The sequence below is a fragment of the Amblyomma maculatum genome, chromosome 1 (genome assembly GCF_055883805.1).
Source record: "Amblyomma maculatum isolate TAMU_Amacu chromosome 1, ASM5588380v1, whole genome shotgun sequence".
In the NCBI taxonomy this organism is placed as follows: domain Eukaryota; kingdom Metazoa; phylum Arthropoda; class Arachnida; order Ixodida; family Ixodidae; genus Amblyomma; species Amblyomma maculatum.
Window position 1 is genome coordinate 433,030,661 of NC_139344.1, and position 72,089 is coordinate 433,102,749.

Here is a 72,089-nt window from a genome sequence, read left to right on the forward strand (position 1 = left end):
CCATATCTTAGAGGCATGTTTTCTATTCCTATCATTTATGTATCTTCCGGTCTGGCCGATATAATTCTTGCCACAGGACAAGGAGATGCGATAAATAATCCCTTGGATGCACTCAGAGTATCTTGTTCGATGCGCTGTTTTGCATCTCGACCGATTTTCATTCCCATTTACACGCGCACACATACTTCTAGCTTTGTTGGGAGTCGCAGGAATTAAATGAACGCCGTACTTCTTCCCAATCTTTATCATGTTGTGGGTGAAGCCATGGATATAGGGCACCAAATAGCTCTTCTTCCTCGGTAGAAGAGCTCTTTGGTGCCCTATATCCATGGCTTCACCCACAACATGATGAAGATTGGCAAGAAGTACGGCGAAGTACAAGAATCAGTTTTCAGACCCCAAGAAATATGATGAGAATTGAAATCACCAGCAAATATCAGGTTTTGAGAACAACGATTAACTAGAGCACCCAGCTGCGAAGTACAACGAACGCCATTTGGGAAGTATGCATTGGCCAAAGTGAAACGGGTGCAAACAGGCAGCGTAAATTCCAAATAAAGTATTTCAGAATCTTGACAAATTCATGAGAAACTGAAATATTATGACACACTTTTGACGAAACTAAAACCACCGTGCCTGCCTGGGTGACCTAATCTAAACGCCCGAAAGTAGTTAAGAGAATCTTTTTTGAGAGAAAAGCCATGAATCCTTAAGTAAAATAATAGCAGGGGGAATTTTCAGTACCACGCAGAGAATATCATCAAAACCAGAATTAATTGAGCGTGCTCTCTAGGATCTCTATTATCTTCTACCTCTTTTGCTTCTCAGTATGCGGAGATCTTAGTGTAAAAGTTAGGCTTCGCGCTTCTTTTCAAAGCCATGTAACCCTAAGCGGCGTTTCTTTCCCATTTTGCGTTGGGGATAAAGTGCTAGATATTAGAGGAATTGAACACCTGAAATTTTCTCGGCCCTAGACCCCCTCCAGTCCAAACACCAAGCTGTACTATGTTTATGAATATGCTAGTGGAGGAAGAAGAAGATATACAAGGAGGATGTGTAATTTCGCCGCCAAGCTCTTCAGTCTTTTGTTGGGAGCCTTCGCCATCGTATGCGCCGCGCTGCTTGTAGTCAGTGGCTGGGGTCTGATTTTCTGGCCGCCCGAGTACTGGAGGCGGGCCTTGTTGCCTGACGTGGCCGCTATGGGTGTACAGGTAAATCCGTCTTTCAAACTTATGCGCCGTGCATCTGTTGTTCGGGGTGAGGAGGTGAGTTCTGCCTGGGCTGTCAGCCTCGAGTGCCAGGGTCGACCCGACGTGGACACTATCTTCCTCTTCGACTCAATGCCAGAGGCTTGGCTTAATCGCGCAACTCTTCGGGACACACTTCTGTCCGAATGGGCCAGGTGAGCAGAACGCCACAAATAATTTGCGCGAAGGTTTACTATCTATTGCTGGCGACTGGCTGGTAGACAGCCAATGGAAGGCTGTGGTGATGGCTTTAGTAACATAGCTTATGTTGATGAGTATTCCCTCCTCTAGTGTGCAGTGTAGTCTACGTTTTGTGAATTAGGTGTCGCAGGGTTTGTGCAGGGATAAAAGTATAGTTGGTTATCTTCGCTTTAACAAGAAAGTGGGATATTTCAATGAAATCGTTTGTACCGCTAGTACGTGCTTATGTATAGGAGAAAATTGTGAAAAACAAAAACTAATGTAGCGGGATTTCTAGTAGCGTACAGGACCCGATAGAGACCTCACAAAAGCAGCCGTCCTAGTCTTTCGTACCAACCACTCAATTTCGCTCCGTGCGCTCGCGGTGCGCCTGGTGCCGGAGCTCATCTTTCTCTCTACAATTACCCCCGGGGAGAAAAGAACAGTCAGGATGACTGTTCTTTTTTATCGGCGTCAGCCGCCAGAATGGCGGCTCGAACCGATAACGACACACGCGGGTCATAGTGCGGCTTGAGGCTACACACATGAACAGTTTTTCTGTTACGTCAATAGCGATCAGCGCGTGGCGTCACGGGGTCCACTATGTAGTTGACTTGCGAAGTGCGCTCGAGGATGCTATATGGTCCATGATATTTGAGCATAAGTTTGGAGGAGAGACCATAGGTAGTAGATGCACGCGAAACCATACGAGAGAGACGGGTTGGAACATGTCAAGATTTTGGGTAGAGTCGAAACAATAGTTATTGCGTCCGGGCTGTACAGACGTCAAATACCGAGCAAGTTGATGACAGTCTTCAGCATGCTTGGAAGTTGGAATAAAAGAGGATCGTGTGTAGAAGAGAGGAAGGCTCACATCTGTAGAGCAGAAAAAACGGTGAGAAACCAGAATTATGTGGTATATATTGAGCCGCGAATGGCAACCTTGGCTGTGTAGGACGCCAAAGGTAAGACAAGCTGTGCATTAGCGATGTGAAGTGAAAGGTCAGATAAATGCGTGGTCCCTTCGCGTAGCATGCGGCACAGTGCTCATCACAGACACAGCAGCGCCAGTATCCACAAGAGCCAAAATATTCACACCCTCCGCAACAGCTCTCGCACATTCACAGAGATACGACGAGGCCTCATATTGGTCGATGTACTCTCAATTCTTGCCTAAGGAACTGCGCAACTAGTTTTCCTGAGGCGGGTTGGTTATCGACCCAGCGGTGAAACAGAGTGCCTGGGTGATGGACAACGACAGTGAGCAGGTGGTCGGTCCGCAGATGAATCAATGTCGGCGGAAGAGGAGGGACGTGGCGTGGGTTCGGGAGGCGCGTAGGCGTAGGGTCCTGAGTATTCTGTAGTGGCCGATAAAAGACACGAACGCCGGCAGCCAGGAATGGAAGTGAAGCTTTATTCACGAAGGCCTCGGCTTATAGAGCCCTTGTCTTGACTTTTTTATGTCTTGTCTTGTCCGATATCACATTCTTCCCTTCTTAGCGAAAACTAATGCCATTTAATTTTTACTCTGCCTCTACCTGTAATGTTCTGTAGTGTATCTGTCCGGGGAGTTTCGCACACGAGTGCTTTGTCGAAGTAATGGTGCTGGTGACTAGTTGCCTGTAGCATTAGGCTCCCCTACTTCGATGTTAGACCCGGTCGTGTTGAGCTCCGGATTGCTTCTTCCTGCAACTGTTGGTAGGTCGGGTGGCAGTCTCGGTGACGGCTCATCGTCAGACTGACTTGGCTCTGGTATGGTTTGCCGATGTTTATCCCTTAGAGAAGGTTGGGTTTGCACCTCGCTTCCACGCCTTGGCAATCTGGAAACGACCTTTTGAGAAGGGAATTCTTGACAAAGATGTTTTTGAACTTATGAGCCTTCCAGACCGCTCTCTCCATTCCCTTGACATGTTAACTGTGTCGCATTATTGGTGGCTTCATTCCAAACTGTAGTTTGCTTTGGGCGCAGGTGGTCAACGTGAGTGAACTGTAGTCGACGTTGAACTCTTATCATGTATGTGACTGTACTGACAACTTGTTCGACTTTACTTTAGTGCTATGACAAAGGCTCACCTCGTGTAGCCTTCAGTATACTTCACCACCTACGGAGAAGGATTCTGCGGGTCCTCTTCGGTCGTTGCGTTGTTCAGTGTCGCTTCTTAGACGCTCAGCAATGTCCCCTGCAAAACTTGGTTTTAGAAGGGTTTTAGACTTGGTTTTAGAAATTGCGGACCATTCCCAGTGTAGCACTAAAAACGTCCGGACATTTCTCCCGTAGGGACTTGACATCATCGTTTCTGGGACATTGCAGACGGTTTTTCAGTCAAGCTGCAACATGTCAAGCCAATGCCGGCCTAGAAGGGTAGGCATCTCTCTGCCTTGGGCTGCTACTATATGTAGTGGAAGCTCAGTTTTGTATCCGTTATGCTCCACGTTTACCATTGCCTTTCCTCTCACCTTTACAGGCTCTCCTGTATAAATATTCAAAGCACTTTTTGTTGGGTTGCATTTATATCTACGAAAAGCATTGCTTAAAAAGACTTTCCGGCATCAATGTGACAGCTGTCCCCGTGTCAAAAAGCATGGAGATGAGCTTTCCTTCAATCTGCATGGAAATTTTGTAGCCGCGCGTTCTGCCCCCTGTGGATAGCACGACGTGATAAGTATGCGAATCGTCAGATTATTCGTCTGTCGTTTCATCGTAGTTCACTGGACGCGTGTTCTTACCCTGGCACATCGATTGTAAACACCCAGTCATCGCACATGCTCGGCAATTCACAATGCGGTAGCAACACTCGTCTGAATCATGGCCTTTTCCGCAGCGATAGCAAGCGTTTCCCCGCGCCTTTCCTTTCTCGCTCTCTGACGGCCTGGCTTTCGTAGCCAGCGTTTTTCGAACTACATTTACGTCAGGCAAGCGTTCTGCTTGGGAATGTAGCTCCTTTGTTTTGCTGCAAGTTCTTTCTCGAACGCAATCTCGCACGCTTTTTCAAATGTTTTTTCGGTTGCGAACAATATTATCTGATTCTCCTGGCCGCGAACTCCTGCCGCAAGCCGATCAAGGCATCATAACGCATTCACCTTCTTTCTGTGTTCCCTTGTTAAACTTGCAACGCTTGGCGAATATTAAATAATCGAAACTGTAGTGCTGTTCTAGAACTTTCTCTATTTCTGCGGTCCTGTCAGTCGGACTGTCAGGAACTAAACTTTTCTTGAGCTCCTCATATACTGCACTGCCTTCTACTTTCAAGAACAACCTTAACTTCTTTGTCTCCGGTATGTCGTTAAGTGCAACAAAATGTTCAAACCTCTCAAAGTATGACTTGATATTGTCGCTTCTTAGGTTTAATCCTGGCATGCTTCAGAAACGTTCCGAAGTCCTTGGCATTGTCATAATGAAATGCGTGCCTTCTGTTCAAGGTCCGGTTGTGCTTTCCGCTTCCGCCGCTGTGCGTTCAGCTCCAGCCGCGGTGCCAGTGGTTAGTTCGGAATCGCGGCATCTAATGCCAACCTCGTCGCCAGTTGTTCTGTCGTGGCCAAAGAAATACACTAACGCAGGCAGCCAGTAATGGAAGTGAAGCTTTATTCATGGACGCGTCGGCTTATATAGCCCTTGCCTTGCCTTGCCTTGACTTGTCAGATATCACAATGAGTAACCCGCAGGCGGCACGATGCGGCGATGACTGTAACGCATATGTCTAGGCACCCCATACGGAAATCCCATATCTGCTTCAGATATGGAACATATGCTGCCAGATACAAATATATAAGGCAGCAAATAAGACCTTATCTGGGCCAGATAAGGTCATATATGCGCAATATGTTGCCCTTATATGGCTCAGATTTGGCCATATCATGCAACATATAATCCATATCTGAATGGGTAACGGGACCTTATATTGCTTGATCAGGGGCATATATGGTATCCTCGCGACCTTATGTGGCCTGATAAAGGGCATATATGGCATCTTCATGACCTTATATAGACAGATCAGGGCCATATGCCTGGCATCAACAGGACTTTATATAACCTCATTGGGGCCTTAATTATGCAGGCGCCATAGTGATTGTATATTAGCAATATATGGCTTTCGTCTACCTTCTGAAAATATTCAATATTCGCATCATGTGGTCGACCTTCAATTTTTCTACACTCAACATGGCCTGCATGCTTAGTGTTAATTGTATCCAATTTAGAAAATAGCTACTACTCCTAATATTTCAAATATGCAGATTTCGCTGCACTGTAATTATTACGCCATGTGTTCCTTAATGCAGGAGAGCGCTGGGTTATGGCTACATGCTCCTCTTTCCATCTACTAAATCGCGTTTTCATTTAAAATGCGGCGGCAGTCCGGTGCACAAACGCATGGTCGGTTAACTTGAGCGATTCAAAATATCGAGAAAATGATGGCAGTTCAGTATACGGCCCCCTCCGAGCTGTCTAGACGGTGACTAACCCTCAGAGACAGCTGGCGGTGGCTGCGTGGAGGGCCGCACTGGCTAGACAGTGACTCCTCCTCTCCCGCTCTCCCCTCTTCCCTCTTAAACAGCGGCGGCTGCGTCGCTGGCTCGCATTTAATCTCTCCTCCTCGCTGCCACGCTCTATACCGCGTAGGCCGCGAGCTCTCCGTTTTGTGTGTGCTTGCTTCTTTCCCCTCCCCCTTTCAACTCCGTGCGCCTAAGCACATGTCTCGTTCCTTTCGCGGTGGCAGACATCGGAGTTCGGTGCGGCTGGCGGGCGTGCTGCATGTTGTGTATGCTGGTGTGTGTGTGTGCCAGCGCCTGTTCGCTATTAGCGGTGTGCATGTAACAAAAATGCGACAGCAAACCTACAAGAGCTTTAGTCTGACTGTCGGCACAGAGGAAATTACTGTGTCCCACGGCGGGTCACTCTGCGGACTTGCTCGCGCGTCCTCCCCCCTCCCCTCCCAACCCTCCCCTATCCCATTCCCCTGGGCACCAAGAGTGCCGCCGCTAGCTCAGGCTGGCATACGTCGTGCCCAGTACCCCATCCCCCATCATCATAGTATCCACCACCACCACCACGGCGGGTGGAAGCTGCCTCCCCAGCCTTGGCAGCGAACCTGATGGTCGATTGAGCTTTTCGAGGCTTCTACTCTGGGTGGCCCTGCCAAATCTTCACCCTCATCGTACCGCCTCATCTTCACGCAAGATCACCAAAACCGTGAGCGTGAGACTTCTTGTCGGGAACTAGCACTTGTCAGCCTCAGGATATTGTTTGCTTTATTATTTTGATGGAAAAATTTTCCAGTCAGTAAATTGGATGATAATTGCCAGTATGTGATATTTTTCCGTACAAAATTTCGTTGCTAATTTGTCTTTCGCTCCAGCGATTTTAACAAGTTTCAGTGGGTGGATAGGGTCCTTCGTTGTTTTATAATATTATTATTTGCACTGCCTAAGTAGCTTCATGCTTGATTTGGTTTAGCGGCAGAGCTGTCGCTGTCATGACAAATGCCATCGGACATGCTTTTTTCTTTTTTTTCTCTCTTAATTTCAAAAGCAACCACGAGTTAGGCGCGTTCGCTCATTTTGCACTGCAGTCTCTGCTTAAGGTAACACCGGTACTTCCTGACAGCCTATATATACTTTGCTAAGGTTTAGGTATTATCAGCAGTCCCAGCAGTGTGTGTTTTATCGCCCTGCGGTTTAGCGGTACCTTTTCCGGGTATCGACAAACATTTAAATTTCCTTTCAGTAGTCTAGTTCGATTATTAGCCGTTTATTTTATTTAGCTTCGCAAGTAAACCAGCTCAAACTAAAAGCATTTACTGGTTAAAGCTCTGTGTGTAAAAGAGTAGAATAAAAATGTAATATCTAATTTAATAGGTTAATTACTTTCACTTTAGCTTCTCGTGTAGACATTCCGTTCAGATATTCCATTAGTTTGTCATAGTATCGCGCCTAAATCAGTAGAATCTCAATATTTACTAACGGATGAGCATGTCTTTGACCCTCGGTATGCACACGTAATTCAGACCCGTCTTTGAGCGATTCCATATAGGCAGGGAAAAAAGAAAACCTGTGGTTTCAAAGCTATTTTCTTGTAAGGTTTGAAATAAAACGGGAAATACAGGTTTCCCTTGGCAAACTTGATTTAGCGTGCGTTTAGCTGGAATACTGAAATTGTCTTCTGTGTGTTGTAATAAAGTGTTATTTTGTATGCAGATATATAGATCTATAGTTCAAAACCTACATGCCATGCGGGCTAGATCTTCAAATCAGGAATTGGGCAGATCAGGCATATACAACCAGATATGCCTTATCTGGTACTCGAAATCAGGAATTGGGCAGATATGCCTTATCTGGCCTAGATTGGTCCTAATATACCATATCTGCCCAATTCCTGATATACCTGATCTAGATTTTTTTTATAAGTTCAGATATGGCATTTCCGTAAGGGACACCACACTATATATAACAAATCGCTTGATTGTCTCGAGTGCGCCAAGGGTACGCACAAAAAGTGATGGTGGTGGTAAGAACATTTATTAGCTATACAAGGGCCAGGAGGTATGTTTGGATCAGCCCATAAGGAACCGGTCCTTACAAGCACTAGGTGGAGGCCCCTAGTTTGGGACCTCAGTGGCAGTTGCCGCTGCCCGGGCGCGCCCGCCTAAGGCTTGTTGGGCCTGTAACTTGTGGAAGCCGAACAGGATCACCTCCCAGTCCTCCCAGGTTGGGTTGGGGATGGGGGAATAGCCGGGTTGGAGGGGCATGCCCACACCATGTGATAGATGTCAGAGGACACCGCTCAACTGTGTGGGCAGCTGCCACTAAAGGAGGGGTCAAAATGTTTTAGGGCTGCCGGGTACTGCAGTGTATTGATGAAAAGGCAGAGAAGGAGCCGCTCATCCGCCTTTTTGAGGCCTTTATATAGGCTGGGGTAAAGGCGATGACAATTTTAAAAGTACGTCGTGATATCTGAAGGTGTATACTGGATTAAAATTGGGTTCCTGATCGGATGGGTAGGAGAAAACAGCCCGGTGAGAGAGCGCGCCGGCGGATACGTCTGCTCCCTCGTTTCCTGCCACACCCTGATGAGTAGGGGCCCATAAAAGGTAACGAAGTGAGGGGTAATTTGAGCAGATTTGATAGGTTGGCCGCGTATGAATGAATGCAGCTGGCAGCGGTTAAGGGCGGCACGGGATATCCGCGTCGACTTGGGGGCGACTTAGGACGTCACCGTACTTGGGAGGCGCTGCGACAGGGACCTGCTGAAGAACGGTTGGTATCACGTCAGTCACGTGCTGAAATGTTGGGGCGCAGTTAGAAGAATGCCTTGGATGCTATCAGGAAGAGACAGTTGTGCGGCCTTCTTGTGCATAGTCCTTAAAGTGGTTAAGCAGCTAGCTACTGGGTGCCGGCACAGCCAGTCAGGTGGGCTAATCCGGCTGCATAGATGGTGCTTGTGCTTGGATGCGACGTTTTCGGAGCTTATCATAGGCCTGGCAAAGCGTGAAGATCTCTGAAAACATGGTGGTGTTCTGACCGACGAAGCATTTGGAATGTGTCTGCCTCGATTGCTTTTAATGTGTGTCTGATGCGATCCGCTTCTGGCATGGACGCATGTACGCGGGTGCTCAAGCTCACAGCCTCTTCTAAGTAACTTGTAAAAGATTCACCGTGAAACTAGGTTCCCGATCGCAGGCGCTAATCGGCGGGCAGCTTTCATACAGCAGCGCGGCCGAAGATGTCGGAAGGCACCTCAGGTGGTAAAATCTGCATCGTGATTGCGGTACCACAGGATGGCAACAGCTGTGACGTAGGACACTACGCTGTTGTCCTTCATGGCTTCCTCCCATCGGTTATGGCCGCTTACCTGCTTGTAGGAGGCAAGCCAATCCTCCACATCGTAATCGTTGTCCCCGTTGAAAACGGCCGGGTCCTGCTGTAACAGCACGCATGGGCAAACGACAGGATATAGAGAAAGAAACTGAGGTGTGGCTCACGTCGGTTGCCTCAGTTGGTGCGAAGGTGTGGCATCCTAGAGCTCCCAGCGTCGGAGCTCTAGGATGGTAGACGAAAGGTCGGCCAGCGCCTCTACCAAGTTGTAACGAGGTTTCTAGTACAGAGACCACGCAAAAGCGACCGTCCACTCTTTTATATCAAGGACTCGATACCGGCAGGTGATGAAGATGAGCTCGCCTGCTGCCGGAGCTCATCTTCCTCTTTAAACTAATGTGTTGTTTATGCGATCGATCTATATGTGCGAAACTGTTTTGCGAAAAAAAAATGGACGACGCTTGTGCCCCGTTTTTAAGAGTACAACGCAATAGCGTTATCGAGCGCCAATGGTGTCCTCAAACTCCAATGGAATGAAGACAATGAATGCATATATAAGGCCTTGAATCAGGTGGAAGCTCGGAGTATTGAGAGAGCGCCATACGATCGAAGTAATTTCCCTGTAAGCGCCACATCGCGGGTAAGCGAAAGTGTTCTTTGCTACTCACGTAACTGTTGCTTCCGTAATTAGTTTGTTTCAGCTGACAGTCATTAAGACGAAAGATACATTAGGCTCACCTTTTTTCGGAGACGACCAATGCGGTTTTGTGACGGAGTTGTTGCGTGCTCGCCTCGGACCAGGAATTCGACTCTGCAGGTTTCTGACAAAGATTTATCGTTTTTTTTACTTTCTACTGATTTTCGTAATACAACCACAACGCCGACATTGGCTTTACTGCGACACAGGGCACTTAATTCTGTCACGTTAATAATCATGTCACATACTATAAATTATCAACAATCCAATTATATAAAGAATAAGAGGTACAGCTGTTCAAATACGGTAACATGCTGGCCACTACTTACGGATAAACATCTTGAAGCCTGTGTGTGTGATCTCTATGGTAGTTACGTTATTCGTAGCATATTACGTTTTGAAAGTGATAACGATGAGAAATATAATAGCCGTTCACAAGAGGCTCAGGAATTGTGAGAATTGACCTGCGATTTGCACCATGATAGAAAGGTTCGCAGCCTTGATTGAATATTCGCTGGCCTGTTTCACCAGCAGTATGAATACTCTCACACCTTTGACTAATGTTGTGGCTCCCAAATGTTATACTGTCGGAACACTGCTTCCTTCCCCCACTGCTGAAGAGTGTCGTGCGTTTCGCAGTGTATTCTATCCTTGACAGAGCGTTAGAAAAGCACCACGGCGCTGGTCATTGCATTTTGTGCTTAACGTAAATGTTTTTAAGTGGACTTGTAAAGTGGAATTTGTATCAAATAGTTTTGAGCATTGTTATTATATTAGTTCAGCTACACAATAGATTTATACATGATTACACACGGTTGTTCATATTGAAAGACTGAGATGTTCTTAATATTATTCAATCAATAGTGAAAATGTTAACTTAGCCTCGTAGAAGCATTGATGAGCGGCATTTGTACCCCCTGCGTATGTTGAATTAGTATTTGGTGTCTGTGCATGATTGCCATTGTCACAGTCTCTAAACTATGCATTCGCAATGCTTCGCCTAAGCGCGGTGGATCATTAAGTAGGGCGTTCGACCTCTAAATTCAAAACTACGGGTGAGTCTCTGGTCTCTGCGGCCGTATTTCAATGGCGGCAATAAGCCAGGGCCCGTCTACCGTACAATATCAGTTTCTTTTACAGACTTCCCGTTAGTACAAGTTATCCTTAGCGCTGAATCGCAGCGTATCTCACAGCAGTCTCTTCATGTGGGTATCGCCGCAAAAATATAGAAGATATGTGCTGAAGAAGTTTAAGATTGCACAAGTAGTAGTTATGCATAACAGGTTATGCGCGCATAGACACGTGAACTGAAATGCATAATACTTATCTTGAGATGTCTTTTTTCTAAAACAAACTGAAAACTTTTGTAGCCGGCTTGATGCACGTGCTAACAAGCCATAACGTTTTTGGTCGTGCTCGTTAGCTGTTGCGTACATTGCTGTTGGTGCAATATACATAAAACACCATATGAAATATCTCTTTGTAGTCGAACTTGAGTTGTGGAAGCTGAACACACTACGAATTCTGCCAATTTGTCTCAGTAGGAAGGAGTTTTGCGGACACTGGCACAATTTCATTTCATCGTTAGGTTTGAACTGCAAGTTTCTAGGTAGAAATAATGACTGGAAAGTTATGAAAGGTTTACCACGTGTGATTGGCGAGCATAATGAGTGGTTATATTTTTGAAGAACCAGTCTGATTTGAGCCACAAAAGATGCTAAAAATATCACAGCGACAGCCATCAATTCATTTTCTGGCGCCTTTTTGCACAGCTGGCCTCTTAAATGGCCCTATATAATAACCACTGTTAGAAATTTAGTTCTATTGCTTCTATTCCGAAAGAACAAATGACGCCGGGATATTTCCTCTAACACGGGACGCAGTCGCTAGTCAGCTACGCCATCTCCGTGGCAGGAATGCCTACCCAGGCGCTTGCATCGCCATGCATACAAATTATGGATATCGAGCCTAATTCAGCTATGCTGGCAATGATAGTGACCTCCAAATCAGGTCTGTGCTAGCCACGGTTCGTCCAAGGCTACCCACAAAACTTTATTTCGGGTGAGCTGAACCAAAATAGAAGTGCAGCCTAAATCGACTATAGCGAATACAATGCCTATACCTTCAAATCTGGTCCGGTCGAATGTTTACTTCGGCCGATTTGGACATACCTCGATGTACAAGCTAGTTTGATTATAGTGAGTACGATTGTAACAGCCAAATTTGTTCTGAGCCAGTCCATAGTTGGTCCAAGCCACTCTAAATATTTGGCCACACTCGATGTGGACCAAATCAATGTCCAGCCTGATTCCGCTGAGGTGAACACGTTGGCTACTAACAAATTCGGCTCGAGGCACTTCTCAAGCTTCACCTCGACCGCTTTAGATTAAAACCACACAGTTCGTGTCAAAAACATCATCTGTAATCATTTCATCAAATCATGCAATCCACGCGTCTTCCCCATGAGTAAGTAGCTTAGTGCTAACATACGTCGAACTATTACTAATTTTTCTGCTTCCCCTTATGGGACTTTTAAACCCTCCTTTAGTAGGGTCTAATGGTTTAAACGACTGCTATCGCTAATTCACAGCTATATTGGTTTGCGTACTGTCCGTCCGCTCCGCACTAAGTTTAGTCTCAGTATAACGAACAAACAAAACACGACACTCGACGGCCTTTAAGGCATACAGGGCACTGTTTAGTGTTCTAACTGCCACCGGCTTGTGTGATAAACTGTGACTGTGCTCCATGTCCCCTTTCTCTTCCACTCTTAAGTCCACTTATCCCTTTTCCCCAGTGTGGGGTAGCAAACTGGAAGGCCTTTCTGGTTAACATCCCTGCTTCTCATCCTCATCCCTATCTATATATATTATCTTTTTCCGGATACTGTATTGATGACACTATTTACAATACATGGGAGCCAAGGCATATCGTGTGCATCCGCGAAGCTCTCATGCTGTTTAGATGTGCGTCGAAAAAGAAATCGCGTTGCGCCAGCTAGCGTTTAAGGGCTTTGTGAGCGGATTGAGAAAAAATTACATGTAAGGTAGGCGCAAAGTTTTTCTTCGTTCTTGTCATTTTTATGTAGGCCATACGAAAACACGGATTTAATTCTGGTCGCAAAAGAAAATAGAAATATTGCAGTCATGCAATCTGCTTAGTGATCTTGATCTATCGTTGACATACAGCTTAAGAGACAATGCTTTAATCGAGTCTGAAAAAATGATAGAAAGTTTGGGCTGCAGAATCATTTCAATTATAAACAGGCTTATAACACGTAACAGTAGTTATAAAAGAACGTCGGCATCCACGAATTAGCGCATGTCGTTCGATTCATTTAAGTAGCAGCTGTGATGACTCATTGTATCAGATGGGACAAGTGGTGTCTAAGAAACAGCAATGAAAACCAGTCTAATTGATGAATGGTTAACAACTGACGTTCCGTTTCACTTGTGAATCTTTTTTCCGTCATTGCCACTTTCGACAGTATTGCATTACATATTACACATTAAGCTTTGTTTTGGAGTGCTTCTTTCCGGAACACTTGGAATTTTTATGTTCAGATAGTTCAGAAGTTGACGAGGAGAGAAAGCCACGCTAGTCAGACAAACATGTTACCAAGACATGTGCTGTTATGATGATGTGCTGCGCGAAATTCTCAACAAATGCTGAACGCAATCCATCATGTTCGGCCCAACAAGATCGCAGTTTTTGTTTTGTTCAGTTCATGCACCTGTCTCACGTCTTATTCCGAGCAGAACAACGCATCCCAGGTAACGGCCGTAGTAAAACTCTATAATAATTAGCAGGTCTTTAATAACCAGTGGCTGATTTTTCGGTGTTGTTTTATTTTGTTTTCTCAACATTGCTTAACAGAGTTCTTTGTACCATAAACAGCCTTTCGTTGTAGCTTCGGCTTCTATGCCGATAAAGACATTGATATATAGTGCACTCCCATATCTGTAGGCGCATAGGCGAATTGACCGCAAAAACTAAGAATGGTAAACGAACTATGGAACCGAGCAGCAACGCTGAACGCAGATTAATACTTTACTTGAGGCGATTAAACGCTTAGGTCTATTTACGACCTCGCACGCACGTTACTATACTTGAAATGAACGCTTGTAATCCTCAAAAGCAAAGCCCAGTGCTCATAAATGTCGTAGTATTATTGACTTCGAAACTTACCGCGCTGAGAGACGTGTATGCCAACACACAGCTGAAAGTCATTTTTGTTGACACTTCTGCCTTTTCGAGGGGACTATATCGTATAGAGGGAGTACATAGATTTCCTTTTTTTCTGTTCACAAGAGGTTTCGAGGTCTGTAAGGTGTTAATTCTTCCTTCCGACACAGGCACATAAAGCAAACGGGTCAAAATGGGCAAGCAAATGACGTAAAATGAGTATTGAACCGCAGTGTGGACGTGAGGAGTGAAGTGGAAAAGCAGACTTAACCGGTACGAAGAGAAGATCCGCACAGTTATCGCACATATTTACATGTGCGATTTTTCAACCTCTTCCCTCAACACGTCCACACAAAAGGGAGCATAATGGCTGACCTCAACCGCGACGACATTGTAAGCTTAAAGTCTGTCGGTCCATAACTCGTAATTCCGCATAAAACACCTTCCTTCCATTTCAGAGCAATTACTGTGTTATCAGAAACCGGTACACAGTATCCCATTTGAGATTTAATTGCAAAAACCCACCTTCGCTTTCACATTGTCATAGAGAGTAGCCCGCTGTTCGAGCATGCGAGCAGAATGTCCGTCACTTTAAAGCGCCATATCGTTCGGCGCAAACGCACATCGAAGTCAGTTGAAATAGGCACCCATGGGCCTGGAGGTGGTGCATCACATGCATGGCTTGCGTCTTCGCTCTACTGCGAAGCCGGGCTGTAGGTAATTTTACTTTTGAACACGGCGAATGGAATCGGAGCATTAGTAGACGAATTTGTAAATTTAGGACATCGTTTACAGTTTTGTGTGGATGAAGCGAAATTGAGCTTTGCTCGAATTATAGCGCCCGCACGTTTCCTTTTACCCGAACTTCACAAAGACATGTCGCACTTCTAGCCCAAACAGTTGCAGAAATCTCAACAAAATCTGTATTTCTGCGTGACAGAGATTTCTTCAACTGGACTGGCATCTTCCTGGTGGGCCTTGAAGAGACAGTAGGCTCTGACATCTCCACCGACGCCTGGACAAGCTTTGAAGCGGCCACTATCGGTGACATGATTCGGCTCAATATGAGCGACGAGTACGCCAGTGTGACTGCTAAATTCCTAGCGGGACTTAATTGGGCGACATCGCACTGCCCGCACTTGCGATACGTCGTTAAGCTGGATGACGACGTGGCAGTGGAGCCGTTCATGCTCCGCCGCTATCTGCACAGTGTTCACCCGACAGGTCGAAAGATCTACTGCACCCACCAGGAACACAGCCGATTGCTACACCGCAGCCCGAGAACGGGACACGGTCTGGACTTCAGGGGAAAACAGGACTACAGGTACCTGTCGATGTTACACGACATTGTGCACACTTTATACCTCGTTAAGCTGTATTCCCCTATTTTGTACCGATATACACCCTTCTAACTTTATAGTAAGTGTCCATAAGATTAATATTGTAATTTTGCAATTGTGTCACATGTTCTGTTTATTAAGTAATAGGCAGCAAATCAGGCATTTATTGTGAGTATATTCTTCGGAGTATATTCTTATCGGAGTATTTAAGAACGCGCTTTTCGCGGTGTGCTTAAAACTACCTGTTGTACAGCACCTAGTGGATTTTTCATTGCTAGCGAAAAGTAGTGTTTTCATCTGGTGTTTTGTAACGAGCAGTACTAATAATATCCATTCTCACCAGGTGTTTTTAGCACTTCAAAATCAAAGGCTGTTTTCCAATCTAGGCTTTGGGAATAGAGCAAGATAGTCGTTCAATAATTTGCTGGGGGCTGAAAAACTTTTTAGGTAAATATTTCAGTACTTGGAAAAATAGTTTTTGTTTGTTTGCAATACTACGAGTATTCGATTCAAATTTGGTAAGGAATGTTCGCAAGAACACAGCAAGGCAGAAGCATGTTTCAAAGTCGTGCACTATTACAAATATCACACTCACTGATTCTGCTAATGGCTTCCACATGCAGCTCTTGCTCACTGATGCCCTTTTCTCTGTAATGGAGCCAGTATTTGTGGTGTCTGGTGTGGAGGAAAACATAAGTGTAACATTATGTTCAGCGCGAAAAACAAAGACAGACATACTGTTGAAAGTTCATCAACTAGCCCAGTTTTCGGTTCTGCCTAAGTGTAGCCTGCGCAGCTGTCATTTTCTCAGATGGCCGGACTTTCTGCAGTGCGGCAAACTACATGTGAAATGAAGTATAGGCTGGCCGTTATCTCTAACACAAGCGTTTCATTAAGAGATGTGCCGTTCCAAAGTTTACTGTGCTAGTAGAGGCCTCTTTGCGGAAAGCGTCTGGTGAAAAGGCGTCCCCATATAATGTAAATAAGAACATTTGGTCCGGAGAACACATTCACGTGACGTCGTATCGAAAATGTGACCGCAACGACTTAATAATAATATTAAAACTTTGTTTTTTCCTTTAGTTCAGGGAAAGGAGCAGCCACTAAAAACCTGCTTCGAAGAGCAACTTGACGAGGTGGCTGCCCGTGTATATGACTGTATTTTATAGCAGATGAGAAGCCACGATTACATAAATGAATAAATAATGAAGCAGAATTATTTGAATTACAAAAGGCTCAAGGTAAACTAGGAAAAATACATCCAAATAATGCAGAGAGACACGCTGCAAGTCAGAACACTGTTCTTTTGAAGTTATGTATACACAACTTTTCGCGGTACTAATTTAAAAGGAGGAAGGGACAAATACTTACACCTATTAGGAAATAATTGATTCAATACAGTAGGAAGCATGAAGTGAAGCGTCTGCCTGCCATAGTTAGTCCGGCACGCTTTAACGTGCCACTGTTTCGGGTTACGGGTGTCGTAAGTGTTTATGTTGTCTTGAAGCGCTGCTAAGAGTATTAGTGTGTGGTCCTTTTTGTGATGCTTTGTCGATATAATCGCAAACGCCTGTAGTTATAAAAAGGTGTTATTATAGCCATTTTAGGCCGCCTAAATATTGGTCCTCTGTGTTCGATGTAATAAGCTTTAATAATATTTCCTGACGTACGTTTTTGAAGCAGTAGTGTAGTTTTGATTTTTTATGCTATTTTTGTTGCCCATAATAGAAAGGAGTTGTTCATAATAGGCGAAAAGAGTGAATTATAAAGGATGATGTTAATGGAAACAGGGAATAATGGGCAATGGTGGCGTAGAGAACCTATTGCGCGTAATAGTTTGTCGAATAAATATTTTATATGAACATCCCATCTCATGTGCTCTGAGAAGTAGACACCTAAAAGTTTTCACTAAGTAAGGAATTTCTATCTGAGTGCCTCTAACTACGAAAGAAGGCAGTTCGAATGCTTTATCTCTGGGATGTAAGAGAACGGCTCTTGTTTTACTGACATTCAATTTTAGACTGTTTTTACACGTCCGGTGTTTAATATTTTCCAAGGGTATGTTGGCCCAGCTGGATAGCTCTATGCTTGAGTCACCAAAGAAACACAGACTTGTATCATCAACGTAAGTATTGTGTTTTGCAGATGAATCTATGGAAACAGTATCATTAATGTAGATAAAAAAGGAAGGGCGCCTCAAAGACTGCCTTATATAACACCCGAGATGACTCGCTAGACTGTAGAGGAGGAACCGCTTATTTCAGCGTACTATGTCCTATTGTCTGTTTAGGAAGATATTAAAGAGTAGGCTGTGCCACATATGCCATACCTGTCTAGTTTATTGAGTAAAGTTTTGTGGTTGATGCTGTCTAAGGCATTCGAGAAATCTAGAAATATGCCGAAGACGAGTTTCTTTTCTTCAAAGTTATTTAATGTATACTCTTTTTGAGCGAGGAGGGCAAGCTCAGTAGGTCTGTTTTTCCTAAAACCAAATTTAGTGGGGTTTAAAATATTTGATGATTAATAAAGGAAGAATTACCTTTTCAAATTGTTTTGCGAAGGCAGGCAGGATAGATATTGAGCAATGGTTGGAAAGGTCGTTTTATCGCCGTTTTCTGCATAATACTGTGGCCTTCTCCGACTGCATGTTTCGTGGGAATATGCCTTTTGATAAACATATATTGAAAATGTGTATCAGGCACTTTGATATATAATGAATAGCACATTTTACTGCCATTATCTGAACACTCGCGCTATCCACATATTTGCTATCTTTAAGACTGTTGAAAGGCGCCACCACCTCTCCTTCTGAAACTCGATTAAAAATTATTGTTGAGTTATTACGAGAATACCTGAGTGGAACCTCTTCGCAAGATGAAGTTTGGGCAACAGAAGTGAAAAAATATTGAAAGCATTGGCGAGATCACGTCGCTCAACCTCTATACCATCAAGAATAAGTCTGGTCATTGGTTTTTGCACATATTCTACGATAGAGTTCAATTTCTAACAAGTAATCTCCGGGCTGTTGCTCGAAGAAGCAAACGAGATCTCATAATACAGTTACTTTGCAAGTCGACGCTTCTTTCAACGCGTCAGGACATTTCGTGTTTAGAAATTGACTGTACAATTTGTCACGTTCTTTTAGTCGGTCAGGTAGTGTACTGATGATCCAAGGCTCGCTGCTAGCGACTATATATTTTGTGAGGAAAGCAATAGAATGTACCAAAGACGCGGGATCGAATCCGCGCCTCGGAGGCAGCTTTTTGATGGAGGCGAAAAGCAAGGCACCCATGTGCTGTGCGATGTCAGTGCATGTTAAAGAACCCCAGGTGGTCGAAATTTCTGGAGTCCTCCACTACGGCGTCTCTCATAGCCTGAGTTGCTTTGGGACGTTAAACCCCACAAACCAACCAACCAACCAACTTTGTTGTAGTAGTTGTGGCTGTAGGAAGAAGGAAAAGAAAATGCAGAGACCTACTACTGGCTCTGTAGCTCAGCCACCTATAATTATAATTGGATCACAGGAAATGAAAGGCGCAATATCTGTCACACTTGCACCGTGGACACCTGAACCGGGCCGTAAGGGAAGGGATGAGGTAGGATTGAAAGTGGAAAGAGAGAAGGGGGGAGCGGTAGTGGAGGGCTACGGAGTAATTTCGACCACCTGGGGATCTTTAACGTGCGCTGACATCGCACAGCACACGGACGCCACTTCGTTTCGCCTCCATCGAAACGCAGCAGCCGTGGTCGGGTTCGAACCCGGGAACCCCAGCACACTTGTCGGGCGTCTTACCACTGCACCACCCCGGCGGGGCACTGAGCGACCTATTTGATTGATTGATTTATTGCAAGAGAAATGCGCGGTAACTGTCTCACTTGTTTTCTGTGGACACCTCAACCGCGCCGTAAGGGAAGGGAAGAAGGTGGGATTGAAAGTGGAAAGAGAGAATGAGGAGCCGTGTTGGAGGGCTACGGGGTAATTTCGACCACCTGGGGATCTTTAACGTGCGCTGGCGCTGACATCGCACAGTACACGGACGCCTTTTCATTTCGCCTCCATCGAAACGCAGCCGCCGAGGTCGGGTTCGAGCCCGGGTACTCCGGCACAGTAGCCGGGCGTCTTACCACTGGACCACCCCGGCGGGGCACCGAGGTCGGTTTTTTTTTATAGGAAGGGAAAGGCACGGTAACTGTCTCACTTATTTTTTGTGGACGCCTCAACCGCGTCGTAAGGGGAAGTGAGGAAGGTGGGAGTGCAAGTGGAAAGGGAGAAAGAGGAGCCGTAGTGGAGGGCTACGGAGTAATTTCGACCACCTGGGGATCTTTAACGTGCGCTGACATCGCACAGCACACGACGCCTCTTCGTTTCGCCTCCATCGAAACGCAGCCGCTGAGGTCGGGTTCGAACCCGGGTACTCCGGCACAGTAGTCGGGCGTCTTACCACTGCACCACCCTGGCGGGGCACCGAGGTCGGGTCCGGTCGAGTCCGGTTGCCTCGTGCGGACAGTAGAAAAGAGAGAAAAAGAGGGAGAGAAAGACGCGCGCCGCGACAGCCGTCGGCCGTCACCGAAATGGTGGCGGTGCAATGACTGCCTACAACAGATAAACATTCGCGGGCAGGCTAGCCCCCACCACAAGCGGCGGTGACCTATATGTCCCAGCCCCATGAGGGCCAGTAACAGCCACCCTTCATCTCCTCCTCCACTTTCACTCCCACCCTCCTTCCTTTCCTTACGGCGCGATACAGGCGTCCACAGAAGCAAGTGCGACAGATACTGCGCCTTTCCATTCCTGTGAACCAATTATGAAAGGCACGCTTCAGAGCTCAAGTTGAAAACGTGACCACACATGACACTGCTAAGATAACTCATGAATAATGCGAGCGCCTACACCGAACTGCATTGTAACATATGCAGTAACCGAGAATTCACAGACTAACAGAGAAAAGCATCAAATTTTGATGTAGTTAGCATATATACAGCTAGTTTGATAGTCCGGATCTCTAGCCGATTGTCCCTTGGCTTTCGAGGAAATCCTGGCCCGGATCTAGCCCGCCCTCTTTTCCCTTTAAAACATATATTGCTAGATGCTATAAATACGATGAGACACCTGCTAACTTTGGCTACAGCGTTTTCAAGTCAGTTTAAGATATTTGCGAAGTTTCTTTCTTAACGTCTGCAGCTTGTGGCATTAGTCTCTTCTCCGCGGAACGTTTCTATATGCCATTGCGCTGCCTCCTGCAACCTCCCGGCAACTCAATTGCTCTCTTCCCTTCTCCAACCACAAAGCTTCCTTCATGAGAGTCAAGGCATGTTAGTGGAGTGTTTCTTGCAGGAATTTGTGTGAAAAATAGATCAGTTGTCTGTAATAGTACATACATGCCCTTATTGAAATCTTTGCCTCAATCAATCGAAAAAGGCGAAACAGCTGACGAGCTGAGCTCATATTTCGCATTAGAAAGTAACGTAATCGTTGGCAATTTTTTTTTTCATTGATGGCTTCTGTAATTTTCCGCGCATCGCTTGATAACAGGTACTGTTCGGGCCGGACCGTCATCATGAACAAGCCCACTGCTGAGGATATAGTGCGGTTAGCTCGAGTGGTGGCAGCTCACTCGACAGGGGACCTCTATGTCACGGGAGAACTGGCACTCTTCGCGAAGCTGACGCACGAGTCACTCGGTTTCTCCAGCTCAAAGGAACCAGAAGGCATGGATGTCATTATCAGAGGGAACGACATGATTGCGCACATGGAAGGCGCTTTCGATCAAACCAGTGCACGCCGCGCGGCCTGGCACACGGCCATCTGGAACAAGGCGTGCACCAGCGCCGGTAGCCTGGACGCTGCTGCCCTTGTGACCGGTGCTAGAACTTCGGCGAAGATTCTTCGCGGACAGTCAACCATTGCAGACCTGCTACAGATACGGTTGGCTCGAGCCGCTTCGCCAACAGTTTTTGAGACGATACCACGGGCACGAAGCAATGCGTTGTCCACTTATAATTTCTCACGGACAGTTACGTCTATGTCTTCCTAAGCGAACAGCTTACAACCATATGGCGTGCGGAATGGGATCACGAAGGCAAACTGCGCAATTTATTTACTTGTCAAAGATGATGGCCTTATTATTTGCTACATTTTAGCATAGTTACGTAGGTAAGATCACGTCGTGTCTAATACTTTTTGAGGGCGGCAGGAAGGTCTCAAGCAAATTTTATTTGAATAAGTTATATTAACTAAAGTCTAAATAAACAAGGCATCGCTGCGTGATACTTTCTATTTTATACAAAAATTCTATTCTGGAAATATAAGGAAGAGTTTTTATCAATGTTTCCTTGGTTTCCTTGTTATAAGATGTAAACATGGTTTTAGGCCTATTTAATTTGTCTTCCAGATTTAATTGTTATCAGGCCGCACAGGTTTTTCCGAGAAAAAGCGTCAAGCTTGTACAGAGGAAATTACATAATTACAAGGCTCTAAAAAGGTTGCTAGTTATTTTAAGGCGAACGCCTTTTAGGCTCATGAGGACAGGGTTCAATAAGTGCCCCCGCGGGAGGGTGTCATACCGTGAGTGCAGGGAAATTAATTGTTTATGATAAGCGATTGACCACATGAGGTAGAGGATGACAAAATGGGTCTCTGAAAAATTTGTTGAGTGAAAGAATTAATTAGGATCTAAAAAGTCATTTAGAAGCCACAATAGCCGACGACATTGGCATAATGTACAGACGACAAAGCAGCCACAGACGTAGACATTGTGCAAAATATATAAAAACGTGCGCAAAAAACATGGAAAAAAGAGAAGAGGGAGATAAAAAAGAGAAGGAAAAAAAAGTGTTGTGTTCCAAGTGCTGTGCTCGTCTGTTCCGTTGTGAATGGAGCAGTGCGCGCTAATGAACAGGCCCGCACCCCTCTTTGCGCTTCGCCGGGAGGACTCGCCGCCTGCCTGCGCTCAGCGGGACGCCCCCCACGGTGGGCTCCCTCGCCCTCCTCTGGTTCTGGGAAGCAAGCCCCATCCCCGGCCTCCGTTCCCTCCGTTCTTCGCCCGGCAGTTCGGCCTACGCCTCGGCCGACGCTGGTCGCACCCTCTTATCTAGTGAATAAACGAAGTTAACAGTTTAACAGTAGCGCGTACGTCTTTTCTCCATCGACGACGCGCAAACACGACAGTGGCGACGAGGAAGTGGATTTGACCCGCGCTACGCAACGCTATTGACAAGCCATGGCTACGCGAGGGTTAATACCAGAATTCAACGGCTCATCTTGGTCATCGTGGGTTGGACGCCTCCAGTTCTACTTCGAAGCTAACAACATCACGGATTCAGCCTTGAAGAGGGCCAACCTGCTAACGCTGTGCGGGGAGCAGACTTACGACACTGTCTTATTCAGCCAAGCACACCAGCGGAAGTGCCTTACGAAGAAATCGTCGCAGCACTTCAAATGCATATGACCCGAGGCCATCTGAAGTTTACAGCCGAGCCCGCTTCCAGCGACGAGATCAGCTGGAAGGCGAAACTGTGAGCGCCTACGTAGCAGCGCTCAAGAAGCTTGCAGCTGACTGCAATTTTGGGACGCTGACCACAGCCAGGACAGCTACCGGGCAGCATGAAGACACAGCATCTGCTAACACCACCATGCTTCCATTGGACGTCATGTTACGTGACAGATTTGTGTGCGGACTGAGTGACGAGTCACTACAGCAGCGCCTATTCGCTGAGAGGGACCTCACGTTTAACAAAGCTTACGACATCGCCGTGCGAGCGGAGAGCGTCGGTCACCAGCAGAGAGCGATGCGCCGGAACACCGAGCCGGTACATCAGACAAGCAACCAGGTACGCAGACCTTCTGTTGTTGCAAAATCGGTCAAGAATGTACAACGCTGCTGGCGGTGTGACGGCCAACACAACGCCCAGGGATGCCGATTACAGTCAGCCACGTGTAATTTTTGCCACAAGCAAGGACATATTGAGGAAGCATGCATTACGAAGCGGAAGCTTGCCAAGATAAAGTCGCCTTCTGAGCCTAACCACAGCGTAGACGCCTCAGAGAATAGGCCGCCATCTGATGCCCACGGAGCAACATCAGCAACATCATCAGTGTTGTACGACCTGAACACCGTGAATCTCGGCACGCGTCCGAAGATTTTTACCGAAGTTACAGTACACCACAAACTGATTAAGTTCGAGGTGGACTCAGGCGCGGCCTGTACTCTGATCAGTGAGGCCACATTCCGAACTTCGTGGCCATCAGACGCACCACCCTTGCAACAAGACGACACGAACCTGCGAACGTGGTCAGGACAGAACTTGCCACTATTGGGATCTGCCAACGTGCGGGTTTGTTACAACGGCCAGACCCATACGCTACCTCTCCTTGTTGTTAAGGGCTCAGGATCAAGCCTTCTAGGGAGAAACCATGGTTTTCTCCATTAGGGGTGACGATATGCGGCATACACCAAACGCCGAGCCACAACGTCATTGAGCAATTGCAGGAGAAATACGAAAAAGTATTCTCTGAAGAGATTCCATGTAATGAAGGGCCACCGGTCACACTGGAGTTGTTAAGCGGCGTGCAACCGAAGTTTTTGAAGGCCAGGCCGGTACCTTTTGCTCTCAGAGCTTCCGTTGAAAGGGAGTTAGACAAACTGGAGCAGCAAGGTGTCATCGAGCCGACACAACATTCGCAATGGGCTACACCACTGGTTGTAGTTCGCAAGAAGAACGGAACCATACGCCTCTGCGGAGACTACAGGAGCACCGTAAATCTTGCGACTAAAGCGTCGTCTTACCCTCTGCCGACACCTGGAGAAGTGTTCAGTGTACTACGCGGCGCAAGAGTCTTCAGCACTCTAGACCTCACCCAGGCCTATCAACAACTGAAGGTGAGCGAACCGACGTCAGAATTACTGACAATCAACACACTGAAAGGTCTGTACAAGGTCAAGAGATTGCCCTTTGGCGTAGCTGCAGCCCCGGCCATATTTCAGAAGTTCATGGAGACAGTACTTCAAGGAATTCCAGGAGTTTGTGTCTACCTGGACGATGTAATAATCAGTGGCGCTTCCACGGAAGAGCATGCAGCGCGCCTAGAGCACGTTCTTGAAAGGCTAGCGAACGCAAATTTGCGTTTAAGCAAAGAAAAAGGCTGTTTTGCGGTGTCAGAGGTGCAATTTCTGGGACACCGAATTGATGCAGAAGGCATCCACCCGACCGAAGACAAAGTGCGAGCGATCACCGAAGCACGGGCACCAACAAACAAGCAGGAGCTACAGGCGTTTCTCGGACTCTTAACGTTCTACGACCGTTTCTTAGAACAACGAGCTACTGTGGCCAACGACTTATACCAGCTGCTCCGGAAAGATGTGAAATGGACATGGTCGCCACGCCATCAGCACGCATTCGACGCCCTGAAACACCTGCTTCGAAGGTGTACAGTCCTCAGCCACTACGACGAAAGGAAGCCACTGCTTTTGTCTTGCGACGCATCTCCGTACGGAGTCGGCGCGGTACTTTCGCAGACTGATGACCACGGAAGGGAGGCCCCGATTGCCTTCGCCTCACGTACGTTGTCACAAGCGGAGCGCAACTACGCGCAACTGGACAAAGAGGGGCTGGCCATCGTCTACGCGGCAACACATTTTCACCAGTACATTGCCGGCCGAAAGGTGATATTTATAACGGATCACCGACCGCTACTGGGCATTCTGGGGCCACAAAAGCCCATGCCACCGACATTGTCCCCGCGAATGACACGCTGGTGCATCAAGCTCTCAGCGTACGACTACGATCTGGTCTACCGCAATGGGACTAAACATCAGAATGCCGACGCGCTCAGGCGCCTGCCACTGAAAGAAACGGTTGACGAACCGCCTCCGCCCGGAGACGTTCTTATGTTCGAAGCACTGCTAGAACCTCCGCTTACAGCAGGCACAGTTGCAGCATCTACGCAGAAATGCGCAACTCTACGCCAAGTTCACACAGCTGTTCAACAAGGCAACGTGCACAAACTCAAAGGGGACAACTTCGACGCTTACCGCAGGCGAGCTACAGAGTTGAGCACCCACCGCGACTGCATCCTATTAGGATCCCGAGTTGTGATTCCGAGAGAGCTATGCGCGCAAGCTATCTCTCTCATCCACGCCGGACACAGGGGCATCGTTGCCATGAAAGCGTGTGCCAGAAGCTATATGTGGTGGCCTAACATTGACCACGACATTGAAACAACAGTCCGAAACTGCAAGCCTTGCCAAAGCAGCCGGAGCAATCCGCCGAAAGCTCCTCTCCCAGAATGGGAAAAGCCACACACACCTTGGCACACCTTGCACATTGAATTTGCAGGCCCAATTGAAGGCTGCACTTTCCTTGTGCTCGTAGATGCTTGCACCAAATTGCTTGAAATAAGAGAAATGCGACAGACCACTTCGGCAGCAGTCATTGACAACCTCCGATCACTGTTCGCAACGTTCGGAATTCCCCGCAAGGTAGTGTCGGACAACGGAACACCGTTTGTATCTGCAGAGATTCTCAAGTTTTATCGCGACAACGGGATCTCATTAGTCACATCGGCCCCCTACCACCCAGCGACAAACGGACAAGTCGAGCGCTACGTGGCCGAGCTCAAACGTGCCCTTGAGAGAGACCAGACAGGGTCGCTGCAGCGCCGCCTTGCACGTTTTCTTTTCAAGCAGCACACAACTGTACAAAACACAATGATGTTCGAGCGCGAAATGCGGACGCAGCTCACAGCTATTCTCCCCGAGCCAGAAACAGAGACGACCCGGGAAGAAAAATCGATTCCGCGCTGCGGGACACTTGTTGAGGGGCAGCGCGTCCTCGCCCGCCAGTTTCTCAGAAAACCACGCTGGGAGGAAGCTACTGTTGTGCGACGCATAGGCCTGCGCTCTTGGCTTGTCAGCATACATGGAACGGTGGCACGCCGACACCTCAACCAGCTGCGTGGATTTACGACGCCTTCCGAGAGCGGTCCGGCAGCAGCGAGGACATCTGAACCATCCTCCCACATAGCCTGGCATCTCTCCACAGAAGAAAAGACTGCACCCAGGGCAGACCTACAAAGCACAGCGGGCAACATTCAGCCTACAAGTGGTCCTTCCCTGTGCGCACAGAGCCAGCGTGTCTCCACGCGTCCTCGCCGATCCCTGCACGCTATCAGGCAACTTTTTAAGGGGGAAGGAGGTGTTGTGTTCCAAGTGCTGTGCTCGTCCGTTCCGTTGTGAATGGAGCAGTGCGCGCTAATGAACAGGCCCGCACCCCTCTTTGCGCTTCGCCGGGAGGACTCGCCGCCTGCCTGCGCTCAGCGGGACGCCCCCCACGGTGGGCTCCCTCGCCCTCCTCTGGTTCTGGGAAGCAAGCCCCATCCCCGGCCTCCGTTCCCTCCGTTCTTCGCCCGGCAGTTCGGCCTACGCCTCGGCCGACGCTGGTCGCACCCTCTTATCTGGTGAATAAACGAAGTTAACAGTTTAACAGTAGCGCGTACGTCTTTTCTCCATCGACGACGCGCAAACACGACAAAAAGTAAATCAGGGAAGAGACAGCAAATCAGTGTAAAGATTCGCAGAAAAAGCTTTCGCCTTACTGCTCTTGAGGGATATCTAAGTGCCTCCGACGAATTTATTGATGAGGCACGCGCGAGGTATTTTATTATATTCATACGACGTCTTATAAAGAGCGACATGAAGGCTCTTTTTCGGCTTTCGTTAAGAGCAGGCCGAGGAAAATGTTTATATGTCGCATGGCCGCCGAAGACAGTGACAAAATAATGAACTAATCGAAGATAAACTGTCCAACCCTCAAGCTTCCTCTGTGAGTGAGTGCCCAACGTTGTCTTGCGGAGGCTTGGCTGCGCATGAGAGTGGTAGAAAAATGAATTTGACAGTTTGCAAGGGTAAGCTGCTTGCTGGCAGAGCTCGTTCATCAAACAGCCCTCTAACCATACATAACCTCCCGCATTGTCCGGGCTATAAAGTTAATTTGTTCACCTTTTTTTGTGGCCGGAAGGAAAGCCCCTCCAAGGTGTCGCATTGGTTGCTAGAGTAGAAGAATTTAACAGATGCGTCTTTACGGGCGTGTGAGTTTCTGCGCATGAAAGCGTGAGTGTGTGGGTTTAAAACTTCGCTCGTTGCTGAAATTCCGTCGGGCGAAAAAGCAGTCAGGTGGGATGAGTGCCTCTTAAATTCATTTAACTCCATTTGAAAGAAATAAAGTAAGCATCACTTAATACACTTGAACGCTTCAAATGGAAAATGATTACGACACCGATATAGCATAGTGTGTACACTTCTTTGTGAATATGAGTGTGTATGTGTGCGGTACGTTAAGCTGCAAGAGAATGGTGAACAGCCAGCGCAAATAATGCTCTGGAATCAGGTCGTTATAAGACCTGTCTGTATGTGATTTGTGTTTAGTGTGGTGTGGAGTGGATGGGCGCATATATAATGCAGCCTTGTCCGTTATTTCTGAAAATGAAATATAGTAGGGACACGACTCGCTTATTCACGCATAGTTGTATGTTAGCCAAACCACTTAGACTATCTAAGGTCTCTCGATGTCATCCTCTCCTTTGCGCCTACGTCATCACAAGACGACGAAGCTGCCTCGCCGCACAGTCAGCAGAGCAGCCAACGCTTCAGACTGCCCCAACCGGTTTCCGGGACCTTGGCGCTAATGAGCATGCACTAACTAGAACAAGCTGAAATATCGTTTTTCGGGAAATTGACAGCAACGTTTTTTTCAGTCTTACTGCAAAAATAAAATATTTTTTCTCCTTACATGCCTGGTCTTCAGTAAAAAAAAGAAAATTTCACACTCAAAAAAGGGTGAAATGCTTATTTTCTTTATTTTCTGATGCAGTGCTTGACTTGCAGTACATCCGAACTGCAGCAAACATCCTTGGCTTTCTCTTTTTTTGCGTGTTTTGTGATGGGGTTGTGCGGTCGATTTGTGCTTTCTTTTTATGCGCGTGTAACTGCCTGTACCCAGACTAGCGTTTGTGGTTTGTGTGTTCTCCATTTGTCCCTGTCTAAAGCGCTAGAACTGTCTGTTGAAGTGTAACTGCTGTTGATTTCAAGCATAAGCACCGATTCAGCGACCTGAGCGCTTGAAGCCTAAGGTAGTCGATGCTGGATGTGCGTCTCAGGCTCTGACAATGCCTGTCAAATAGAGCGTGCCGCAGCGGCTCGGATATATCGTGGTGACTTCGTGCTGGTTTTCCCGTTTGCTAGCAATTAAAAAACTGAGTAGAATAAATAGAGCCCTAAAGCGTACTTCACTTCGGAAAAGCAATCGCTTGTAAGGCGAACTACTCTTTTACTGGCGATTTTATTGCTTCCATAGCGCTTCATAAGGCCGAGTGAATGAATGTTGAGCAATAATGTACTGGCCAATTGTTTACTGAAAGGCAATTTTTCTAGATAATGCTCCCTCTCTCTGTCTGTGTCCACGAATAAGCTAATTCTTACTGACACAGTGCTGCTGGCATTTATTATACACGGTATATTTAAGAAAACATGCATTGCAATGTCTAACGCCTTTAATGTTGGTCTTGAAATACATGCCCAAAGTCCTTTAAGGTGATTTCATTGCATATCCGGAAAATTGAGGTAACTTGTGTTAAAATAGTAAATCCTGATTATAAATAGCAAGCATCGATCAACGTGTAGGGTTGGAAGCTTTTGTCAGAGCTATGAAGTAATTTTCACATCATACCGCATTGGTTTACAAATACACAGCTGGCACAGGGTTTTCAAGATTATGTTGTAATGTTAGCAGAGACACAATAATTATATTCTGTTCATCAGTTACAAATGAATTGCGTCTTGAATTGCTAGTTATATTTTATCCTAAAGTGAGAACTACATTTTCTTCTTAGCGTACATGGCTTAATGTACAGCTAACAAAGAGGCATCTATGGAACGTATATAACTTGAATAAAGTACGCAGGCTTTGTAAGCTTATAAGCAAAAGTATTTTGTGCACAAACAAAAAGCATATACTTTTTAAACAGCATACTGTTTTAAATAAAACATATTTCTAAAGCATAACCAAATGACTGCTGATTTTACATAACTCCGAACTATTTTTCCAGACACTGAAATTATGAGCTTTATTGCACTCTTCAATGTCTAGGAAGTCCTGCGATATAAAGAATTATTCTATTATAGTTCGTTGCAAAATGTCACAGGAATGAAGTGCAGCAGCTGCGCAGAAAGTAAAGCTGAGAAAATTCACCTTGAATTTCATCCCCTTGTTGCCTCTTCTATCGCTGTTGGTCACAAAAACGCGGCATTGCAATTTACAAGCAACCAAAGCTCTGATCTACTCATTTCTATTCTTCATGAAATATTAAATTTAATCTTAATATGTCGAAAAGCCGCGGAATTCGCTATGCGTCGGCAACCATCAGAAGCACAATTTGCTCAAGTTTCTACAACAAATAAAAATTAAATTTTGCAAACTTCTATGGAAATTTCTCTATAAGATGCCGAAATACAGGCGATGACCTGAGTGAGACAAAAAAAAAAAGCGAAATAAAAACATTCGCCCAAAGTGGGTATTTTGTATGTCGGGTAACGGTGAGGCTACTTTTTATTGATAATACATCACGAACTTTGCAGATTAAAAGAATTAGCTTTTTACGCACTCGTTTGTCTTCTTATTTGCGTGACTGTATACATACTGTCTTTACTAAATCTGCCGCGAGAATTTGTAGTTCCTTTCACGCGAGTGTGTACAATAGTTACAAAATTAAGATAGTTGTTTTATACACACCGAACATCAAACCACGGTTTTAAAAATTGCAGTGGCTTAGCTTTGCTATGCCTGGATATACGTAGGGTAAAGCATTACGTAGGGTAAAGCAGTAGCGCGCGGCGCAACTGTCGTAAACACGGCTCAGGCTACTGGTCACACGTCGGAAAGGAGCGTACACTGGCGGCAGCTGCGGCGAGGAGCGTGCACCGGCTGTGGCGAGGAGGCGACACACCTGTGCCTCTCGTGACGTCACGCGGCTCTCGCGCATGGGCATAACGAGCGCGCACACTCGGGCCAAACTCGGCTCTTACCCGCGTAGTGCAGCGGTACACTACAAAACAAATTTCTGATTCTGGAGGCGTTAATATTGTTACAAAAAGACGACGATGAAGTGTTTCCTTCCCTTGACTCGCAAAAGATACAAGGAGATGACGAAGTGGAACTGCTCTCGCGCATGCATCTAACGGGCTGCCCATACTCACGCGAAACGCGGCCCTGACACGCGTAGTGTAGCTTTATGTTACAAAAGCACCGAAGAATGTCTACACAGAGCGTTATAATTACACCATGACACGAGTGCGCAGGCGGTAGGAGCGTTCATGTCGCAGTGCGATAACGTCAATAGGGAGCCGAGAGGACTTAGTCTAGGCAGTGTTGTAAGGAAGGCCATCCACCTGCTTCAAGGCGGTGCATTTGTGGGAAAATGCTTGACCGCTCACTTTTCCGACATGCCCTTATGCCCGTGTCGAACATAACTGTGACCTGTGACTTCAGTGCTTCCCGCGTGTAATAGATCGGGCTGATGATGAAGCGAAAGTCCCTTTGTGGGGCGCTTTGCGCGCCACGATTGTGGGGCCCCAATCGCGGATTTAGTGAACGAAATCATATGCGGCCGTGGGCTCCACGGCCCCGTTGCAGAGGCTGGGCGGTGTATCTTCGATGGTTTTTTTCGCCCGAGTAAGCCAATTGGCGCCAGTGACGGTGTAAGTTACAGCGAGCTCAGTGCAACCATCGCCAACACGTTAGCCTACCGCTGGAAACGGGCTGTCCAGTCACGTCCCCAGTTGATACCTGGTGTTTTATTAGTTGGCCCAAAATATTTAAATAGCCTAACTCACTTTAACCAGTTTTAGGCCTTGGCAAAATTTAATGTGTGCGAAAAAATAATTAGGCCAAAAAGTTAATTAGTCATAGTTCGAGGCAAAAATGAAACAGTAAAAGCGAAAATAGTCTCATTAGCGAAAGGCTTGCGCCATATTGGAATGCGTCAGATACAAAATAGTTAATCAGTCAATTATAAGGTGACTTTAAGGATGTGACGTCACGCAACCGGAAGTAGTGCCGGAAAATGGCATAGGAAAGGATTGGTTCGCAATTAGTAAAATCGTGTCCGCAGGAGTTGTAATTGAGAAGTCGTAACCGTTAATGATTAGTTTCAATCGATAGAGGGTGATGTAATGTTGTGTGCAAGAAAATATTTAGGCCAATATGTTATTACGTAATTAGAAGTAACAATAGCAGCATCTGCGCTTTCTCATTACTCCAATGCAGATTCTACCGTGCTCTTTATTATTTTTAGGTGACGTGATGTAACTGCATATTAACACTCGTCCTCCAAATACTATATTCACGAGAAAATATTTTCTTAAAAGAAATGTAGTAGGCGGTACAAGCCCGCAAATGTTACACTGACTTCCCCTCATTTCCTTCCCCACGAAATGCCGCCCCATAAGTGGAGCGCCTGCAGCAGCTCAACGACACTTTCTCACCCCCGGTGGAAAGATGTTACGGCGCGCACCGAGGAGCGCTGCGCAAGAAAAAGAACAGGCGCGGGACGAGCGCGAGACGAGCGCCCGGCGCCAGCGCGAGGGTTAAGGAACAAAAGAAGGGCGCCGGGGCAAATGGTGTTTGCCTGGTGTCCTCCGTTCTTGTGTGTCTATCTCTAGGCGGGCAGAGAGTCCCACAACAATATAATTGGCATAAAAATTCGCAGTAGCAAAATACAATCAAAACTGAAAACAGTAATGATTATAAAATTTATGGCAGTGCAGAAAACCTGTTGGAGAGTTTAGGAATAATATTAGCTCATAACGGAATTTGTGGTTTCTTAGATTTGGAAGATATTGAACAATGAATAAACAATGATCCAAACCTTGGTGGGTGAGCCAATTTCATTCGTGTTCTCTTAATACTAAACCAGGAGACTTCTATTTTTGTATAATTACGTGGTTTCACTTTTGCTGTTGTAGTTGTCAAGTACCGGGGACCCCACTTCTACCATGTTTTTCTATTGCCGACATTCAACTGCGTGTGGGTAATACACGTTCGCCGCCGATAGTGCCTATACATTTCATCGGCCCACTGACTGCGGGCCGATGAAATGTTTGTCCCTTGCACCGCAGCACGGCGCCTCTTCGAACTACGTACTGCATGGTTGTTTTAAAAGGGCTGCATTCGATTTTTTTACACAGCATAGAAAACAGCCCTTTTAGAACGTCTATGAAACGACGCGCAGCACGAAGAAAGGAGATAAATAAAAAGTGATCTGCGCCGTCTAATCTTGGTCCATAAATGCACGAGACAGCGTTATTCAGCGCCGTATTATCTACACGCATAGAGACAAGGCTGCGCACAATAGACAACGGAATTGCTACGCGGGTTTCTACGTTTCCACTCTATTTGTAGTGCTCACGAACAAACATTTTACCAACTTGCATCGTTTCCAAAATTACCGATGTTATAAAGAAATTGTTATGTGCACTTCTTTCGGCTTCTCTGATTCATCACTAGAAAGTAAAAATCGCACTATTGCTGTCATCTGAACTCTCAGGTGCAGTTTTCATACTCATTGCCAAACAAGCAGCAGGTCGTTATTCCACATTGTCATCAACTGGCATATATCCTTGGTATCACTGCGGTGTCTACTGTCGCCATTATGCCCGAATGCCCAAATACAGCACTAAATATAACACTAGGAATAATAATACACGCAAGCGTCTTTTAAATAACGAAACCGACATAAAAAAAAACTTTCGATGTTTCGAAGTTACTCTATGATTTCACAGCTCAAGGGGTCGGCGGTCGCTACCTAGGCTACGTTGCTGTCTCCAAGATGTCTCTTGCGCGCTGCTACGGGTCGACCACGTTTCCCGATTATTAAATGTGCTTAATCAATTGCGAACCGTCGTGAAATGTGTTTCGTTTAGCTTGCAGAACCGTTGCAGAAGTGTGCACGCATGCGAAGTGCCGTCGGCAGGTCATGTTTAACGCAAACGGGAATTTATAATGCAGGCAAGTTTGCAGTGTTCGTGTGCTTCGTGCTTTTATCAAGCGTATGGGTTAGTTCACCATACCACGTTTCTGGCACGCGAAGGAAGAAGGTGTTAACGAGTTCTACTGTGAGACCAACTGCAGGCTATATAGCGCTCGGGCTGAACTCTCACTTGTTCGTCCGGTACCTGTGATGCGAAGGCAAACAGCATTCCGCACAGCTTACGCAATATTCTGTAAAGGGAAACTTATTCACATTCCGCGGCCTGTATTTTGTGAACAGTAACAGTGGCCTTCCGCACTGTTGCACTTTCTGTCGCTTGCTCTGAAACGTGACAGAAAGGGCTGGAATAGAAAAGTCTCAAGCACGCTTTATTTCAGCTGGCTGCCAAAATGACAGCGCTCATGAAGGTGGACGTCGCCACGAGTGATTCCGCAGATTTTCCGCAACAAAACAGGAGCGCTATCTTGCTTCAACAAGCATAATATGCGTGCTGTGCTTTCTTGCCTTTATTGCGCGCTGGAGGTTAACGAAAACAAAAATTATAATTTTTTTCAGTTTGGTGATGAGCACTGATTTCTCAATGCTTGGTCTCGTTCTATTCGCCTTTTTGTTTGAGCTGGTTCAAAAAACGGGTCAAAGTAAAGGAAACGCAATATACACATCAAAATGTTTATTTGACTTTCGAGATAACGCTAGCACGTTGTGGACGTAGGATGTCAAACCACTTTCCCATCCGTCATCGTGGCGTTTCCGCTCGGCTGATCACACCAAGGTAGCAGGTTAGATTGCGGTGTATAGCCACTTGTGAGTGCACATAGCAGTTTTACTGCGGTCTAAAATATTCTGGAGCCATCCTGTATTGTCATGGCTCATTTGCATGTTTGGAACGTCAAACGGCATAATATACAAAGCTCTGTAGGGAGTATTCATGTGACGCAGTAGCGACATCCCCACGCACCTGGCGCCATGTTGATGTTTGTTGAGCATCGGTCGCGCAGCGCAGCGGTTCGCACATACGTTCGTGTCTCGCTTATTTTTGTTATCCGTGCACACTCACTATTCCGGTTTAGATGAGATGGAAGCTAGGAAACCTGCCTCCATCCCCTCATCAACCTATTCGGGAAGTTTGTGTGAAGCAGACAAGGAGAGATATGCTGCAAAAATTAAGAAGTGTGGTGTGGATCTGGTTTCGCTGGACATTCGGGACTGTGCCATGGACGTCAATTTGTGGCCGCGGATCAGCAAGTGTGATATCCCTGACTACCTTGATTTGAGGCCAAGTTTATTTCTCGTAGACAATTGAAAGCCTACAAGTCGCTGGAGGCCCGTAATTGCGTGACTGGGTGAAGGCTCCTTGGCTGAAAAAAGATGGCCAGGGCACTGTCGTCGTTTTAACGCAGATAAGCGTTCAGCTTTTTAATTACGATTCCATTCATTAGAGAAACAATGAATACCGAATGGCCAAGTGATCAGCTGAGACGAATGAACAAATAGAAGAGCGTCTTGCCAAGCGGCGAGAGAGCGTAACAGGCGGCGCAAAGCAGCTGAAATGACGCCTTCGCAAGATCAAGGGGTCCCGACGACAGCGACAGAAGAGAATGTAAAGGCCCGCCGCTTTTTAGCTCTTCTCAGTGCTATCATTGTAAGCTCAAAACTAGGCTCGGCAACACGCCGAAACAGGAGGAAAGTAGCTGTCGATACGTATCCTGGCGTAGCGGAGCTATGCTACTGCCAATGTTTTTTCATTCGAAAGCATTCAAATGGACACCGGAGCGGAGTAACAATCCATGATTTTAGGCTAAAGCTTTACTACTCTTGCTAAGGCTGCAGATTCGTGCCTTTTTGCGCGCATGAGTTTTAAATCATATCAAGGTTAAACGAGTCATAAGAGCACAAAACTAGCTTTGTGTGACTATGGGTCGTATGAACGTGTGTAGATAAATGATTTGAGCCCCCCTCTCACATCACAGTTGCCACAGCAACTGAGATGCCTCGTGTTGTTTAGCCATTGAAGCGGCGATTGGCTCAACGACAAGCAAACGAATACTCCCGTCCACGTCGGTTCCACCACTATCGGGTTAGCGCATCGTTTGCTCTAGAGACATAACTGACGGTCCTCCAAGTGGCGCCACATTCGTCTTCTTTCATAAAATATTCTATAAAAACCACTCTTAAAGGAACATTGCGTGTGTGCTCATTCATTTCGCTACCTAATTAAACTATATCTGAAGATCTAGTTCATGGATAAAGATTCGAACCGGCATATGCGCCTTCAGTTGTATGCTCTAAATATCTTATTGCACCATGTGACCTAAGGCAGCGAGTTTTCACATCGGGGTTAGCTGCGAGAGCGAGCTCTCACCTTAAAGGTCAACTCCGGTGGTTTTTCCATCATTCTGTGTTTTTGGTTGAATTACATTCCTCGGCACGTCCTGACTCGAACACAAAAAACCGTTTTTCGAAATTCCAATTAGAAGTATTTTTAAAAAGAAAAAACAGCAAATCGAAACCGAAACTGCTTTCACGGCTAGAAACGACGTCCCAGGTGACGAAATGGTGACGTCACACTCAGTATTAAAGAAACACTCGTACGTGCGTTGGATGGTGAAAATAAAGTATGGAAATCATGAAGCATTGCATAAAATGTCTGAGGTAGTTCAATATAAGCCTCACAATTTCATAATCATGCGGGAAGTGGACAGTAACGCCGGTATACTGTTTGTGACGTCAGAAGCTCAGTGTTGCCGGCAGAAATAGTCTCAACTTAAGCCATGAAAACAGCATATTTTAAAGTCGTGTTGCGCGCGAACGGATTATCGTACAGCGCCCAAATTTTGTAGAATGCGCCAGGACGGAGAGGAGAATCTACAGTAAAATTTTTATTAGAATATTCGAATGTCGAAAAACCCCCGGAGTTGCCCTTTAATGCAGGAAAGCGGTCGTAAGAAGCGGTCCTTAATGCAGGAAAGCGGTCAAAAATTTCAGCATCAGCTCTACTACTCCGGTATAGATATGGTATTGACCTCGACGTTTAACGTTTGACGTAAAAGCGAGGGTCGGGTGTCCACCGACATTGAGAGCGAAGCGCTACCTCGACAGGTCAAACCCAACGAAGAATGCTCTGGCTTGCATATGTTGAGCTTGGATGAAAACAATTTCCGCCAACACTCTCGGTTTTCGACTTAAGAGCGTTAACTACTGCAGCGGCAAGAGGCGTTATTTATTGCATGGATTTCGCACTACGATTGCAAATCACAGCCTCCTTCGCCTAATCCGATGTATTTATTTGTTATTTAATTCCAAATATTATGTTTTAGTCCTGAAAGGCCTTGAAAGGCATTAAATAAAAAGGGTTACAATTCTTGTGCAAAATAAAAACAGGCACAATGAACACATACACTAAAACTATAAAAGAAAACAAAACTAAATACAGAGCGTCGTGGATAATTAAACTAGTCAATGCAGCAATACAGACCAATACGCTTTCAAGAGTGCGCATACAGCTAAGGGGTAGTGCGTGATTCACAGCAATACGGCTGCAATATTTAAATGCTCCTAATGAGCTTGATATTGTCGGCTTCGCTCATGATATTGTCGGCGGGAGGTGGTTAGTTCGAAACCCACCGCCGGACACCCACCGGTAAAAATGGGTACAAGCGCCCCCCGGCCTGGCGCTCGGCTTTTCCAGGGGTGTGCGTTTGGGAGAAGCTCCGTAAACCCCGCTGCGCGCCCCTCCTCCGCAGTGGGCCCATACCCAGTTTCGAACCTCGCAGCCTGCAAAGGTGGTTCTGTTTGTCTTGCAAAGGTACTTCCTTTGACCCTCATAGACCACTGCAACTGGGACCTCTCCACCAATCCGGGACCTGCGCGCAGGCCTGGCTGCAGGCCTGCCGTTTACAAGACAGCTCCCGCGCTTATTAGCCTCATATTCTATAATCCTTCCGGGCACACTTGGCCCCTGCCTATTGGCACCTTATCAGTCCGCAACAGTGGAAAGCTGCTTTGTCCAGTAACAAGCTGGAAGTCCAACTGCGGCTGGTGATGTGGGAGGAGGAAGTCGAGGCTAGGCACGCTTTAGGCGCCACGACCGTCAGCCCGAAGGCCGCCCGAAACGCTGCTATGCAATTGCGTTTCTCGACCTTCAAAATGAAAGTTTTTCACCACCATCACCACCTTGTTTTCACATTTGTCATCTTTACAACTCTCCCACTCAACGAACCACCGCATTCTCTCCATACTTCCCTCTGTATGACTGTGAGCTTGCTTTTACCATGGACATCATATTTCCATATCAACCGGATGCTTCCAAATTCATGACTGCTTCCCAAGCTGCAAAATGGGCTGAAAATTGCCGCTAGCTTGCCAGGTCCTTCAGTTCTCTGCCCAGCAGTAGCAGAAAGGCACACGTGATCAATCGGCAATTATGCCTGCGTGTCGTCCAGACTCTGGTCTGGCTATGGGTGCGTTCCTCTAGCCCCGGCCTTTCCTCCAAAGCTCTCAGCAGTACCAGGCTCCTACCGCTTTATCAAGTAACATACCCGGTCAACTATCTGGTCGAACCCCCTACGCCGTCAACTGACCACCGTCGCCGTAAACGTGAAATAGTGCACAGTAACCGGCGGAAACAATACTATGATCCCGCCATCGTCACATCGCCGTATGCCTCAAGAATAGCGCATTTTCGCCCGGTGGGAGTTGTAGTACCGGCATTTCGCTGCGGAAGCTTCAACGCTTGGCGGACAAGAAAGACGACGACGAAGACGGCAGAACGCTCACTCCGACACTCGTGCGTGGACTGGACCCAGCTACAACTTATCACCGGACGTTCTGCTCATTGTTCGCAGCGTAGTGTCTTGTAAATTGTTTATTACTACACTATATTCAACCCCTACAATTTTCAGCCTTTTGTTCGATCAAAACCATTTGTCGACGATTACGTTGCTTTCTAATGCAAAATTTTAGCGCAGCTTATCGGCTGTTTCACTTTTGAGATAGATAGAGGCTAATATTTTGAGCAAAAAATTACGTATGTACAAGTACAGACTTTAGTTTTATTTTTCGCACACATTCCTCAAATACGCACTCCACTAAAGGTAAATTCACACTTGCGACTAGATGAGGACGCGCGACTGCCAGTCGCGCGACCAGAGGAGAGGAGCTCGCCACTACCAATGTTAACACTTGCGACAGTCGCCTTCTCGTTCTGTTCTCGGTCCGAACGAGTTGGGGGTACGAGAGCTCCTGGGCGATGACAGCGAACTTCGGTAGCAGCCGCTTGACAGACACTTCAGCTTTTTCAGGCTGTGTCAATCACCTTGGCGTCAATACAAAATGTTGCGCCTGAGTGAAAAACCCAGTTCTCAAAAGTCCATGGTACTTACCAGATAATCTGAATATCTTTCTAATCTCCTCCCAGGCCATATATTCCTTCTCCCTGCCTTTGAATTCCGGGTGCCGTTTATTCAAAAGGTAGGTTTCTTTAACTACATTGAGAAGGTGTTCAATCGAGTAGTCCGGGACCTCGCTGATTGGTGAAATGGACTGCGACTAGTATTCGCGCGAGTGGAAATTCGAGCAGTGCCCGATCGGCCCGCGGCAGTCGCTTTTCGACCGATGCGACCTTTTGCGACTGCCGCTTTTCGACTAAAACGGTCGCGCGACCGCTGCTAGTCGCAAGTGTGAACGGGCCTTAACAATTCTTGACGGTAATGAAGGAAGCTTTGTGGTCGTCCAAAGCCTTCCACTGCGGCACCTCTTTGTCTTTTTTTTTTCCCCTGCTACTTTTCTCCTCTTCTTTACAGCTCGGGGACTTTATGCCGGAACTGGGAGCAAGCGGAGGCATCACGCATCAGCTTCGCGATTTTCCAGCACAATTCTGTGTTTCTAGCCACTTGCGTTCACTAGCTCTGCCCTGGACATTCATTTATCTCTGCTGACCCAGGGTGGCGACTTCCAGACCAAGGTAAGCAGGTTGATAATTTATCGACCACATTCTTTTGGCCGCAACACCTGCGACAGCTAGGCATTGCAGCTGCCTCAAGACATCGGCGCGTTTGCGCGCAGCGGCGTTAACGACGTCGCGTCCCGGCAAGCCCAACAACTCCTTGACTATGCTTTACATTGCGGAAGGCACCGAGATTACTGCCGCAGAGTTATCCGAATGCTCGTGGACGGCATTCGAGATGCAACGCCGATACTGAAGACCATCTGCACACCACAAACGACCTGCCGAGGCCCAGACGCCAGCCACTACAGTGACTCAACCGAATCTTCGTCCACGCAGACGCCCTCCGCCGTTCACCAAAAAGCGTCCTCTTCCCCGCCTACCCTCGGAACAACTCAAGATAGTCTTCCGCCCACAGGGCACACTGAACCTCCATACCGTAGGCCCCGCAAGACTCGCCCTTGCTATGTACACAGCCGCCAAATTCGACACCGACTGGCGGTCACTGCCTATCGGTTCGATATCCACTCCACTAAAAGCACCATCATAGCAAGTACGCCCGACAGTATCCATGCATTGTCTTATGCCAAGATCGGACCCATTACCATCTACAGAACAGTAGTCCCGGTTGGTGCCTACGGCCCTGCCCCGGACAATTCCGTGTTCAGGATTTTGTACTGGGCCTGCAGCTACGAAACCGATGCGCGATCCTGGCCGAGCTCCGCGCACCTAATCCAGACTTCTCCGTAATCGCTGCGCACCGTATGGGCAAGACACAGCACAAGAATGTTGAATTGAGCGACTTAGTGAGCTTGCATTTTTGGAAACTTAGCCCAAAGAATACAAGGACAAAATGAGGTATGCACATACGGGCGCTTACTCACAACTGATTTTTTATTGGAAATGCTAACAGAATATATAGAGTGCAAAAAAAATCAATTCACCTCCTTTATTTCATGTCTTTGATCATTTTTTGGCATCCTATATATTCTGTTAGCATTTCCAATACAAAATGAGTTGTGAGTAAGGGCACGTGTGTGTATACCTCATTTTGTCCTTGTCTTCTTAGCGTTACGTTTCCTGAAATGCAAGACACACAGACGCTAAGGGATGCCTAACTCTTCGACCCTGATAAACCTACGCGCATTGGTAACAGTGTAACTAGGGATACTTGCTCGGACCTTAAATTTGCCAGAAATATCCCTGATGCGAGATTAGAAAATCTGAATACAAACATATGAAGCCATCACTTTGTACTATGTACCGCTTTCCAAGCTACGCATTGCAAAATTCGTCACCAGGAAGTGAAGAAGGCGTCGCAAAGGCCAGTCGAAGGTTAGTAGAAATAAGACAATGGACTGTTTCAAGACGCCGCAAACACTTCGAAAACTGCAACACTGGAGGACAGCGGTCCCAGCCCGGACACTAAGGTAGTACACATGATAAAAGCACAAAGAAGTATTTATGTTCGATGGCGTAAAAATAAGCATAACCAACGTTTAAAAATTCGGCTGAAAAGATTTGAAAAGGAAATTGAGGCTTACTCGTGGGAACTTAGCCGAGAACAGTGGCATCAGTCTTTCGACGGCCTTAATGGCCACCTGGGCAAAAAAAATACATAATTTCTACTTGAAAATTTACTCCATCCTGCGAGAACTAAGGCAGAATTCAACAAGAACCTATATAGGATCTCGCAATCTTTCCAAGGTACCGACGAAGAGCTCATGAACACATTGAACGATCAGTATGTTGATACCTCCCAGAATATACCCGCGACAAATGGTTACTCAGGGTTGGATAATCCTCACATGGATAGCGTCTTTACCGTAGCAGAGAGCGGAGCTGCTTTTAACCAAATTAACACCACCTCGGCACCGGGGGAAGATGGAGTCACCGATAAGATGTTGCGCAACTTAGAGGACCAGTCAGTAGAGGGTACTGGACAGAGGGCAGCATCTGTGAAGAATGCAAGCACGCTAAAATTTTTTCTTACCTTAACCGGGCAAAAAACTCGTGTTGGTAATCCCCCGCCGAATATCGCTGACGTCATGTCTCGGGAAGGTAATGGAACACGTTGTCTTAAACAGGCCCCTCATGCTCACCGATGCGGAAGGCATGTTTTTCTCGTCCATGATTGGCTTTTGAGCAGGTCTTTTTACTCAGGCCATCATGTGGCAAACATAAAATGACATTCATGATTCGAATCACACAAGAGCCAAACGAACCATCCTGGGACTCGATGTGAGTAAGTCCTTCTACAATGTGTCACACGCTTCCATCCTCACTCACCTCTCACAGATGAACGAAGGCAAATGGACATATTACTACATCGCCACATTTCTGAACGCGCGTATGACTGCGATCTATTTTGTTAAGAAAACTAGCGACCAAATTACACTAAGGACGAGAGGAACACCGCAGGCACTGTACTTTCACCTTTTTTCTTGAACATCGCTACGAGCGGCCTCCCGCGTCGGTTAGATGATATCCCACACTTACATCATTCCATATACGACGATGATATCACCATATGAACCAATTCTGGCTCCTATATCGAGATTACTAAATCATTATAACGAGCTATTGACGCGGTATACAGCCTAACGTGGAGGAAAACGGCCTTATGTGTTCACCGGCTAAATTGGAACTCTTAGTTATAAGGAACAAACAAGCTTCTCAGGCAGAACGATATTCTCGAGTACCCATCCGGTTACACACTGACAACCATCCATACCCCCGGTAGCCACAATCGGAGTTTTCGGAGTGTTGATTAGGAATAATACGCAGAGGACAGAAGCAATACGCCAGCTACGCGTCACTGCGCACCAAATAGGTGGGCTGGTGAGGGGCATTACTACACATCGCAAGGGGTTTGAGAAAAACCGACCTGTGCAGGATCATTCAAGCCTTCATTATAAGCAGGATCATGTATGCCTGCCCGTACTATCATCTGCGTTGCAGGGATGAAGATGCCCTTAATAGCATAATTAGAACAGCATGCAAAGCGGCCATTGGCTTGCCGGCTTACACCAATTCAGATCGACTACTGCAGTTCAGAATTTTTAACACGCTGCCTGAACTAACTGAAGCCCATATGACAGCCCAAATGAAGCACCTCTCACGCAGCGTTGTGGGATAGGTAATTATCTATAAGCTCAACATACACCCACTAGGGAGGTGTGCGCAACATCCCATTTATTGGCTGCTATTACTAGCAGACAGGCATGATGCCCGCAAAAACACAAGGGCACAGGTCCTTAAGAAACAAGACGAGAATGATCCCCAAGCAGCGTACGTGGATGCAGCTTAACAAATCAAAAACGGACCATACGTGGCATGTATAGCCACTCCAAAATCAGCCTTCGTTAATACCACAACATTTCATGCTAACGCCATATGCGAGGCAGAGGATGTAGCTATCGCACTGGACATCGAGGATCCCCGCACCGAAACTATTCAACGCGACTCAAAGAGCGCCGTTCAAAATTTCGCCAAAAACACTGTAAGCGTGCTCGCGATGCCAATTCGGTGCAACCGATCTCTCAATCACAGCATCAATGCGGGTAATTCCGGAAACGAAGAGGCCGACCATCCAGCTCGAAGCTTAACCAACCGGGACACGGGAGATTTATCAGGAACGGACGCGCCCATCCAGGCGCCGCGGCGTAATTCTGTTTCCTCAACGGTAGGGTCCCGCAACTTCTTTCTCCTCACTGGTTGCCTCTGAGCGGGTTAAACGGCGATTGTTACCGAGATGTGTCTCGGAACGCAAGCTGAAGGTAACATACACTCACTGAAGGCAGGAATTGATTACAGTGAAGGTAATTGATTAGTGTGACCATTGCCATGCTATCACCTCTGGCTCTGTTCATGGCTGGTTTTACGGTTATTAAGAAATAAAAATAGTACATGTTGCGACCTAAAGGGAAACCCTCCCCAGGAATGATCTTGGTAGCTTATTTTATTGGTGCGGCTAAAAAATAAAGAAAAATTAAAAGAAGGATGTTGCTCTTACAGATATTCGAAGAGATGTTTTATTCGCTTAGTGCTAAGGTAAGTAGTGTCAATCGATAGCGCCACAAGAGATTTTTTTTTCTTTATTGCCGGTCATCACCAATACAAAACAAAACCAACAAAAACGCGCTACAAACAGAATGCTCACAGCATAGCGGTTACCACAAGCATGACACTGTTAATACAGAAGCCGGCAGGCTCATGCGAGTTGCCTTTGTCAAGTTAAAATTCCTTGAGCTCGCATAGTGGTTCGACTTTTGAAATCCAGTCTGGCACAGTGGTCTTCAATTTGTGCATTTCAACCAATGCGTGCATACTCTTGCGAAAGTAGAGCCTTGCAGGGCGGGCGTCAGGGTCACAGTGAAAACCCGCCATTCTGGACCGCCATAGAGTGTGCAGGCCTATTAGCATAACCGTATCAAGTGGAATCCCATCAATATTTTCAGTTGGCAGGAATCTAATCCCGTATGAGTCTAATGGTAATACTTTTTTAACAGTTCGTTGCAGCACATCCCAAAAATAGACGCCCTCCCAACAGTGCAGAAATACATGGTCTATTGTCTCTGGCTGTTTACATATAAGCAAAGTGAACCCTATTGCAGATAAAAGCCCTTGCTTTCAAAAAACGTTTGTACCGATAATGTTCCTGTATGTAACTTAAAGAAAACGTGTTTACCCCAGGAGAAAAAGACATTCTTTTGACACGCTTTAGTACGTCTTGACCTAGACGGCCGCTATACAAGGCTCTGTACACAGAAACAGAGAAGAAGTTGTCACGAACAGTTTTATACAGGTTCTTCTTTTTCACTGAACTTAAGTATTCTGTCGAGAAGCGAGCTGACAGAATTCGAACACACCTGCAACCTCTTTGAAGAAACTAGAAATACGCCCTCGCATGCTTTCCGTGGCAACAACCAAATTGGGCAACGCCCGCGCGAGCCTCACTTGGCACACAGTGCGCAAAAAGGGGCCGGTAACGTCGAGAAAGAAAATAAATCTGTTTACAAGCTGGCGCACAAATAACTGAGCAAGCCCGAGACCTCCGTCTTTAATTGGCCGGAACAGGTTATCCCGACTACATCTTTCCCAGCTTGATGCCCATACAAACACAGCAAAGATTCGGTGTAGCTTTTGAACACTCAACCTAGAAGAATGAAGTGCTTGCATGACGTACCACACCTTGGCAACAAAAAATAGATTACACACAGTGGCTCGTGCAAAGATAGACAGCGGCACTCCTTTCCACTTGTCAGCCTTCTCCCGTATTTCCTGAACTTGGGCGCGCCAAAATGGCTTGCTGTCTTCATAGAGTTCTAGAGGTACGTCCAAATACTTCACGGGTGTTGTAACCCATGTAACGTTGGCAAAAAAGTCAGGCGTTGATGTCCACGCCCCGTGCCAGAAGCCAAGAGACTTTTCCCAGTTTACTGGACTTCCTGTGGTCGCACTAAAATCTCACAGCTTCAACTGCGGCGCGAATACTTTCTTTGTGCGCACAAAACACTGCCACAACATCAGCGTACGCCAAAAGTTTGACCTCAGACATGTACAGTTGAAAGCCCTGAACCGAGAATACGGCAAGCTTTAAACCCGGTATTATTCATTTTTACAATATTTCCGCTATCTGTCGCCAGGTGACGCTGCTCAGAGGACCCTACCAGGACCCAGAGGAACCGGGAGAAATAAAGAGCATTATCAACAGGTGAAAAACACAGAAGGTAAAAATTGGAAACATTCGATGGAAAAGAAACAGAGTGTGGAATTATACCGAAAGTGGAAAATGCCGATCAGGAAGGCAGATTTCTTTGATGACTCAAGAGGCAGTGCCCTACTATTTGAAGCTAGATCAGGGTGGCTTAGAACACGCAGCTACAAAAAGAAAATCTTTTTGTAGCTGCGTGTTCTAAGCCACCCTGAAATTTAACAGTGGAGATGGCGCATGTGCTGTATGTGGTAACTCCAGTGAAACGATTGACCATATTATACTTGAAGGTAATGGTATCCATCCGAAATTTTATGCAGGCGCAGTCACTGTTCCTGAAGCTCTGGGGTTTAGAGATACCAGTGGCCGGGTGAATAAACCGGCGGTGGAAACTAGCAAAAAACGACTGGAAGATTGGCGGCTTAAAAGCAGAGAAATGACATAATGTTACTAATGTAGAAAAAAAATATAATAAATATCATGATGGTTTAGTTAGCCAATTTAAATCAATATATAAGATATAGGTAGAAAAATGAACATGATAGCTACTGATACCAACCCGTTTCAAAGGGGATGCTCCTATATTCCATCCATTCCATCCATCCATACCGTTGAGGGAACGGAATCACGCGGCGCTGCGCACATACGCGGAGATAACAAACCTTTGTTGCGAAATAAGATGCACGTACACCGCCCCTCACCCCTGTCTGGACCGGGCACAAGCCACGACCCTCAGATGACTACAACCAAAGGCCATTCTTTGCCCCTACCGATTATCTTTAATTGAGAACGGAGAATACAACCCTGCATGCCGGTACTGCTTTGACGGGACGCAGGCCACCCAAGACCATATACTAAGAGAATACGTCGGCGATCCTCTTCCAAAGACACTCTTGCCACCTCCCTCAGCGCAAGAACGGGACAAGTTCTAGGCCAGCAAAGAAAAACTACGCAACTGGCCCTCGTCACGCGAGCTCAAAAGATCGCCCCCGACTGGAGGCCTCCCTGGACTCGCCCCAGCCCGAAATAATTCCTTTCCACGAGACTACTCAAACGAGTCACGAACAAGAAAATTGCAATCAGGGAAGAGAGCCTGATGAGACTGATCCACTCGTTCATCATATGTCACGTAGCGAACGTGGCGGCCTACCACAAGCGGAAGAAGAGCGAGAGAAGCAAGGTAGATATACTCATCCGCAGAGCTTACAAGACCGCACTGGGACTGTTCGAAACAACGAGCACCAAACGCCTCCTGCAGCTGGGGGCGCAAAACACGCTGGAGGAGATAGCGGAGGCCCAACGCGCCGCACAACTCGAAAGACTGTCTACGACCAAGGCCGGCCGGAAAATCCTGGACAACCTGGGAATTGGATATCAAGGCAGGGAGCAGACGCAGCTCCCCGTCCCCGATGAGATCAGGCGCAACATCAGGGTGGACTCGGCACCGAAGAACATGCACCCGGAGTTTAACAAAGGGAGGAGAGCAGCGACAGCCAAGGCGCTGATAGACCAGCACGCGGCCGACACACACGCACGCTATGTTGACGCGGCTGAGTACGCCAAGATACACGGCTTAACGACGGCCGTCGTCCACGCGACCGGCACCGTTCGCACGACCACCAGCACGAGATGCACAAAGGTAGAGCAAGCGGAGGAGGTGGCCATCGCCCTGGCCACCTCCTGGCCATCGCCGACCGCGACTGTCACACAATGCTACGCGACTCGAAGCAGTCGGTGAGAAATTACGCCAATAGCAGGATAGCGAAGGAAGCGGTGCGCATACTGCAGGCAACCAAGAACGACGATGGCAGCAGACAAGTGAGAATAAAGTGGTTCCTGGCGCACGCGGGCGAGGCGTCAGACCGAGGCGCTAGGCACACGCCGAGGCGCGCGCGCTAACGGACCGCGCCGTGGTCGACTGGCCGCTGTGGTTCAGCACCAAGGACCGAATGACCGACTACAGCGAAATAACCAAGGCGTTCAGCCTAGCTCGCAGAACTCTTCCACCCCCTTGCTCGGGGCTCATTCGAGAGGAAGTCATTTTATTCAGACAGCTATAGACGGGCTCACACCCCAGTCCGTCGCTGATGCACAGAATGTAAACCGAGACGCACCCGACATACAAATACAGAGTCTGCCGAACGGAGACGGCCGTCTTCGCACACATTCTGTGGAATTGCAACAAGTACCAGGAAGAAGCTAGGTCTGGGAGGATCCCGCCGCGACTGGAAGCAGCCGCAGGGAGCGACAATCAAGAGGAACAACTCTGGGCAGTCCAGCAGGTCATCAAGGCGCTGGCCCGGCAGGGAACCAGCGAGCCGGCCACGGTGAGCGGGGACCCAGGCCGCGCGGCCAGTGCCCAGAGGACGACGAAGGCCCCGCCCGGAGCGCGCGTTCTACTGCAGGCCCCAAATAAACGTTTAGCAATTAAATCCAATTTGATTTTGTTGGAATAAAAGTTGTTACCACGACCTTTACAGCTCGGGTAATGTGTCCGCGCCGAATTTTGACAGATACAGCGCCTTCTCTTTTATATCAACCAATTTTATGCGCCACTGATGCCTGCTGTACTGCATCTATTTTTATATGCTCTGTGGTGCGGTATTCCAGGAAGCGCCAAATGAAAGGTGCCGCACGGTCAAGGTCAATTGCACGGTCGACCTGATCGAAGGCCCAGTGGGGTCAGCTTCGTATATGCGCAAATATCCTGGCGACGTCATCCCCAGTCATGACCGGATATAACGTCATTATCACTTCTGGTCAATAGGCATGGCCCGGTGTGACATCATGATGACGTCACATCCGGCCATGATGGCATGGTCGATGACGTCACCAGGTTACGAGGCCGACTGCGACGGCGATGCGCAACGCAGGAACGGGCGCAGAACAGCTGCACACGCACACTAAAAGCAGTCAGCGCGGGTAGTTTCGAGTGCGATCCCTCCAGCTAACTAGTTAAACTGGGCTTCACTCTTTCTTTTAACTTTTGTCTCCTGTAGTCCAACCCCGCCTGGGTGGCGCAGTGATTAGGACGCTCGACTGCTGTTCCCAAGGATGCAGGGGCGAGTCCCGGCCTCGGCGGCCGCTTTGCGGTGCAGCCGAAAAAAGCAAGGCGTCCGTGTGCTGTGCGATGTCAGTGCACGTTAAAGGACCCCAGGTGGTCGAAATTTCCGGAGTCCTCCACTACAGCGTCTCTCATAGCCTGAGTCGCTTTGGCACGTTAAACCCCACAAACCAACCACAAACAATCTGCAATCCATTCCTTCTTTCTCAACTTATGGCTTCTGGCAAACGAATAAAACGAAGTAGCCACGTTTCCCAGCCACAATCAGGTTTCACCAGCACAACTACGAGATGTCATTCGTTTCAAAGGAAATACTATATTTAGTTCACTGCACTCTTAGAAAATTTATCGCAGACGTAATAACCACCTCCTTTGCGAACAAAACGCTCACTAGAAAATGACAATAGATGTCTTAGTGGTGATGTAGAAAATAAGGCTAAATTCCAGCCTAATAGCCAAGACAGAGAATTCCTGCTAAAAGCTATACGCACTATGAGGAAGAGAAGGAGGCGAATTAGTCTATTTACATTCTTAACATCCTCCCGTGCTCCAACACCTCACATCTCAAAGTTTGCCTTGTGCAATAAAGCGTACTTGATTATATTGCATGGAAGCCAAGGGGTAAGTGCTTCGGTGTAACTACATTTTGTTCCAGATTGCGGTGTATCGCTTTTCGGCTCCAGCTAAGATCGATTATGTAGACAAGCAAAATGCACCGACAGGATGAGGGCTCTGCCCTGATGGGGCTGGTACAGATGTGACTCCGATGTGCCAGGACAACAACGCTCGGGTTACGCGATAAGGAAGGCGGCGCAAAGACGGATACGTTACCTAAAGGGGTGAGTTGGCCAGCTGGCCCTGTGATTTGATTATTGTGCGTCCACGCCGCCATTCTTGCCTCGCGTCGCTGAGAGGACACTTGCGCGTCCGGCGCTCCCCGGCGCGTTCTCGCAATGCCAGGAGCCAAGCGGCTGAAGCCTTTTACGTTTTTCGGCCGTGTGCGGCAAGGCACCACAACGCTAGAACTGACGGACATCCTAGTGAAACGTTTTTCGAAAACGGAACTTGGTGGCGTTCAAAATTTCACAGGCGGGAAGTTCGAGATTTTCCTGAAGCCTAGGGCTGCTGTTGAGAGATTCCTGAAGGATTCCGTCGTAGTTGTTAAGGGAACTGCGGTGACTTTTGAGTATCGGGGCACGCGCGCGAAGCTGGTGCGCGTCTTTGGCTACTCATCGGAGCACCATGACGCCGAGTTGGCAAGTGCACTGCCGCCCTATGGAAAAATTGTCAGCGTTGCTCGCGAGACCGTCCCCGGTTTCCCGTTCGTCACCACGGGGATCCGACGGATCAAGATAGAGATGAAGTCAGATTCCGAACTTCCTGGATGTGATTGATACAACCATCCAGTGCGAGTATGAAGTAGTCAAGAGGGTATGTCGCAAGTGCGGATACGAAGGCCACATGGGCGCGAGTTGCAACACGCCACAGTGCGAGCGTTGCGGCGCGTATGGGCATGAAGTGTGTGATGCCGTGTGCCCTAAGTGTGGTGAGGACCATGCTGTAAAGGCATGTAAGAAGAGGAAATTTACGTCTGTTGTTGGCGAATGAAGACGTGAATGAACAGGCAGCCGATTATTGGGAGCAACCCGCACCAGCAGTCGCGCTGGCAACTCCTGAGAACCCGAAAGATACCGAGACGCAGGGTGATGCGTCTACAAACGCCGTCACCGAGGAAGACAGCAAGGAGGCGACTGCTGCGGCCACGCCATGAAGAATCAGAGGAAAAACTTAGACGTTGCCTATGAAGACCACGAGGTGTCCCCAACGTCCGCTGCCGGGAAAGCGGTTACGGACATTGCAGCACCCTCTACAGCGCCCTAACAGAACCCCGAAAAGAAAACTGAAACTGGACACTGCCAGGTGCCCTCAGCGGCCGCCATGGTAGAGGAGCAAGTGTGTGCAGCTGGCGTCGCTGCCGCGACAAAAGACCGATCGGTTGAAACTGAAGAAGATGAAGAGAGGGACATGGATACGACCACAGTGCGCCCCAAAACGCAAGCGCAGTCACAGAAAGAAGAAAACCAAAAAATCAGCGCCATCAACATCATCGGAATCTTCAGCCGACGCGCCGTTGACGAAGCGTGCGTTTCTGAAAAACCCTCCACCAATAGGCGAGAGTAGCTCTGACACTGAAACAGAAATGCCAAGCCAACTTCCCTGTCAGATTTGCAACACAACGAATTGTGATTGTTACTCGGACATCTCGGACATTTACGACGCCGATTCCACAGCGGAGTCACCTTCCGCTTCTCCCACTGCTCATGACACCGCTCCCTCCTCATTAAGTGGTCGCGCATTCCCCCTCTTCCTTCCTTTAGTTACATCCTGGCCTTTTCCTTCGTTCTCGCAACGCTAAACATTCGCGGCTTTACTAAACCTGCGAAACAAGCTGAAACAATAGACATAGCTCGCGCCAAAAAGATCGACATCCTCGCACTTCAAGAAACTTATATTCACCGGCAAGAACAAATTGAAAATTTTGACCTCCGTTTCAGCACAAAATTCTATTGGAGTTTCGGAAGGAAGGGTTCAGGAGGAGTTGCGCTCCGCTTCCTAAGAGACGCCGGCCTGTCAGTCCTACGCCATGATCGCGACAACACAGGATGCTTTGTCTCGATTGGCCTTAACAATGGCATGCGCGTCATTAGTGTATATGCCCCATGCCGTTTTGGACAGCGAGAAATATTTGAGGGGCTAGAAGACAGACTTATTGGCCCAGTCAAAATAGTGTTATTGGGCGATTTTAACTGTGTCCTCTTCAAAGAATACCGCCGCTTTCTTCGGGGTACACCGCGGCGGCTTAGACGAGACCACAATGGCGCACAGGCCTTGAGTGATCTGCTGGAGGAGTTAGACTTAACCGATGCTTGGCGCGCACTCCAACCTGGTCGCGCCGGCATGACCTGGTCTGGCCGTGGTCTCGAAAGTCGTATTGACCGCATCTATGTCTCTCCTTCCCGGTGCCGCGCAATTCTCCACCGGATTAAAAAAAAAAATCTGCGTGTCGATGGAATTGCATAAACAGGTTTGGGGTACGACCTGATGCCGGTGAACACCTCCGGCAACGCACTATGGAAAAATACAGCGCAGAGAAGGACGAGGACAAAATGAAGACACATAGGACACACGAGCGCTGACTTGCGCTCGTGTGTCCTATGTGTCTTCATTTTGTCCTCGTCCTTCTCTGCGCTGTATTTTTCCATCATGAATAACCAACACGCCCAGACTGCTACGGTATTGGGCAACGCACTCCCTCACCAGAACAGGAGTTGGCCACCTGGTGCAGTAATTGGGGGGAGTTACTGGTTGAGTTTGCAGAGCGCAATAACTTACGAATCATGAATACCTTCTTCAGCAGACGGAAGAACCGGAAATGGACATGGAAACGTCCGAACGGGAAGACTAAAAATGAAATCGACTTCATAATATGTTCAACCCCTGCCATTATGCAAGATGTAGAGGTAATCGGGAAAGTACGATGCAGTGACCACAGGATGGTGAGGTCCCGAATTAGCCTAAATCTGAAGAAGGAACGCAACAGATTAGTAAGAAAGAAACCCATCAACGAATTAGCGGCGAGGGAGAGGGCAGAAGAGTTCAAGATCTCGCTACAGAATAGGTATTCAACTCTAACCGAGGATGGCGACATTACCCTAGAAGCAAGGAACAATAATTTCATTGATATCATTACTGTGTGTGCGGTAGAAGTAGGCGGTAGGATAGTTAGAGAGGATACCGGTAAGCAGTCTAAGGAGGCGGAAGATTTGATTTAGAAACGCCAGAGAATGAAAGCTTCCAATGCAACAGACCGGATCGAATTGGCCGAGATATCAAAGCTAATCAATAAGCGCAAGGTGGCCGATATTCGGAAGTATAACATGGAGAAAATTGAGCATGCTGTAAAGAACGGGAGAAGCCTTAAAGCGGTGAAGAAGTTGGGCATAGGCAAAAACCAGATGTATGCGATAAGGGACAAGTCGGGCAACGTCATCACGAATATGGATAAGATAGTCAAAATAGCCGAGGAGTTCCATACAGATCTCTACAGTAGCCAAAGTAGTCAGGATCATAATGAGATTGGCGGTAGGGAAAAACAGTCAGACGTTCCACCAGTGACGAAGGACGAGGTCAAGAAAGCATTGGGAACTATGAAAAGGGGTAAATCAGCTGGAGAGGATCAGATAACTACGGATTTGCTGAAGGACGGGGGGATATCGTGTTAGAAAAACTGGCCACCTTGTATACGCAGTGCCTGGTGTCATGGACTGTACCGGTTACCATGGAAGAATGCAAACAATATCCTCATTCATAAGAAAGGGGACTCTAAGGACCTTAAGAATTACAGACCAGTCAGCTTACTGTCTGTTACGTATAAGGTATTTACTAAGGTAATTGCTAATAGAATCAGGACAACCTTAGACTTCAATCAAGCAAAGGATCAACCAGGGTTTCGGAAACGGTACTCTACTATCGATCATATCCATACCATCAATCAGGTGATAGAAAAATGCTCGGAATATAACTAGCCATTATACATAGCATTCATTGATTACGAAAAAGCATTTGACTCAGTTGAAACCTCGGTGGTGATGCAGGCATTGCGAAATCAGGGGGTAGACGAGCCATACGTGAAAGTGCTGGGAGATATATACAGTGCCTGCACAGCAACCATAGTTCTGCATAAAGAAAGTAACAAATTCCCGTAAAGAAAGGTGTTAGGCAAGGAGACACAATCTCCCCAGTACTATTCACAGCTTGCTTAGAGGAAGCGTTCAGAGGCATGGAATGGGAGCAGTTAGGGATAAGGGTAGATGGAGAATACCTCAGTAATCTGCGATTTGCTGATGACATTGCCTTGCTATGCAACTCGGGAGATGAACTGCTAATAAGGATTGATGACCTAGACAGGAAAAGTAGAAAGGTAGGCTGGAAAATCAGTATGCAGAAGACTAAGGTAATGTTCAACAGCCTCGGGAAGGAACAGCAGTTTACATTAGGTAGCGAAATGCTGGAAGTAGTAGGCGAATATGTCTACTTAGGACAGGTAGTAACCGCAGATCCGGACCATGAAAAGGAAATAACAAGAAGAATAAGATTGGGATGGAGCGCATTTGGCAAGCACTCGCAGATTATGACTAGCCGCTTACCGGTGTCGCTAAAGAGGAAAGTATATAGTAGTTGCATCCTACCTGTACTCACCTATGGCGCTGAACCGTGGAGGCTAACCAAGAGAGTTCTACTTAAGTTGAGGACAACCCAGAGGGCTATGGAATGAAAATTGGTAGGGGTAACATTAAGAGATAGGAAGCGTGCAGAGTGAGTCAGAGAAATAACTCAAGTTACCGACATTCTAGTGGAAATTAAGAAGAAAAAATGGACATGGGCAGGACATGTATTGCGAAGAGAGGATAACCGATGGTCGCTTAGGGTAACAAACTGGACTCCAGGGGAAGGAAAGCGTAGCAGGGGGCGGCAGAAAGTTAGGTGGGCGGATGAGATTAAGAAGTTCGCAGGGGTCAAGTGGATGCAGCTAGCACAGAACCGGGTTAAGTGGAGACATATGGGAGAGGCCTTCGCCCTGCAGTGGGTATAGTCAGGCTGATGATGATGTCTCTCCTAGCGTAGCTGGTGCGCTGCACTCTGTGTGGGTATTCCCCAATGCCCTAAATGATCACAGGCTGCTTATCACGCGCTTGTGTGCGGCTAATATTTCTCCACGAGAAAAGGGTTGCTGGAAATTAAACACGCGACTTCTGGATGACGAGCGTGTCCAGCAAAAAGTCGTCGAAGTTATAAAGCGTTACGTCTCCCCTAACATGAACGCAGAAATCTGGAATAATATGAAAACTTCCATCAAGATTTACCTCCAAGAGTGGGGGAAGAAGACGGCGCGAAAAGAGAGAGAAGAAATCCGAATAGTCTCGGATGCCATCATCGCGCTATCCGCCCCATTTTCTCAGGGACCAATCATCCCCGCGGCTCTGGCCACCCTGCGTAAGGAGTTCCGTCGTCTTCTAAATCGGCGCTGGGAAAGACTTCGAGCAACAGCACGCGCTGAACGATGGGAAACCGACGCATGGTGTTCGCTTCATCTGCTACGCCGTCGCCTTGCCACGAAGAACGAAACCCTCTCTGCAGTCGAAGATCCACTCACCGGCCATATTGTTACGAACCTTGAGCAGGTTTTCAGTTTAGTACGCGATTTCTACATCGAACTTAGTGCTGCTGAGCCCTGCACCCGCACATCGTTCCAGCTGAAGGCCGGAACTGACGCACCTAACCTGGATGACACATGACTGTCGTCTGAAGAGCTACACACAGCCCTAAAACAGATGAAGCCAAATAGAAGCCCGGGTATGGATGGACTCCCGCCAAATTTTACATAAAGTTTTGGCCGTCGCTAAAGACCGCTTTCACCAACTTAGCAAACGACGCCCTAGAGCGAGGGGCACTAACTCCAAGTATAAAAGAAGGCCTCATCACACTCCTGTGCAAAGACACCTCCAGGAGCAGCGACCTTAAAGCTTGGAGGCCAATAATCCTTCTAAATACGGACTACAAGGCAATTGCCAAATGTCTCTCCTTATGCCTGACGCCTGCTCTATCGTCAATAGTAGGCCCGCACCAGGCTTGTTGTGTCCCAGGCCGCTCGGTAGAACTCCAAGGCATGGCTCTGAGAGACCTCTTGACATGGATGGAATCGCGCAGCCTCAATGGCGTTCTTTGCTCCCTGGACCAAGAGAAGACATTCGACCGCCTGAGTCACGAGTACCTGTTTAGGACACTTGAGCTCTCGCGCATTCTCGTACAATACATAAGTGTGTGCAATGAGCTTTATGCAGCACCACAAGCAGCAGTCATTGTACAGGGGCGCATCTCAATGCCATTCTCCGTGGAAAGGGGTGTCCGACAAGGTTGCCCCCTCTCCCCGTGCTCTATGTCATAGCAACTGAACCCCTCCTGCAAAAGATTGTTAGAGATGGCGGCATCCGCAAAACACCATTGCCAGCGGGCCCTCCCTGCACTGCAGTGTTCGCCTACGCGGATGACGTTTCTGGGGTTGTGACAGACACAACATCAGTGGAGAGACTACTTGAATTACTACGGAGTACTGCCAAGCGAGTGGGACTCGCCTCAATCACAAGAAGTCCACTGTTACGGCCTTGAACACAACCCCCTCCCCTACCGCTATTCAATCGATCTCTGTTACTCGCGAGACACGAATCCTCGGATATTTCTTCGATTCGGCTGGGCCGGCGCCTAGAAATTGTAATAGGGCTGAAGAGCAACTAAGCATCAAAACCCACAATCTTGGTGCTCTAAAATGTCCCCTGACTGCGCAAGCTACCCATCATCAAGACAATGCTGATTTCTACCCTCAGCTTTGTGGCCAGCATTCTTGACATCCCCCAGACAAGAAAAAACTGCTCCAGAAACATATATACCGCTTTTTGTGGCAGGGAGCCCCCGATATGGTAAAGCGAGCCATTGTCTGCCTGCTCAGATTCAAAGGTGTCCTGGGGCCGCCCGATCTGGATATTCTCGAAAGGGCTCTGAACATCAAATGGACATTCAGAGCCGTTGAATGCGACATGCCGCTAACAAAAACGTACTATCTATCGACAGATAGTACTATCTGTACTATCTGTACGACTTCGTAGTATCTGTCGACACGGCTGCGAACATTCACTGAGAAGGCCCTACACCACAACACCCCGCATGCAGGGTCACCCCTATCATTTTATCGACCCGCAGCCACAGACTTAGAGTACCTGAAAGAAAACTCATCTGACGTTGACCCACGAACCATGCACCTGAAAGATATTATCAATATGATCACCCCTCTGCTCCCTGCCCGCCTATCAAGCTACATGCTATGTGCAGAAAGACCCTGTTGGCAGTACATAAAGTACATAACCGCCCACTTCCTCGATACACGCCGAGCCTCCCTGATGTAGAGGTTCGCAAGAGGCATCTTACCAATCAGAAGGCGTGCTTTCGTCCCTGCGACGTCAGGAATGATTGACCGGTGTCCCTTCTGCTTGGCCCGAGCGACAGTGGAGCACATCTTTCTTGACTGCCTAATTCCCGCAGCACTCCTAGAGTGTCTGAGAGATATGCTCGGCCTCCCCGGGATCCCATACCCCACCGTGCGCTACTTCAACGCGCTTCCAAAGGAAGGGCGCAAGCAGTTTGTCATGACACTGGCAGAGGTCAACTATCAGGTGTGGTTGGCCCAGTTTGTCTTGACACTGGCAGAGGTCAACTATCAGGTGTGGTTGGCCCGCTGCAAAGCGGCCTACTCGAACAAGACTCCGAGCCTCCATGAAGTCAAGACCAAAATCAGAAAAGAACTATGGTTCCACGTAGAGAGAGAGGGAGACGCCACTTAGGGAGAAATAAGTTTTTTGAAGAATGGGGACACCCCATGGTGATCTTCAAAGAAGAAAACGGAAAGCTCGAAGTGAGATATTAGAAGACTTGCTCGCGTCAGGCTTCGACCCACCGGGGTGGTGCGGACTTGGTGCATATGCACTGCGACCCCGCCCCGGTGGGAACAGGCCGGATTGCATGAGCCCCCTGGCTGGGAAAAGCCCGCTCCCCGAAACAAACAACCCCCCAAGCCTTATGGTGCGCGAGGCCTTGCCTGGGTTAGCCGTAGGATGATGATGGTCGCAGGTTGAGGTCTGTACCCTCACAGGAGGATTGCACCTAGTGCATCCTTCTTTCCATCTGACAAGGCAAGATCGATTATGTAGTATCTTGCAGTCATCCATCGTAGGCTGTCGTTTGCTGATGACGCTGCTGCGCACAGAATCGTTCCTGCACTCCACCCGGAGAATCCGCCTGTCCGGTGCCGCGTTACTGTCGCCGCTGCCCGGGCCCTGGATCGAGTCATGGAACAACCTACCCCGGCATTGCGCCCGTCCAAGGCGCAGTGCTTGACATTCACGGTGCCGGAACCTGTTTCGGGGGACAGCCTCATCGACACTGTCGAGGAGGTTGTCGGAGTAGGGGGCTGCAGTACCTGCTGCAGCTTGGAGTTCTTCGTTTCCTGGCCGCCGTGTCCTCCAAGGCGCAAGCGACCAAAATGGTGGCGAGAGGTGTCCTGCGTTTCGCCGTTAAAGAAGTGCCGCTGAAATAGTTGGGAGGTCCGGTGGTTTATGTTACGGTTACTGTCTTCCCCCGTGCATCAGTGACGAGGCTTTCGCTGCGGCGCTTTCCCCGTACGGAAAAATCTGATCCGTCCAGAGGTAGCGGTCCAAGCTGCAAATGATGCGGTCACCGTCAAATTCCTAATGGTAACTGGGATCCGCGTGATGGTGGAGTATCGAGGAATTAAACGCGTGTGTTCCAGGTGCTGTATTAAGGGCCACATTGGCGCTGCTTGTCCGGTGCTGCGCTGCGGTCGTTGCAGCGCTTACGGCCATGATAGTGCGAGTTGGTCGTTCCGCGTGCAAGCGCTGTGGTAGCGGACATCCAACGATGGATTGTGTTCTACCGTGCTCTTGTGCAGCGGCTGCCAAGTCGTCCTCGGAGCATGACGTGCAACCCAAAAAGGCCGCGAAGCTGGAGCTGTCCGGCGACACCCTGACGAAGAGAGGGACGACGACGACGCCTTGACGACCATGTCTGAGGCCCTCTCGGACGGGGCAGCCATGGAGTCCTCACCCGATAGCGAGCCTGCGACGCGGGTGATAACCTCTCATAGTGACTCAGAGACTTCCCCCTGACGCACCCGGCTCTGAGCCCTAGCACTAGAGTCGCAACCCGTGGCGGGCCAGCACACGCACGGTGACAAGCTGCAGACGACACCCGCTCCACAACTGAGGTCGGCAAATCTGGAGGCTCTGCTGAACGACCCGCACCTCCTGCACTCGGCGGCGTCCGCCCCCGTCCTCCCGAGTAAGAAGGTCGCCCTGTCTGGCGTTACGGTGGCAAGACGCTCTGGCTCCGCGTGGCCGCAACGCCTGAGTGCGGGCCACGCTATGAAAGCGCCTTTGGCGGACGACGGCAAGCGTCACTTTTCCGGCGCAGAGACCTGTGCATCTTCTTCGAACGCATCAGCACCGCATAAGAAGGTGTTGAAAGCACCAGACGGCTCCGAGATGGACTTCTCGGACGCCGAGTCGTAACCATCACGGCGCCGCCTCTCAGGCTCAACGGCTGCTGCGGCCGCACCCTCCTCGTCCTCTTCGACTGTATGGGGGTGGCTTCGACGCGGCTCATTCGGCGCCGACCAGCGCCCACCGCTTCTCGCTCCCGGCTAATAATCGCCTCGGCAGCGGCGCTGCGGCCTGCGAACTGCGTGCGTTCCGTTGAGTGTGTGTGTGGGTGTGTGTGTATGTGTGTGTGTGTGTGTGTGTGCGTGCGTGCGTGTGTGTGCGTGCGTGCGTGCGTGCGTGTGTGTGTGCGTGCGTGCGTGCGTGTGTGTGTGCGTGCGTGCGTGCGTGTGTGTGTGTGTGTGTGTGTGTGTGTGTGTGTGTGTGTGTGTGTTTGTGTGTGTGTGTGTGTGTGTGTGTGTTTGACTGCGGTTTTTATTGCACAGACGCGCGCGCCACACGGCCAATGTCGACTTCCGGGCCTGCAGTAATCAGCTCTTCGCCGTTTCCTGGCCGCCTCAGTAGAGCTATTAGCTGAGGCTTCAACACCGAGCATCAACTCCCCGAGCGTCTCCCTAGTGCTACTGTGCGGACATGTTTCCGGATTTTGCCCGACGAACTTGTCCGTGAGTCTGTTATGTTCTGCTCCGTTCCTTTGTTTCTGATATGTAGAGTTGTCTTTGTTCCTCCTCTATTTTTATGATGGCCCTTTTTCGTTTTGCTTCTTTAACGCGGAAGGCTTCCGCCACCCTGACAAGCAAAATGAGGGGCTTCATCCCGCGCGTTCGCATCGAGTAGATGTTTTGTTTTTGCAGGAGTGCAACTTCCGCACTCCCGCCGTTGTCCTTTCCTTTCGTTCTCGTTTCAATGTTGAGGCTTTTTTCGTTAATGGACTCATGGTGTTGTGGCGTAGGCGTGATCTTTCTTTCTCCAGCATACAAGGCATGTGCTCATTGTACATATGGCATAGATGGGCGCGTGATTGTCGTTGACGTTATTCTGGATGGCCGCAGGACTCATTTTGTCAACGTGTACGCGCCAGGCGCACGTAGTCTGACAAACTAGTAGTCCTCTCGCGATCCACACACGCCCTTTCTGACGCAGCGCGTTGCAACCTCACGCTCAATGCAAAAGTTAGTGTCGTCAAGACACTAGCGTGCGCTTTCACCCTTTATGTTTCGCGTATCGCGACAATCCCGCGCCGAGTGATAAACATGCTCGCGTCCCTCATAGGGACTTTTGTTTGGGATGGCAGGACTGCGTTAGCCGCCCGTGACATCCTACACCATGTGTGCTTACACCCAAACAATACCTCGGTCCACAGTCGGACAGACCTCTGTCTTTTCACCACGAGGTTGCAGAGATAAAGTCGGCTCTCGATGTAGACCTGTGAGATGTCAATGTAGACGACCTACCAGCCGTACGCATCAGCGAATTATTAACCGTTCGCAGGCTTTCCGCTGATGAGCAACGAGAGACCACTGTACCCAAATGGCGAGCGTAGGCAGTTTGTCGGCTGCCAAGTAAAGTGCGAGATTTTGGCTGGCTTAGGCGCTGGGGCGTCCTCCCCAGGAGACAGCGCCTTGTCAGATAGGGTATTGTACCTAATGACCTGTGTGCCAACTGTGGTGCTCCTGAGAGCCTTGCTTATGTTTTTTTCGAATGTGTAGTTGCGAGAACAAGGTGGTGGCTCGCATATAAGATGTTTAACGTCCGCATGAACCCCGGTGTCAGGCGCCGGCGCAACCCTCTCGAACACCTTGGGTTCACTGGGGTTCTTTTTGTGTTGTTGCGTTGCAGGTGCCTCACTGAGGCGCGCCGCACACCCGCCCGAGCAATGTACTTAGCCTTGAAGAGGCTGCGCCTGGACAGGCTGCGTCTGGACAGTTAGAAACAGACGGCGAGACTCGGTTTCTGCGGAGCTGGCACACGCGCTTCTATGTTGTACGGAGTAGCAAACTTAAGATGCCTGTCGTCCTTTATTAGAGCCCTCCCCGTTTATACTGTTTTCCCCTCTCTGGGGAATCATGTTTTTATTATGTATATGCAACCTATAGTGTTTTGCATAGTACTTTGGTTTGTGAGTAATGTGCGTTTTTGTATGTAAGTACCCAATAAATTCTCTATGTGATCATTCATCAATTTGTGCGAGCTGCTCGTGCCTGGCAGGCTGTGTTTGTCTGGGCTTCAGGAAGTTCTCGAAGTGCTGTGCCAGGCTCACTGTAGGTTTCGCTGACCCTGCGCCGGCACCAGGCCGCGTTGCTGCGGTGTTCAGGGTTCTGAGAAAGACCTGCTCGCACCTGCAGTGCGGTCTACCAAGGAAGGTACAATAATAAGACAAGAGCCTTTAATGGGTGATGGTAGCGGCCACGATGGTGTCCATTCGTAACGCTTTATTTTCATGATGTCATCAGCGGTGTTGCATGTCGTGCCTTAAAATTATAATGTCGTAATGAGTGGTGCATTATGTTGTACCTTTGGTTAACTTATTAAACTTTATTCTGCGCCGCTTTGGGAGGCCCCCTACTTCCTCCTCCTGGCACGCAGGCCTGAAATACGGGGGCTGGAAGCTCCACGACTAAGGACTGACGAATATATATTGATTATTCGCTGCCTCAGCCGCCAGGCGGACGGCTGTTCGCATTTCAGCGGGGACGTCACTTCGCAGCAGGGCCTTTCAGGCTTCTCTACTCTTCATGTCCCGAACGCGCGGAGACTTAGGGCATTCCAAGCGTATATTCTCGAGGGTTCCTATCGCTTCGCAGGCTTTACATTATTTATTTTTTCTCTAATCTATCTGTGTGTGAAACAACCAGACAGGGTTTGGCAAGTTTTCGTCTTCTAAGCGCCACCAGGCTACGGCCTCTTTATTGTTTAAGCTAGGACCTGGTTGCGCCCCCCCCCCATTATACGTCTTCCTAATATATAATTTTCGACAATTTCTTTATGGGTTTTCTAACATTCGTCTATCTCCTGGCAGTCGGGCGGCGCCACGTTTGTCCGAAGTAGAGGACTCGGGCTAAATCAATGCCGGGGATGGAAGTATGTCCTCAGACCAAAGTTAGGGTGATTTTTTTATCGATATTAACTGCAGCTGATAGAACGCGGGAGGCTTCTTGCAAAACTCTGCATTTTCTGATATTCCAGAGAAGTCTTACTGTCTAAAGATCGAGCTAGTTTTCGTTCCAATGCAATCGAGCGCTATTTGGACCTCTTCAGCCGTGTCTATGTTTCTGCTCCGAATGGTGGCAGAGACGACTGGCGTTCCGCTACCACTGGCTACAGCAGCGACTGCAGTCCCCGATCAGCGCTTACTCTGAATTGTTTTGCTCTTTTAGCTCCACCCCCCTCACCCCCAATGCTTCGACTCTCTTTTTGCTTTGCTGCTTGTGGGGGACGATGATAGTCTCGCGACATCATTGCGCTAGGCAGCCTTGTCTGCTGTGCCCCTATCTGTTTTTCGATCCACCCATTCTAAAATGATTGCACACTTGGTTGTCCTATACTTAATCTCTCATTTTGGGTGACCTTTAAATAAATGTTGATGTCATCAGTGCTTTAGCATGTACCTTTAACTTATGATGACCTCATCAGTAGTGTAATATGTCGTACCTTTAAGTAAATGGTGACGTCATCAGTAGCGTCCTGTCTTGAAATGAGCACGGCAATGAGGTTATCACATGGTGGCATCATAGACCCAGACCTCTGAACAGTATACCACGGCCATGTATATTACCAGGAAGTGACATCGTAATTACGCCACATCCGGTCGTGACGTCGCGAATAGTGATAACGTAACCAGGCTATTGAGAAAAGGGTACTCTGGATCACATAATCTGGCAACGCCTTGATTCCCCTGGCGCCAAGGAAAACATAAATAGTAGAGAAGCCTGGGAGCTGCTACTGAGGAGTGAGTCCCCCGCCAACCAGCAGCAAGCTATCCGCCTTGCGGCTATCCGCCCGTCCCATAGGCCTACGTGCCGGGGGCGGGGAGTAGGGGGCCTCCTACATCGCTGGAAAAATAAAGTTCATAAGAACAACAACAACAACAACACGCTTATACGAAGCTGACCCCGCCGGGCGTTCGATTATGGTGCCCGTGGGGCGCGTTTCATTTTGCGTTTCCTGGAAGGCCGCACCACACAGCATATCGTCCCGTGGTAATGGCAAGGCTGCTGACAACAAATGAAGGCACCTGCAATACCCTTGAATGAAACTTTATTGAAGCGAGAACGTTCACTACGAGGGCTGGTGCCGAGCTTCGAGTACGCCGTATGTCGCGACCGAGTGACGTCACAGCCAAGGTCAGCTGCGCAGCCTCTTCGCCAATCTCTGTCGGCGCTGCCTAGCAGTGCTTAAGAGGTGTGCGACTGCTCGTTATTAAAAAAAAAATTGACTAAGTCTCCATCCGGGAATCGCACCTTCAGCCCTTTGATCCCCAGCCGGGCGCTTTACCGATGTGCCACTCCCCGAGTCGTGAATTGTTTTTCTTTACTGCATGGAAGTACTTTCGTACAAAAAATGATCAACTACACTTACTTAAACTTTTTCATGCCTGAAGTTACCGGGCTGCTTGCGCTCTTCATAATTCCCTTGTAAAAGAAGAAAAAAAAGGATGTTAGCGGAATTCCGCAAGTGACAGATGCTACGATTGGCGCGCAGTTTGAAAGTACGAGAGGCTGAAATAGTAAGGCCAATTGTTAAGGCCAAATAGTAAGTAATTTCAGGCCAATTGTTTCTTTCCTCATGTTACTTTGCATAATGAGTTGACAGGGGTCCCCGAGGCTTGCAATCTCTGAAACATACCTCTGAGTCAAATTTTCGTAATCTGGCAATGCCCCTATTCTCCGGTAGCAAAAGAAACTGATCCCCTTGATTAAATAACCTAAGAGTCCTACATCCGCAGCCCAAATATGGATGAACAAAACATCTTCCTACGCCTGGCGAAGGAGGCTTACTCCAAGACCTCTGCGGCCACGGCACTGGAGAGCCGGCAAGGAGACCCCGGCCCCGAGGTCCATGTCGGTGTAAATAAAGTATTCTCACTCACTCTCTCATCCACTCAATTAGGGTGACCCGAAGGATGTGACGTTACCCATCTGCCGTCAGCTTTGAGGACCAAGCGGAAACGAGTGCGCTCCAACGGCAGCGGGCAGCACTTCTTGCTTTCCGCGAGTGACATTGCTGCACATTTCCTTTCCTCTAAAAGAATTATAGAACGCCTTTGAACTTAGACGCGCTCGACATAGAAACCAAGGAGAGTTTAGCTGATGCCGTATGGCGCAGGAGACTAGAAGTTGACTTCTGATCTCGAGGTAGTCACTGCTTTTCGCTAGGTATATCCACTTTTGCAAGGCGTGCATAAGGGATCGGTGAAGGTGTGGTGGTAGCGGGACGCACTATAAGGAGACGGGAGGGAGTGCGTCTGGAGTAGTCGCCAGAGCGTCTGGTGATAGCTACCTAGAGATGGGGTGAAGAGGGGGTGGGGTAGAGAAGTCGCTCCGCCCGATAAGCCTGCGTAAGTTTATTGAAGGAGTGCATGCGATCACGCGTGAATCCCGGATCGGAGGCCGTTGGCGCCCGGTTTAGAGAACCTCGGCCTAACGCAATTGATGGCCTCGTTACCGGGATTCCCGGAGTGCGCAGGCACCCATATCAGCTCCACATAGCGGGGCGGGTTGGCGGCGGGCGAGCTCAGTGGGCTGAATGCAGAAACGTGAACTCTACCACGCGCAAAATTTAGCATCGCAGTTTTAGAGTCCGAAATTATGTAGCGTGCTTCCGTGTGGTCAAGCGCCTAGACGATGGCTGCTTCTTCGGCTTCCATCTTCTGGCGCAACACCAAGGAGTGCGGGGCAGCGTGCAAATGCTGTGTTGTTCAATACGTAACCTTGGTCTGCGTGCTACACCGATCGTGTGCGGCCGCCGCTGCAGAAGCAGCTTCCGCTGCCAATGGAGAACAAAGCGGGCTAAACCTCAAACATTACTGTATCTCCTACCCAGAACAAAGCGGGCCATGAAAGAGAATGCTGTGGTGTATTCCAGCGAACCCAATGTAGCTCTGATCTCAGAGGCCGATCCTCCTCTGAAGAGGAGCGTTTGTTCCTAGCCACTAAGTAGGCCAAGAGCGAAGAGGAGCGTTGCTACACCTGCAGCAAGAAGAGGCGTTTTCTTTGAAGAATGGACGACTCGGATGGTTTTGTTCTTTAGAGACCCCTGTCAAACCGAGTCTAGATGAGTCCTTAGTCGATGTACTAAATGCTGAGAAAATAATGCAAGGCTTAAGAGATCACATCCTCCGTGACACAATCATGTGGTCCGTTCCTGCACATGCCTGTAACAGCTCAAGCAAACCCAAGGCAGATCCCGGCTGTCCTGCCTCCGTGGCGCGAACGCGGATCAAAACCATTGTGTGCGGTAGTGCGGAAGAAGCAGACAGCGGTCGTTGATGATGCGAAGGGCCAGCTGTCGTCCCCGATCGTCGAGCAACGGCTGCGGCTTTTTAAGCGCCGAAAAATAGGCCAATAAAGGCGGTCAACGAAGACGCCCTCATGAGTGTCTAGTAAATCGCCTAGTATAGACACCATGGAGTCCCTAGCAAGATACAGGGCCATAAGACATTATTTTATGCTTATCAGTGACCTGGAAACCGCCATTACAGTGCTCGCTTTTTGCCGCTGCTATCTTCTTGTTGAGTCGGCATGTCGACGCCAGTGTTCAATAGTGGATGGTGGGCTTATTGCGATTCGTGTTGATGTGCGTGTGTGCTTGAAAGTGTCTCGTGCGCAGCGAGCAGACTCCTGCTCGGCCGGGTCATTTCTACTGGTTTGCATCGTCTCGCTATAGCAGAGCTGCCAGCCAATATTGTGGATTTTTCGGGCCCCTGCCTCCTTCCAAATGCCATTCTAATCCTCACTTGTGGACGTGGCCGCAGACTATTCCCGCATGATACTGCTGTGAGTGGGTCACGGTTTGTTTCTTATACGAGCTATCCTGTTTAGGTTCCCGGTATTTGCTTACCTCTTCCTTTGGCCATGATGCCTAATTTTATTGTTTAATGTGTCCACACGTTCGACAAACAACGGCAGGAAATACACTTTGCGCATTGGTGTGGGACCGATGCTTTGTTTTTTCAGGACTAACTTTGGTACAACTGCGGACATTCTTTTCGCTCCTGTTGTCACGTGATGCAGTTTTCACATTGACCGATTCGCCTCGTTGCGGAGTGGGCATCGTTTTACGCATGCTATCCTCCAAGATGGAGCGCACTGTACATATAGGTGTGTTGGTAGGCAGAGATTATTTGTGGGTATGTCGTAACATGGACGGAGACTTTGCTTTGTAAATGTGTAAGCGCCATTCACGAGCTCCATGAGTAACGAATAAACCAATTACAGAAGTCTGTAAGTCATCTTCTCTGCAAGGCCTGCTTTCCAACTAAAAGGTCTCGTTCCTATACGTCACACTCGTATTATTTGAAGAAGCGAGCAGAGGAATAAATTTTCCTTTCTACGCGAACTCTAATGTTCAGTTGACTTCAATATGACACAGGGAGACACGTCGAAAAGGTAGAATGGTTGAGTACCACCCCTTCATATGTAAAAAAGAGGATGAAGGGGGTGGAGATTGTCAAGCGCTTCGCTGCTCCAGCGTGACTGGTTTCGGCCCATTGGTCACGCTTCCTCCCTTCCTCACTTTCCCGAATCGCCGGCATGAATGCGACATTGAAAGGCGTCTGCCTCTTTTCGTTTCAACAAAAACTGCAAGAGTGGCGTCTGTGAACGAGAACTTTTGGTTGGAAAAGAAGCCTTGCAGAGAAGATGACACACAGATTTCTGCAAATGGTTCATTATTCGATTTATTGCTCCACGCTTTTTTGAACCTGTGCCAGCTGAACTTTTAAACTGTTGTTTTGGACACAATTCGTGGTGTCACGGACCTGGGCAGGGTGCTTCGAACTATCGCTCGAAACAGATTGGCGAGCTGGTTAGGCAGCTGAATCTGCGAAAGGGCTACGTATTGAGGGATGGAAAGCTCTCCGCGGCCACAGGCGTGAAACGCGATAGTCCGACAAGTTTATATCACGAATACATCCCTGCCAGTCTGTCCAAACCTCTTATATTGCGAGGTATTGCAATTTCCGCTGAGAGCATGCGACCTCAGTCATCACTTCCTTTCGCAGTAACTCTCAGGTGCACACCAAGTCGTGACAGAAGGGAGGAAACATGACTAAATGCATGTTTATCGGCCAGTAATGCCAGTCTTATAATAATATTGTAAAAACAATAATATTAATGATAATAATAACATAAAATATGAATAATGTACTAATAGTGCTAGGCAATAATGTCAGTTAGATATTCGAGCAGCATTTTAAGAATCAGTTTCTCGCGTGGGTCACTTCACTCCAGTTATATATATGGCACAGTCTAAAGGTTCAGTATCGTTATCTCACAATGAAAGCTGTGTAAGACAGGAGTACACGCCGCTCACAACTCTTAACGATGCCTTTAAGCGAACGCACGTATACAAAACGGTGGCGCTGTCACCTTCGCAATGCAAAAATACCTGCAGATTCTTCGCCTCCGCTACGACTATGTATCCTTGAGGAAGTATCAAAGGCCTGCAGTACTGCCGTTACCTTGCATGTGCCTTTGGAAGCAAGTGCAGATTTTATGCACGCCTGCAGCTTCACCCACCGAAGTGAATGGTCCGTTAACGTTGATGAGGTAGTGTTAGGTGATGATATTGCAGGTTCGTGTAAGAGCCTTCGAGTTGGATCAGGAGGAGGACGACAAAGTTTGGGAATGGCACTCGCGGGAAACTCGCCGTCATGTGAGATTGACAACTGTGGGAACAGCCACGGAATAAAAGTAGCAAGCAGCGTCTGGTGCCTGCCCTCCTATATTTCGATTTCTAAACCTAGGAGAATAATGTGAGCTCCTTTATCTATCTTTCCTGAAGGTTCCATGAGGAACGCCAACGACCCCCAGGGAGATACTAGGAGCTCCGCCAGCGAACACAACCGGAGAGATATGAAGAGGGCTTCAGGGAGGCATCATGGGCCGCCTCAAAAGGAAGAGTGTCATAGAGCGCACTCGTATGTGCCGGATGTTTAATCAGGAAAGTGGTCTCTTTAATTGGAAAGCGAGAGAAATTGCCGAAAACAATTCTAATCTGAATTTTTTTAGTTTTTGGCCGCGTGCATGCGGCTTCATCACTGATTCTGGCACGCGTGCCAATTCCGTGTTTTTTGATCGTGCTCATTGTCGCGAGACGCAACTTTATCAGTTTCTATGTCGCGCAAGATGCTCCGATGTGTTTTACGAAACGTCCGGCCAATTGCGTGTATTTATGCAATGTTCTGGTTGTGCTATTCACCGTTTTCGGTGTTATCTCGACCTTTCTTTGCAGCCTTTACATCGAGCGCTGATGACTGAAACCTCGTACTTCAGACTTTCAGCGAGCACGTTTGCTGCAAATGCCGCCGCGAATTTATTCAGTTATTTTGAGGGCACAATCGGCAGCCAATAAAGAGTTGATTTGAGTGCGATTATGCCCGGCTTCTGATTTGATGCCTACAGCCTTGTCACTACCACGTGACATCAGGTTGAGGTACTGCCCTTCGTGTACCGGTTTACCCCTTCAGGCCAACACCCCAGCCCTGTAAACATTCAGCTCCCAGATCAGCCTGTCCTGGTATATGTTGAGAAGATGAAGCGCCTTTTCAGCCGCGCAGATCCCGGTATGTCAAAGGTACGAAGGTGAACCTGTTTTATGCTCTCTGTGAAAGGTCAGCTATTTGCTGGCCTTCTTCGTCCGCCGCCAAAGACCGTTGTGGAGTTCTTTCTCAGGAAGCAGCAAATGTCAAAAAGACCTTAGAAGCAAGGACCAGACTCTACTACCGGCCTCTTGAAACGCGGTCTGGAAGCCACTACGAGACCACACCTACAAGCGCAGATAACCTACGGGAGATGATCCTTCAAGTCGTTCATGAAGAATAGCGCTGACTCCTGTCGTCGCAAGCTTAGCCGCAGGTTGCATCGCTCGCGGACGTCATCTGTGACGAAGTCCAGCAAGCGTTGGGCGTTCCTAAGGTGACAGCTCCGACAGCTCGAACGTACAAGCCACAGACATGAACTATGCTGCTGCAGTAAGTCGTCCTGCTCCCCAACGTGACGTTCCAAGCGATTGCCGCTACAGCCCTGTTCCCGAACGCCGCCGTCTGGCACCGGATCTCCAAGCCTAGCAACGATCTCAGGCCACAGGAAATGCGATGCCTGGAGCACATATAACAACCTATAGCTCTGCTTCCATTGGCACATCATCCGTCACCGCCTGTTGAGGCGGATTGGCCTCCGTGATTTCGCCATCGACACCCCACGACTCCGTCCAAGCGAGCGAGCACAGGCAATCGGCGACTTCCTGCGCAGGGGAGAGTACGCATCGCCAAGACGTATGTCACGCTCTGCACTGCCGTACAATGTCTGATTTGCGTACCCGGGCACCGATTACGTGCAAGAAAGGTCTCCTAGTCGCCGTAGGGGAACTAAATGCAGCAACCTTTGCAGGTGAATTTGCTAAACAACGAACTAACGATGATCCTCCACCGCCAACGACGAGGGCCGATGCTTCAGCCAATACCCCGCGCTATGCACGACCAGGACATCGATAATCACGTGACCAAACGTTAAACTGCACCACCCAGTGAAGTGGCAACAGTGTGCCCTAACCGCGTCCACAGCAAACGACGAAATAGAGATCGAATATCGAAGCCAACATGCAATACGAGCACCTGAACAGGTGTCCCGAAATCGGCGCACATTTTCATCAAGCCGGTACAGCGCTAGGCCCGCGCGGCGTCGCGTGGAGAGCATGGAGAGAAAATCCCCCTTCCCCGCGCGGGAGAGCGCGTAGCTTTATACGCGTTGCCGTCACCCTCTTTCCCATTGCCCGGGGAGGACGGTGGTTCATCGGTCTGGAATGCGCCAGAAAATTCGAGAATCTTCTATGGGACTTGGCCAATGACGACGCGCAGCTCGACGGGAGGAGAAGAGAGCGCTATAACCAGCGAAGCTAAGTGTGTGTGCGCGCTAGCTTTGGCGCGTACTAACCGGCAGACGCGGCGCGCCCTATTTAAAGAGACCGCGCCGCTTGTGCAGTCAGTCAGTCAGTCAGTCAGTCAGTCAGTCAGTCAGTCAGTCAGACAGTCATTCAGTGTTTGCAGCGTGTTCGCCTGTGCTTCGGCTGGACTCCCGGGGATCACCCGCTGCTGGCAAGCCCACGGACCTGCAAGGGAGCGGCGCTCGTCTCGTATGGCGGCCACATCGTGACTCTTGAGGCGTCGGACTGCAACAGTGCCCGGTGAACAATTGGTGTTTGTTTATGTAACTCTCTCGTGTTTCATCTGTGTTGTAAAGCATCTATGTTATTGAATTCCTCTGTAATTGCATGCTTAGCGTCTGTTATTCTGTGAACCTCTCGTCTGTGTATTTCAAGTGATCTTCTGTATTCCTTTGTATCGTCTCTAGCTGTACATAAATTGTGTTTTGTTTGTTACTTCTGACTCCGATCCTTACTCTGGTTTGAACCGGCGACAGCTGGGCACCAAACGGCCACCCCCTTTTGTCACTACTAGGTGGTTGAATTCCGGCTGAGCTTGCCACGCAGGTCGAGGGCATCTCTTTTGCGACCGGAACAACTACCCCCCCCCCCTAACTCTAAGGGTGTCTGGGGTGCGCGCACCGTTAAGGGCGCATCGTTATTAATACCTCCCCTAATTATTAACGGGTGTCAACAGGTGACCTCACCTATGCTGTCGACGGTCGCACAGTTACCGCCCTAGAGGACACCAGAACCGACTATTGTGTCATCATGTGCAGCTTTAGTCGTCCAGCTCAAGAAAGTGACGACCACTTGGGATGGCCCGATAATCCGAACCTCCTGAGGTAACCTTGTTACGCTGTGGAGTGAAGCACGGCAAGGCTTACAGTAAGTGGACATACCTACCCTACCAGTTTCGTCGTCCTACAGCAGTGTGCCGACGACGTGATTCTGGGCATGGAGTTTCTGAACGAATATCGGGCGATCATCGTTCTCCGATCCAAGCTCATCACGTCCTCAGCGGACAAAGTCATACTGCCTATAACTACGTCGAAGCAACAAATCAAATTGCTCTAAATCTCCTCGGCAGATAATTGACTGCGCCGTCCTAATCAAGAATCATAGTCTGCATAGGTAGCGGAAACATCTAAAGCACCGAAGGAAACACCCTGTTGCTCTTTGAACATGAACTGAGAATTGCTGGAGGCGTCGTCTTTCCCCGTCAGCGCCAGGCTCAAGTGCTGGTCACAACCTTCGCCGAAGAATACCCGCACCTGAACAAGGGCACGGTTATCACTTGTATTGACGAATTAGTGGACATCTGATATGTATTCGCCCTCCCCGATCAACCCCCGGAAGACGCACATGACAAATGTTGTCAGATTATGCTTGACAGCAACCCATAATTACCCCAAAGCAGAATAGAGCAGATTCGCATTCTTCTTCAAAGCTGATGATAATGATGCCTCTGGCCTTCAGTCTGATATTAACAAGGTTCTTGATTGGTGTAAGGAATGGATATGGAAATAAATATTAATAAGTGTAAGCATGTGCACATTTCTCGTAGTTCCAGCATACCCACTACTTATCAGATTAACAATGTTTCTCTTGAAACTGTGCACTCTTACAAGTATCTAGGTATTTACGTTTCTTCTAACCTATCTTGGAAACCCCACGTTGACTATATCATAAATAACGCAAACCGCATGCTAGGGTACCTCCGGAGAAATTTCTCTCGTTCATCCAGTTCTTTAAAATTATTGCTTTATAAAACTCTGGTACCCTCCAAATTAGAATATTCTGCATCTGTCTGGAGCCCTGGCATTGATTCACTCGTTTCCGATTTGGAAGCTGTGCAGAACCGCGCCTGTCGCTTCATACTGTCAAACTATCACAGAACAAGTACTGTAACTGCCATGAAATCAAGTTTGTCCCTTCCACTTCTATCTCACCGCAGATCAGTAGCATCATTATCCCTTTTTCATAAAATTTACAAAAACAGCTACCTGAAAGAAAGATTACTAACAAGACCATCTTACATATCAGTGCGCATTGATCACCGCCATAAAGTTGGGGTTCCATCTAGTCACACAAAATGTTTCCCTGACTCATTCATACCTAGAACTTGTGTCAGTTGGAATCACCTTCCCCATGATATCGCATGTATAACAGATAACGACGCATTTCAGAAAGCCATTGTTTTTCTTTGAATATATCTAAGCTTGTTACGATGTTGTTTGCCCTTTACTTCCTGACATAGTTTTTACTTCTCTCCACTGCATTGTGAAGTTTTGTTTTCCTTTTTCTTTTTGCGCATTTTTTGTGTACTTGTACTGTATTTTTTCTGTAACATTGCTGTACTTTCATATACGTTTATGTATCCTACTCCCCTCTGTAATGCCCCAGGCCCTGATGGTAAATAAATAAATAAATAAATATACTGAGTGCTTCTCGTCATTATCTAACATCATCATCGAACACGTCCGACCTCTGCGTCGAAGCCCATACCCCACCGCGTATCGCCGCGAGAAAGCCAAACCATCCACGACAAGTCGACGAAATGCTCCGTGACAATGTTATCCACCAAAGAGCCCCTGAGGG

At 48.1% G+C, this 72,089-nt stretch overlaps 1 protein-coding gene across 1 annotated transcript; it reads left to right on the forward strand.

Moving 5' to 3' along the window:
* The first annotated feature begins 1,199 nt into the window (after positions 1–1,199).
* LOC146209418 (uncharacterized) lies at positions 1,200–57,906 on the forward strand. The gene is made up of 5 exons (XM_084580301.1): positions 1,200–1,402; positions 15,059–15,442; positions 20,992–21,384; positions 57,098–57,306; positions 57,800–57,906. The coding sequence occupies exons 1-5, from the start codon at positions 1,200–1,202 to the stop codon at positions 57,904–57,906; spliced, it is 1,296 nt and encodes a 431-aa protein (XP_084436427.1).
* Positions 57,907–72,089: the final 14,183 nt, after the last annotated feature.

Bases quoted from the DNA above. Each gene is read 5' to 3' on its own strand.
- LOC146209418 (XM_084580301.1), top strand. From the start codon at position 1,200: ATGGGTGTACAGGTAAATCCGTCTTTCAAACTTATGCGCCGTGCATCT. The intron at 1,403-15,058 runs GTGAGCAGAACG...TCTGCGTGACAG, and splicing joins CTTCTGTCCGAATGGGCCAG to AGATTTCTTCAACTGGACTG. The intron at 57,307-57,799 runs GTACCTGCTGCA...GCTCTTGTGCAG, and splicing joins TGTCGGAGTAGGGGGCTGCA to CGGCTGCCAAGTCGTCCTCG.